Source organism: Triticum aestivum, chromosome 3B (assembly GCF_018294505.1).
Source record: "Triticum aestivum cultivar Chinese Spring chromosome 3B, IWGSC CS RefSeq v2.1, whole genome shotgun sequence".
Classification (NCBI taxonomy): Eukaryota; Viridiplantae; Streptophyta; class Magnoliopsida; order Poales; family Poaceae; genus Triticum; species Triticum aestivum.
Window position 1 is genome coordinate 667,844,199 of NC_057801.1, and position 72,089 is coordinate 667,916,287.

Here is a 72,089-nt window from a genome sequence, read left to right on the forward strand (position 1 = left end):
ATCATGCAAATTAGAGTCCAAAACAAGGGCAAAAGAGTTAGGAAAAGTAGATACGATGGAGACGTATCACCATCTTTTAACTTCTTCTTTGAATAACTTGGCATTTTCATAAGCTTGGGTTCTCTATTCATGTAACGAGCTAATATCAAATAACCTCTTTTCACCAGCAAGTTTGAAATCATAGTTGAGTTCTTTAATTGCCCAATATGCTTTATGTTCTAACTCAAGAGGTAAATGACAAGCTTTTCCATAAACCATTTTATAAGGAGACATACCCATAGAATTTTTATATGTTGTTCTATAAGCCTAAAGTGCATCATCTAATTTTATTTCTCTATTGCTGAGTTAACCTGACCACTAGACTGAGGATGATACGGTGATGCAATTCTATGGTTAACATCATACTTGGCAAGCATTTTACAGAAAGCACCATGATTTAAGTGTGAACCACCATCAGTCATTAAATATGTAGGGACTCCAAACCTTGGGAAATTACTTCCTTAAGCATTTTAATAGAGGTGTTGTGATCAGCACTACTAGTTGGAATACCTTCTACCCACTTAGTGACATAATCAACAGCAATCAAAATGTGAGTATACCCATTAGAGGAAGGAAAAGGTCCCATGAAATCAAATCCCCAAACATTAAATAGTTCAACAGCAGGCATTTCCTGACGCTTACCGATATTACCTATTCTTTGACATTAATCACAAGATAAAACAAACTTACAGGCATCCTTGAAGAAAGTAGGCCAATAAAACCCAGATTGCAATACCTTGTGAGCAGTTCTATCTCCCGCATGATGCCCTCCATAAGCTTCGGAGTGACATTTCCATAGGACTTGTCCCTGTTCATGCTCATGTACACAACGTCTAATAATACCATCTACTCCTTTATAAGATGTGGATCATCCCAAAAGTAGTGTCTTAAATCATAGAAGATTTTTTTTCTTTTGTTGGTATGTAAAGCTAGGGGGGTGTATTTAGCAACAATATAATTAGCATAGTCAGCATACCAAGGAGTACTATTAGAAACATTTATTGCATCTAATTTCTCACCAGGAAAACTATCATTAATAGGTTGTGGGTCATCAAGAATATTTTCTAACCTAAACAAGTTATCAGCTACGGGGTTCTCCGCTCCTTTTCTATCAATGATATGCATATCAAATTCTTGTAGCAAGAGAACCCATCGAATAAGCCTAGGTTTAGCATCTTTCTTTTCCATAAGATATTTTATAGCAGCATGATCGGTGTGAACAATTACTTTTGAATCTACAATATAAGATCTAAATTTATCACAAGCAAACACCACTTCTAGAAATTCTTTTTCAGTAGTAGCATAATTCATTTGTGCACTGTCTAGAGTTTTACTAGCATAATGAATAACATTTAGTTTCTTATCAACTCTTTGTCCTAGAACAGCACCAACAATATATCACTAGCATCACACATAATTTCAAAAGGAAAGTTCCAATCAGGTGGTTGAACAATAGGTGCAGAAATTAAGGCTTTCTTGAGTGTTTCGAAGGCTTCTAAACAATAATCATCAAAAATAAAAGGAATATCCTTTTGCAAAAAATTGTAAGAGGCCTAGAAATTTTAGAAAAGTCTTTGATAAATCTCCTATAGAAACCAACATGACCAAGGAAACTACGAATACCTTTGATATCTTTAGGACATGGAATTTTCTCAATTGCATCAACCTTAGCTTTGTCCACCTCAATACCTCTTTCAGAAATTTTATGGCCCAAAAAAAAACCTTCGTTAACCATAAAGTGCCATTTCTCCCAATTCAAGACAAGATTCATTTGCTCACATCTCTGCAAAACTCTATAAAGATTGCTTAAACAATCATCAAAAGACTTCCCATAAACGGAAAAGTCATCCATGAAAATCTCAACAATCTTTTCACAAAAGTCAGAGAATATAGCAGTCATACATAATTAAAAGGTAGTAGGTGCATTGCATAAACCAAAAGGCATACGTCTATAAGCATAAGTTCCAAAATGACAAGTAAAAGTGGTATTTTCTTGATCAGGTTGAGAAACAGGTATTTTTGAAAAACCAGAATATCTATCAAGGCAACAAAAATGTGTGTGCTTAGATAATCTTTCTAGCATTTGAGCAACAAAAGGCAGAGGGTAATGATATTTTCTAGTTGCTTTGTATAATTTTCTAAAATCAATTACCATTCTATAGACTGTAACAATTCTTCGTGGAATAAGTTCATTCTTATCATTAGGAACAGCAGTAATACCTCCTTTCTTAGGGACACAATGGACAGGACTTACCTATCTACTATCAGCTATAGGATAGATTATACCTGCTTCCAGAAGTTTTAATATTTCCGTCCTTACCACTTCTTTCATCTTCATATTCAACCGACGTTGGTGATCAACAATGGGTTTAGCATCAGGTTCCATATTAATCTTGTGCTGACATAGAGTGGGACTGATGCCCTTAAGATCATCAAGATTATATCCAATAGCAGCTCGGTGCTTCCTTAGAACTTTCAATAATCTTTCTTCTTCATGTTCTGAAAGGTTAGCACTAATAATAACAGGATATATCTTCTTCTCATCAAGATAAGCATATTTCAAAGTGTCTGGCAATTGTTTTAATTCAAACACATGATCACCTTTAGGCGGAGGAGGACCTCCTAGAGTTTTAATAGGCAAATCGTGCTTAAGCAGAGGTTGTTGTTCGAACAAGATTCTATCTATTTCATTTCTTTCGTGCATATGTAAATCATTTCCATGGTCCAGCAGATATTGTTCTAAAAGATCAATAGGAGGCACAACAATCGAAGCAAGACCAATTATTTCATTCTTACTAGGCAATTATTTCTTATGATGCTTTCTACTAAACTTCGAAAAATTAAACTCACGAGACTCATCACCAAAACTAACACCGACAGTTTGTTTCTCATAGTCTATTTTAGCATTAACAGTGTTCAAGAAAGATCTACCAAAGATAATGGGAAAAAGTCATCCTGTGGGGAACCAAGAACAAGAAAATCAGTAGGGTATTTTATTTTCCCACACAAAACTTCAACATCTCTAACAATCCCAAGTGGTGTGATGGTGTCTCTATTAGCAAGTATGATAGTGTCATCTGTGTCTTCTATCTCAGCGGGTGCTATGGCATTCATAATTTCTTGATATGAAGTAAAAGGAATATCACTCACGCTAGCACCTATGTCACATAAACCATGATAACAGTGATCCCCTATCTTAACTGAGACAAAAGGCATGCCAACAACAGGTCTATGTTTATCTATTTCATCAGGTTTGGCAATTCTAGCAACTTCATCACAGAAGTAAATAACATGCCCATCTATGTTTTCAACCAGGAGATCTTTAACCATAGCAACACTAGGTTCTACCTTGATTTGTTCAGCTGGTTTAGGTGTTCTAATATAACTTTTATTGACCACAGTTGAAACCTTAGCATGTTCTTTCATCCTAACAGGGAAAGGTGGTTTCTCGATATAAGCAGTAGGAACAACTGGATCAACATTATAAATGATAGTTTCTTCATTAGCTATTACTGGTTCTTTAGTTTCTTATTTGATAGGTGGGTGATATTTAAACCACTTATCTTTAGGGAGATCAACATGAGTAGCAAAAGATTCACAAAAGGAGGCTACTATCTCAGAGTCAAGTCCATATTTAGTACTAAAATTTTGAAAAGCATCGGTATTAATAAAAGATTTAACACAATCAAACTCAAGCTTAACACCTGACTCTTTACCTTCATCGAGTTCCCAATCTTCAAAGTTGTGTTTAGTTCTTTCTAAAAGATCCCACCATAATTCAATAGTCTTCTTCATAAAGGAACTAGTACAAGAAGTATCAAGCATGGATCGATCATTATGAGAAAGCCGAGCACAAAAAATCTAAATAATAATTTCTCTTGAGAGCTCATGATTGGGGCATGAATATAACATTGACTTAAGCCTCCCCCAAGCTAGAGCGATACTTTCTCCTTCACGAGGCCAAAAATTATATATATAATTCCGATCATGATGAACTAGATGCATAGGATAATTTTTTTGATGGATTTCCAATTTCAACCGATTCCAATTCCAAGATCCAATACCATCGCATAGCCTATACCATGCCAATGATTTTCCCTTCAAAGATAAAGGGAAAACCTTCTTCTTAGCTTCATCTCCGGGTAAACCTGCAAGCTTAAACAATCCACAAATTTCATACACATATATCAAGTGCATATCAGGATGTTCGTTTCCATGTCCTGCATAAGGATTAGCTAGCAGTTGTTCTATCCTACCCGAAGGAATTTCATATTCAATATTTTCAGTAGGTGCAGTAGGTTGAGGGGTAACTAATTGTGGCTTTGGCGAGGTGAAGATACCCCGAACAAACCCCTCAAAGGATTATTCTCCATAGTAATAAGTGATAATAAATTTCAGCACGTAGTAATAATTTTTCCTTACCGATTTCCACTTACCAAGAGCGCTTCACTCCCCGGCCACGGTGCCAGAAAAGAGCCTTCATGACCCACAAGTATAGGGAATCAATTGTAGTCCTTTCGATAAGTAAGAGTGTCAAACCCAACGAGGAGCAGAAGGAAATGACAAGCGGTTTTCAGCAAGGTAATGTCTGCAAGCACTGAAATTATAAGTAACAAGTAGTTTGATAGCAAGATAATTTGTAACGAGCAAGTAACGGTAATAGTAACAAAAGTGCAGCAAGATATCCCCATCCTTTTGAGGCAAAGGACAGGCCAAAATGGTCTCTTATGATAAGCAAAGTGTTCTTGAGGGCACACAGGAATTTCATCTGGTCGTTTTCATCATGTTGGTTTGATTTGTATTCGCTACTTTGATAATTTGATATGTGGGTGGATCGGTGCTTAGGTGTTGTTCTTACTTGAACAAACCTCCTACTTATGATTAACCCCCTCGCAAGCATCCGCAACTACGAGAAAAGTATTAAGAATAAATTCTAACCATAGGATTAAACTTTTGGATCCAAATCAGCCTATTACGGAATAGCGCATAAACTAGGGTTTAAGCTTTTGTCACTCTCGCAACCCATCATCATCTGATAACTACTCCACAATGCATTCCCTTAGGCCCAAATATGGTGAAGTGTCATGTAGTCGAGGTTCACATGACAGCACTAAGGGAATCACAACATACATATCATCAAAATATCGAACAAATATAAAGTTCACATGATTACTTGCAACAAGATTTCTCCCATGACCTCAAGAGCAAAAGTAACTACTCACAGATGATAATCATGCTCAAGATCAGAGGGGTATTAAATAGCATAATGGATCTGAACATATAATCTTCCACCAAATAAACCATATAGTAATCAACTACAAGATGTAATCAACACTACTAGTCACCACAAGCACCAATCTATAGTTCCGGTACAAAGATTGAACACAAGAGATGAACTAGGGTTTGATAGGAGATGGTGTTGTTGAAGATGTTGATGGAGCACTACTGCAAGATGCTGCTAACGCGGCACTATGATCAGAGACCCTTTGATGAAATTGTGTGCGATGCATTAATCACAAACGATGGTGTAAAAAACGTCAAAACAGGTGCAAAATGTCTGCGATGACGGATGCATCAAACACGGTTCAGATTTTAGTTTCGTGTGTGATGTAGGGCATACGGTTCAGTGCAATTAACCGTTTTCTATGAGGAGCAACAAAAGAAACGGGCAGCCAGATGAAGGTGTGTGCGATAAACAGCATACGATTCACTAGGATGAACTGTTTGTGATTAGGCAACACAAAAGAAACGGTCAGCCAGATCAAGGTGTGTGTGATATACGGCATGCGGTTCACGCGGATGAACTGTTTGTGTTGATACAAGAGAACATAAACCGTTCAATATAACAAGATGTGTGTGATACGCGGCAAACAGGTGTGTAATCAATAATGTGTGCGAAGACCGATAATAACACAGACGATTGCTGCTAATAAGATGTGTGTGTTGTGTGATGGGATTGCATACAGCACAACAACATACACACACACACACACACACACACTTATAAGGACATGGTTGCATAACCAAATTAAACATCCACTTACATAGGTGGCTACTATAACCATGACATTTGCACACATCAAAGTAAACTATTACATGCATAATTACATAGGTGGCTACTACACACATGTCGTTTCCACACACCAAAGTAAACTATATATTACATGCATAATTAACTAGCATAAACGATCATCTGATCATCATCTACTGCTTGTGACGCTTGCTCTGCTTGTGGCTCGATCTGGACTTGTCGATTTGGGTAACAAGGCACTTCCTCAAGTCAACGATCCGCTTGTGTATCTCGTAGCATGTGTACACGCTCTTGGCAACAAACCTGAGGTGAGGTTCATCTTGTTGCCGCATCCAGGCCCTGTGCCAGGATACGGGACTTGTTCTCTGGGCATTCTGCTTCCTCTTTTCATAGTAGGGGTCGATGATGGCCGAGGCGAGTTCGACCAGGGAGCCCTTCTTCGTGCTGCCCCAGATCTTGTAGTGGTCATGGATTTCGACAAGGTTCTTGCAGGACAAGCCCGTAACACTGAGCGCTTTTACATAGTCGGTGGTTTCCACCGTGGCGAACTTGTAGTCGGTGTTGTTGACAAATCTGTTGAAACGGTCGCAAGGCTCTGTGGCCATGCAGTAGTGGTAGATGAGGACATGATGGTGCATGCACAACTGGGCGACAACAACCTTCTAATCTATGTCGGGACGACCGGTGGTGTACTGGAGGTCGATGCCGACCACCTTGTACTTGTCTTCAGCAAGCAACTGCTCAACGGTGTTGATGTAGTCGTTCACCATGGCCGGGTCGATGGTGTACACCACCGAGAGATTTGTCTCCCTCGCGTGGGTCTTCACTTTATGCTCGCTGAAATCCATTGGAGCGCCGCTAGACATCCCCTTTCTATGTGTCGTCGTGGGTGTGCTTGTTGTGTTGTGGGGCGCAATCGAAAGGTTGAAGAGACTAAGGTTATAATGGCCGCGAGAATTAAAGGGGAGGCCGGACGGCCTGGAATATGCAGTTCTAATTCGCAGTGCATAACTCCATCATGCCGCATGTATCTGCATTGCATGGCAATGCGCGCGGCGCAAGCGCATGCATATGGGGCCCCCGGCGTGATCGTGCGCAGGGAAATACTTACGCTACTCTGCTGCATCACCCTTTCCTCTTCAAGGAAAACCAACGCAAGCTCAAGACGTAGCAAGCGCACGCGGAGGGACGCGAGCAAAGCGCTCCGTGGTCGGCTCAACGGTGAGCAACCATATATGTGCATATATTAGTTGAACACGCAAGGAAAAGCTGTCCACAACCTGAGCACACCGACGGACGCGAGCAGAGGGCGCCGCGGCGCCTAACAGCGAGCAACCATGTTAGGTGCCATGAAAATTACCACAGCATGTCGGGTGCCATTCCATGATAGCATGCCAAGTTTCATGAATTTCAGACGAGTTTTGGATTTACTAGAATTTAAAAATAAAGTATCTCAAGGTTTTGTCGGCAGTCAATAGTGCCCTGGTGTTTGAAATTCATTCTCATTTCTTGCATGGGACCTAAGCATGCACCCAAGGACACATATTTGATTTTTCAACCAATTTATATGGACTGGAGCATGTGCATGTAGTTCAAATTTGAATTATGCACATAAAATGACTAGAAAACCCGGTTAATATATAAAAATGTCCAAACGAACCCCGAAAAATTCCAAAATTTAACACAACACTCTTGTTGTTCTATGTTGACACTAGAAATTTTCTGAAAGCAATAACAGGCAACGGGTATCGTTTCGTCTCCAAAGGTGGCACGTTCCCTCCCGAAACCATAAGCTTGTTGTGAGAAGGTCTGGTTTGTGAGAAGGTTATACCCAAACCTGCCTCAAATGGGACAAAAATTTACCACAGCATGTCGGGTGCCATTCCATGATAGCATGCCAGGTTTCATGAATTTCAGACGAGTTTTGGATTTACTAGAATTTAAAAACCAGGTATCTCAATGTTTGCGGTCGAGTGACGGTGCCAGGGTGTTTGACATTCATTCCCATTTCTTGCATGGGACCTAAGCATGCAACCAAGGACACATATTTGAATTTTCAAACAATTTATATGCATTAGAGCATGTGCATGTAGTTCAAATTTGAATTATGCACATAAATGCATTGAAAACTCAATTAATGCATAAGAAATGTGCTAACAAACCCTGAAAATTTTCAAAATGTAACACAACACTCATGTTGTTCTATGTTGACACTAGAGAAAAAATTGAAATCAAGAATAGGCAACGGCTATCGTTTCGTCCAGAAAGGTGAAACGTTCCCTACCGAAACCATCACGCTTGTTGTGAGAAGCTCTGGTTTGTGAGAAGCTTATACCCAAATCTGCTCAAATGGGACAAAAAATTTACCACAACATGTCGGGTGCCATTCCATGATAGCATGCCAGGCTTCATGATTTTCAGACAAGTTTTGGATTTACTAGAATTTAAAAAGTAGGTATCTTAATGTTTGCGGCCGAGTGACGATGGCAGGGTGTTTGACATTCATTCTTGTTTCTTGCATGGGACGTAAGCATGCAACCAAGGACACAGATTTGAATTTTCAACCAATTTATATGCATTAGAGCATGTGCATGTAGTTCAAATTTGAGTTATGCACATAAATGCATTGAAAACTCAATTAATGCATAAGAATGTGCTAACGAACCCCAAAAAATTCCAAAATTTAACACAACACTCATGTTGTTCTATGTTGACACTAGAGAAAAAATTGAAATCAAGAAGAGGCGACGGATATCGTTTCGTCCAGAAAGGTGAAATGTTCCCTACCGAAACCATTAGGCATGTTGTGAGAAGCTCTGGTTTGTGAGAAGCTTATACCCAAACCTGCCCCGAATGGGACAAAACTTTTACGACGGCATGTTGATGCCGCTCCATGATAGCATGCCATGTTTCATGAATTATAGACAAGTTTTGGATTTACTAGAATTTAAAAATCAGGTATCTCAATGTTTGTGGCCGAGTGACGGTGGCAGGGTGTTTGGCATTCATTCCCATTTCTTGCATGGGACCTAAGCATGCAACCAAGGAGACATATTTGAATTTTCAACCATTTATATGCATTAGAGCATGTGCATGTAGTTCAAATTGAATTATGCACATAAATGCATTGAAAGGTCAAGTAATGCATAAAAATGTCCAAACGAACCCCGATAAATTCCAAAAGTTAACACAACACTCATGTTGTTCTATGTTGTCACTAGAAAAATAATTGAAATCAAGAAGAGGCAACGGATATTGTTTCGTCCAGAAAGATGAAACATTCCCTATCGTAACCATGAGGCTTGTTGTGAGAAGTTCTACTTTGTGAGAAGCTTATATACCCCAACCTGCCCCAAATGGGACAATATTTTTACCACTGCATGTTGATGTCGTTCCATGCTAGCATGTCAAGGTTCATAAATTTCATACGCGTTTTTGATTTACTAGAATTTAAAAACCAAGTATCTCAATGTTAGCGGTCGAGCGATGGTGGCAAGGTGTTTGACATTTATTCTCATTTTTTGCATGGGACTTAAGCATGTAACCAAGGACACACATTCCAATTCTAAACCACTTTATATGCACTGGAGCATGTGCATGTAGTTCAAATTTGAATTATGCACATGAATTCATAGAAAACTCTGTTAATGTATAAAAATGTCCAAGCGAACCCCGAAAACTCCCAAAAAATGACACAACACTCGTGTTGTTCTATGTTGACATGAGACAAATTTAGAAAGTAAGAAGAGGCAATATATATCGTTTGTCCCCCAAGGTGGCACGTTCCCTACCGAAACCATCTGGCTTGTTGTGAGAGAAGTTTCGGTTTGCAAGAAGCTTATACCCAAACCTGCCCCAAATGGAAAAATATTTTTACCATGGCATGTCGATGTCGTTCCATAATATCATGTCAAGTTTCATGAATTTTAGCCAAGTTTTTGATTTACTAGAATTTTAAAATCATGTATCTCAATGTTAGTGGTTGAGCGACAATGTCAAGGTGTTTGACATTCATTCTCATTTCTTGCATGTGACCTAAGCTTGCAACCAAGGACAAACATTTGATTTTGCAACCCGTTTTTATTGAATGGAGCATGTGCTTTATTTTGAATTGTGCACCTGAAATTGCTAGAAAACCAATTTAATGTATAAAATTTCCAAACGGACCCTGAATAATTCCTTTTTTTACGACACACATATAGTTGCATGTTCACTGCAGATAAAAGGTCTAGCAATTCAAACGCTGTCCATTGCCGTTGTGACCCCATTATGTAATTCAAATTAAAATGAAAAAACAAGTAGATCCCACACAGTTTATTATCACCAACCGTATGAGATGCAGTAAAAAATATCCTGGAGCATCGTTAGTGTATAGTACGTCTATGGCTTACGCGAGAATGTGTGTTCGCTACAGTCCACAGCCGGCGTGTCAAGCACACTAGCTCGCTCCCCAAATACTCCCGCCTCTGCATCCCTCGCAATCTCAAAATATCTGCTCGCCATTGATCCAAATTTTCAGTAGTCCCCGCCTTGTTACTCACGCCTAGTAAAATTTTCAGTTGTCGCGGTATTTCCTCAAAAACCACCTTAACCCTCCCTCACCACACACTCCAAAAAACCTACGCTCACCAGCACACACCACCCCCTAACCATTGGTAGGTCGCCGCCATCACCGTCGCATCCATCCTCAACCTCTGCATGTGTGCCGGGGAGCTCGAGGAGCCAATGGCCCAAGAAAGGTTTGTCGCGGCCTCTTTGCCCGACGCTGGTGAGGTGGCCGCCGAGGTGTCCCCGTCGTCCTCCGTGGGCTCTTTATCGATCCACCGTTGTCGGTCCCCCGATCCGCCCGCCGCCGCGCCCCTACGCCAGTTCGAGGACTTCCCCGTCCTTCCTTGGACCCGGCAGCCGACGAGGTCCTACCTCGGGGTCCGGCAGTGGCGGTGGGGGACGTGGGTCGCCGAGATTGCAGATCGGGAGACCCGCACCCACCGGTGGCTCGGTAGCTTCCACACGGCCAAGCTCGCGGCCATGGAGTATGACCGCTGGCAGGTCCTCTACCACGGCGCAGCGGCTTGGCTCAATTTCCCCTTCGGCACACGTCTGGTCCACCTTGTTCCCCCAGAGCCAAGGTGGTGATCTCGGCTATGGCGCGGGAGGACCATGAGGTGTGGGAGCGCCTCGAGGCCGAGGCCGCCGACGAGGCCTACATGCAAGAGCTCCGCCGGTAGGACCCGGAGCTCGTGGAGGCGGAGCGGGCGATCTTTGCGGGCGCAGAGGGCGGCGAGGTTATCGTGCTCTCCTCCGATGACGAGGTCGAAGGCGACAAGGACGACGGCATGGATGGCGTCCAGGTGGGCAGCGAGGACGAGGAGATCGACATCGATGAGTGGAGGAGTACCTTCCCCAACAACCCCGATGACGGCACCGTCCCGGACGCGGCTCGTGGCACACCGGAAGGATTGGCTCGATCTCTACTTCGACCGAAAGTAGTTTAGCTTAGTTTAAATTTATGTTTTATGTTTGGTTATGCAAAACTGTCTATGCTTATGTTTGAATGCATGCTACTTTTGGTTGAACCTGTTTTGAACTTGATCAAATTGAAGTTTACAATATTAAGTTTAGGCGATCGACTAGAAACGGCCAAAAATTGTTGGAGTATATATATATATCCACTAATTGTTTTAGTCCTTTAACTTTTAAAGGACCGGCTAGAGATGGCCTTATGCCTTGTTTATTTCAGTTCTTCACAATGTGATGCTCTATATGTGCAACTATTTTCCGTGCAATTCAATTTCATCAATAACAGTTTCAACAATACCACTATGAATTACGATATTTGGTTGCTGTTGAGGATATTACAGTTAACATGCCTTTTCGTTTTTTTAACAATAACTAGTGTACTTTAGACCTGCACAATACCAGTTTGAATGACTATTTTCTTGTTTATAAATGTTATGCCTGATGCAGTTAACACACCTTTCCCTTTCTTATTTTGCTTAACTAGCGTGCTTAAGCCTGCACACTGAAGCTATCATTTGTAGATTATGTTGTCTACCATGGATATATTTGGTTGATGTTTAGCCTGATGTGCTTAACATGCCTTTATGTACTCATACAGGACAATATTCAGAACCGTGTTGTTTTTTCCATCGAGGTTAGTTTCATCGCATTGCTTATATGTACTCACTGTTCAGGATCTCGGTAGTTGGTACCATATAGCCTGGGGGCTGATAAGAGATTAATCGTCGAATCGGACATTTCACTGAATATATTTGTAACCCATTTATCAGTAGGTTAACTAAGGCCATATTTAATATATCTGAGGCTACATAGCAACATGCATTGTACTGAATGACTAAATATGCAATCCCAGGCTACATAGCAACAAGGAAGAGTGTTACCTTAATGTTCGTGTTACCTTAATGTTCTGATGATGTCTAGATATACGCGTATAAAATCTTGTATAATGGGATGGATGGAGTGTTGTACTACATCATTTTACAATTGGTGTTTAGCTTCTAATATTAACTTGGTGCTTTTAGGTACACATGTCATTGCCAAAGATCCACACGTCGAGCCTTTCTGTGTATGGGGCAATGAGATATTCATGAACCAGCATCAAGCGAGAAAACTGATAAAGATTGTTATTAAAATGGGTCAAAAGATGTCAATCAAACTATATGTTTACACTTTATGCAAGACAACAGTGAACTGCAGGATGGTAAGTAAGAACCCTGTAGCCTTCTTTTTACTGCCCGTAATGAGTTGTGTTAGATGACAATGTCTGAATCTTTTTTCCTTTGCAGTGGATCCTGAAGCAGTTTACTCAAGATTACCTCTCAAACAACATGATTGGCGGCCGGCCATCACAATGGGTTGGATTAGAGTCGTGCGTGCCTTTTGCATCCAGGAGAGCACAATAGGGCCATTCCGCTTCACCTTGTTCAGCAACCAGAATGTTTGTCGCCTCTTTATTTACCATCTGTAATAGTACAAGTATAGAACTCTGGTTCATCATTCTTTATTTGGTGCTTATGTAATTCTTAAACATGTGTACCTGTGAATTGAATAATGCACTGGTTGTTTGAACCTGATGGATATGAATAAAGCTATAGCCTACTTTAAAGTTTAAATTAGGTACAATTTTAAATAGCAGCAATTAAATTAGGGCGAAATTACGGTGTGCAGGTCATTACGACGCACACGGTTAATAAAGCACAACGTGTGTGATATACATCATATAATCCGACACGGTTCATAGAGTGGAAACATGTGTAACAATGCACACAGTTGTTGTTTGCAAAGTGTGTGTGATGCCAAACACTATCACATACGGTGCAGGAGAACTAAATGTGTGTGAATGTCTACCTATCGTGTACGGTTTATAATCATGAACTGTTTGTGATGTGTCAGGCATCATAAACGTAGAGCCAATTTGGTACGTGCCTAGAAAACTCTCGTGCCTGGAATCTACCTGCTTTTAGGTAAAACCACAAAACTCCGACTGCGATGGCAATGCGAGCACAAACGAGTAGCAAGGATGAAGCATTTCGGATATGCGAGACATCAAAAACGGTTATATAGGGGTAACTGTATGCATCAAGGCTCCCTATCCCTGACGGTTTCTGGGTCGTGTGGGAAGGACCCCCCTATCGCCCACACTCACTTGGCGACGGTTCACAGTGTCGTCGCGAAAAGGGGTTAAAAATCGTTTGTATAGCACCGACGCGTATCAGTGGAGATTGCCCTCCCCAAGATGGGAGAGTTGGTGGTGATGATGATGACGATGATTTTCCCCTCTAGGAGAGAAGTTCCCCCAGCGGAATAGCTCCGCCGGAGGGCAAAAGTGCTCCTGCCCAAGTTCCGGCTCGAGACGGCGGCGCTTCATCCCGAAAGTCCTCTCCTTATTTTTTCTAGGTCAAAATGACTTATATACCAGAATAGGGGCACCGAAGGTGGGCTGGGCTGAGCACAACCCACTAGGGCGCGCCTGGGGGCCTGGCGCGCCCTGGTGTCTTGTGCTCACCAGGTGGCTCCCCATTTATCAGTATCCCCAAATAAGTGATCGGAAACTGGCCCAACCCGCATCCGAACAGGTCAGCATACAGGTAGGCCTCGTCTTGAGCCTCGCCAAACAGAACAATTCATTTTTATGGAAATTGATCTTAACCCCTGAGGTTTACTCGAATGCTGATAAAATTAATTTCAGATTTCTTGTTTTCTCAAAGTCATGATCCATAAAAAGAATCGTATCGTTGAAGGATGAAAAGACCACCATTAACTAGATGATAGACCACCATTAACTAGATGATTCACCACCCCATCAATTTGGCCATCAACCTTGCACGCTCAATCATGACCGGTAGGATATCCGCCACTATATTGAATAGCATGGGCAGAAGATTTGGATTCAGAACCATGGAGCAGTTTAACTTTCAGATGAGTTGCTGCTGCCCCATATGAAACCTCACCTTTTGGCCCGGCGATGAGGTCGAGCCTCTCCAGGGCACAGAAGGAGCACTTCATAATAATAATCAAAAAAAAAATCATGACCACGCAACAAATGTTGCTATGGGGAAACACAATATGACATGACACAGGATCAGTGTCCCTTTCTCCATCAAAACTTGCATTGCTTGTACAAAGAGCTCACAAACACAACAAATTGCTTTTTACAATAAAATTTCCCTTTCCTTTTCACCCCATATCATACATAAGCTAGCCCTGATCCCAGACCACCCAGCCCTCTTTTGGTGCCTCCAAATTGGCGCCCTACTGCCACAGACGCCTTCGCTGCAGGCACATGGCAATCGGCTCGGCAGACCTGATGTATACTTCGAGCAATATGGAATTTTTAAGATCACACACATCGCATCGAAGTATCCAGGACTTGGCACCGGTCAATTTCGACTCCTCACTGCACTTTTAGATTGTCGATCATATCCAGAGCTTTGGTCCTATCGATTTCAAAATTAATGACAGGAAGCATACTCCTGATCGAGAGGAATTCTTTCCTGTTGCTACTGCTTGGTGAATGGCTGTTACTTTTGATCAACCTGCTTTGCATATGCCTTGCCTTTGTGTCAAACTCTTGGCTTTTGCTTATACCAGGAACGAATTTCCTGTACTTGACATCCCTTAGCATCTCTTGTTCTTGTTGTGTCAGAACAGGTGATGAACTGCTCGCTTTGTTTGGAGACAACGCGATTGAAGGGCCCCTTTGTGTAGGAGATCGAACAGGAGATTTGATGGGAGATCGCTCGCCATTCGCGGCTCTGGATTGACTGATGAGATGCTGAAGCGATACGACAAGCTCAAGGATATGCGCTTCGGTCTTGTCCCTGTCAGCATGATGCAGTGTCTCAATTCGGGTGAGGTCCATATGCCCTGTCGGCTTGCAGTTCACCTCTGACCTGCATAAGACAAAAAGATCATTCTTCAATATCCACTTCTAAATTAGTAGTACTGTTCAAATTTGAATGAGGTTTACTAACCCTGTATTTGCCCACTCTCCAACCCAACCAAAGCCATGGTGAGCCCTGAAATGCACAAACAATCACATATCATGAGTAACAAAAAGTAATGAGATGGCTGTAATTGGTTGAGTGATATGGAGGTAGCTTAGATTACTTGGTGGTGTTATTTGCAACCGGGACAAGCCACCGTAATGTCTTCTCCATTTCCGCCTTGATTTGAGGAACAGTAAGCTGTACCAAATCAGTACAATATTACACCAATAATAGAGTCGTATGTAAACCACGGCAAGGTGTTGACTTTTGCAGACTACTTTATTCTCTACTCATAAAGTCAGTGTCACTATTGAATATGTTGGGTGCCCTCTGGCATACCTCTTCCTTAACTCCAGATGAATGTAGCTTAGAACGGAGAGCAGATTTTATGGTCGGTGGCAAACTCTGGTATAATGAATCCCTTGTGTTTGGAGGAACAGAAGTTGAGCGAGAAACCTGCAAATAGACTAACTCTTGTTAGATTGCCAGAGAAAAGCAACAGGTCGAGGTCTTTGCTAGCAGTTAGCACAACAACATCAAGCTAACAATAATATCCCACTAGTGTAACATTGTACTGATCCTTTGATTCCTTTCTTGTAATGCAAAGTACCGTTAACTAAGTCATGTTAGTTTGAGGGATATGGGATATGTCATACAAAAAATGGCACTCTAATGCATACGAACTGTCTGCTGGTACAGAAAAATGACAATGAATTTATTTTCAGACCACATAAAAAATAGGGTGTCCGGTGGTGTCTGATGAACTTACAAGAGCATCAATCTGACTGATGATATTGGCATAATGCAGCGCAAGTCCTGCTGGACCCAATCTATTACGTCGTTTAGTAGGTTCCTGCGATTCTTCATTATCTATAGATTGGTAGACGCACAAGTCATAAGCAATGCAAAATACATAAGAAAATTGGAAGTTTAACTTTGCATGTGCATGTCAATCTGTAACTGGAGATAGCATAGTTGTATCTTTAATAAGAAATCAAACGATAGACCATGTCTTCAATGTCAATGATCAATGAGTTCATAATGTCACATAGCATAAATCTACACTGCCAACACATCTTAAGCACATATTGGTTACTTGTAATGTGTGCTACATGCAATACATAATGATTATGCCAACTGGGTAATGAGCAATGACTCAAAAAGTTGCAATTTATTTGGATAATATACAAAGGAATCTTGTGGGGATCGCACAGTTAATGAGCACCTTGTATGTTTTTTAAGTGGCTTCCGCAAGTGAGGACATCACAGGTCAGAATAATTATTTCGCACCTAAGCAAATGTTCGATGACGAGAATACACTAATATGTTCTTTAGAGGAACGGGGTGAGAAGGATTGCTAAATCTCAGAGATGAGGTGACAAACTTGAAAGTCTGATCGGGAAGTACCTGAACTGAGCTTATTTGGTTATGCAAAAAGCACTTCTGAGCTAAAGCTACAGATGTGTGTGATGCTTATCATAAGATCATTAGCGGAGATGAAACTGAAGTTATGGCGCATTAATGAAAGGTGTATTTTCCACTAGCATCATAAGATCATTAGCAGAGATGAAACTGTAGTTATGGGCTTATGGCGCATTAATAAAAGGTGCATTTTCCACTGGCACGTTATCTAACCAGTAAAAAAGTAAAGAAATGTCAAACTACACAACAGCCCAATATCTGCAAGAGCATGCAAGTTTATACAAGACACAGTAATCGCAAAGCTTATTACCTGAGCACCCAAAGGTATTATGGATCTCCAAATGCAAGAAGTGCACGATGTCTACAAGTTTTTCCATAACCTAGGAAGAGAGTATTATTTCTCGAATTAGAAGAACAGTATTGTGCAAGGAAATCCAAGTATGATTCCTCCAGAGAATGCAGTAAGTGGAACTAGACAACATCAACATGAACATTCATTCCTAAAACTGGTGTTGCTGATAGCACAGAATCATAATGAAACTACCTACCAACCTCTTCCAAATTCTTGGACCAGAGAGACTTCTTCTTCAAACTTTTAACATGCTTCTGTTGGCTCTTGACCTCCTGCTTTAGTATGTGCAGACTCTCACCTGCAAACAGAACAGAACATTAAGCATCATTACCAAATAACGCAAACAAGAGAGTTAACAACTCTACTCATAAACCATTAAATGTTCCTTTAAATATACATTAACTCGAAGAAACTGGTAGTGACCCAGAGGCAAGTGCATTCAAAATGTAGTGCTTACAGGGCAATATCAATATTCTGTTAAGGAAAACAAAAAGATAAATTATACAGGTAATAACAGTTGAGATTGCATCACTAAATATTAACCCTAAAGCAGCAGCAGCAGTTGTGAGCTTGAGTTACATTTTCAAATATTACAATAGGTTCTGGAATTGGAAGTTGGTTAAATTGCATATGGGTTATTCCTATTCACAGTTCAATAGCTCATCCTATTTATGGCTGGACCGCGAAGTATTTTAACAAGCAGGACAACGCATACAAAAATAGGCCATGGTGTTGACTCACTGAACTTCAATACTGAAACAAGTGATGGACAATTGGGCATAGAACAAAGCTTTGGCTGATTTGACTTTGTTGGGTGTGGTCATGCAGCCATACCAACCATGGAGGTAGCCCTTATAGATATATTGATCAAAATACACTAGTGGCCACCTACTGACAATTTAATTGGAGACACTTGGCAGTGAGAGATGATGGCATTAGAGACCTTGACTCGGTAGATAACTAGGTATAATCAATCGAACTGTCACTGTCAACATGGCAATCCTAATTATACATTTACAATTTGAATGTGGCTAATAGCATCAAGCATGTCTCTTAAAAGAAAGATTCTAGAGAAGTAAATATCCTGAGGATACTCAATCTTAACTTTTCAGATGACCTGAAAAGGAACCAGAACACCACCATACGAGACAATAAATATTCTTCAGCCAAACTAGGAGTCTTAAATATCAAAGAATTCCTATGGATATTCCAATGTACTGTCATGCTAAAGAAACTGACCTCTTTGGGCAACACTTGAACCATCCTCTTCCTGCTGTTTACGTTGATAGTCCTGTTCAAATCTGTCAAGGGCATGCATTTCATGGTATAATTCCTGGAAGATAAAAGAAGAACTGAAGTCAACAGTTTGAACAAAAGGTGCAACAGGAAAAAAAAGGGATAAATGCTAGAAGAATGACAGCCAAGGTTCCATTAAAAACTTTATTCCAAAGCTATTGGCAGGTGATATATACACATCCTTCTAGCATTAAAATTGTGTTACTCCCTCCGATCCATATTGCTTGTCAGACAAGCAATATGGATCGTAGGGAGTACTAAAAACATGTCATTCAACCATTCTGAGATAACTTTGCGACATTTTTTCTCTTGTCTTTTGTACATGGAACTTGGTGGAAATGTAATTTCCTAAAACCCATGCAATCAGGAATCAAGCGAGTTGTTCATTGCTCATAAACTGAGCCATCAAACAAATTTGGTCATCAACCTCTAGTCCGCTTTAGGCTACAGGCTCCGGTGACCCATGTATGTCCTCATGGAATATACAGCTTAACATTTGTGAAGAAACTAATACGCTCTTAATTATGTTTTGGACTGCTAAATTATAATTATAAACCTAGTAAAGAATGGCACTACAAGATACCTCTTATAGGGCAAGTGAGAATTACTTACAGCTGTATATTGAACACAAGTCACCAATTTCTGCATCACTGACTCTGCCTCTTCTTTCAAGTGATGCTGAGGAGTCCGTTCTGATGACACCCTGGAAGAGTTTGATGCAGAAAGACGCTAAATTAACACTGCAAAAATGGTTATTGTCATCAAATGTAAGGGTCAAAATGAACCGAACTTGTCGAAGTAGCGATCCAAGTTGTGCCACTGAGGATCCTTGCAACGGTTTCCAAAGCGAATAACTTCTGTAGAGAACACTTTCAACTCTTCCCTGTTGGAAACACACAAACTTTAATAAGACAAGCACAAGTTTTTCGATGCAATAGCACAAGTTAAGGTCCAACTTTCTTCATATACTATTGGTTCAACATATTCTGCAGGAAATAAATAGTATATTGGGCCAAATGTTGTAACTGGTAAAAGCAGCAAAGATTCAGAACAAACCTTTTGTCAGCAGCAGCAATCTTGAGCAATTCATCCATATCTTTGGCTACAAGATTTTGAACACCTTCTGAATGAAGCACCACTTCTTTTAAATGTTTTACGCTCTCTTTTGAAAGAGCTCGCATCAAATTGCAACCTTTCACTATAGTATTAGCAACCTCAAATGCCAAAATGGATATTTTGTTGCCCTTTGTTGTAGCGCCTGATCCAAAACCACTACTTGGATTCAAATTTGTCATGCTACTGCCAAGTGTGTCTAGTACGTCCACTGCTTTGCCAAGCCCAACAGTACCAGCCCTACCCAGAATTGAGCTTACTTCCGAAACCTGTTGCATATATTAAAAATAGGTATAGGGTCAAACAATCTGTCACGTAGAAGCAACATTCTAGAGCAGTGAACATGAAGGAATATTTTGTGAAGAGACAAGACATCTCTTTAGCAAGGGTAAAAGCTCCAAATAATTTGGCACAATAATCATTTGCATGACTGGAATTGCTCAAATTACAGTAGATGTCGTAATAAAGGCATCATGAATTCAACAAGCTGAGAATATTAGTCTCAACTCTAATGAGTAATTATTACAAACCAATTTCCATTTTCCTTGTGTGGTAGGTTGCAGTTACGCGGCATTTAGTGTACCACTGTAGTGCACTTAGCTGCAGTGTGATAAGAATACTGAATCATCCCTTCACTAGTTTACTGCACTCAGACAGCTACAAACAATAACAAGTTTATAGCAAGCCATATCAGGTTTCATAGTCCATGGCCTGGACATGAGCTCACCTAGGGGGGAGGGGGGGGGGGGTTACAAAACAGACTGCCGAGCAGCAAAACCGACACAAATATAATTGGGAAACTTATATGCTTGCAGGTCAATGCAGCATCCCACTTGAAGGATGTGTGATGATTGTTAACAGGGCTATATTGGGTTCACATCCCTGGTAATTAATCACTCCTGGGCGGAATAGCGTCAGCAGCGAACAACATGTCCCTAGCAATTGACCACTGAAAGTGAAGCAACAAACCGACTTTCTGTAAATATGCTAGTAGATAATCGACTGCCTCTAAAAAGTGCTATGAGAACAACTTTGCAGTTCCTAGCACACAACCGCAGGTCCGCAGCAGCTAGCACAAACTGAATTGACACTAACAAATCTGCAAGTAGCAAACCATTTTTTTAGCTTATAAGACGACACACGGTGAATTAAGCTGCATTGCGCACACATCTACAGCAAAGCAAGGGGAACTAAGATGATGGGCAGGGCACTTGCCTTGGCAGCACCAGCTTTCGCCATGCCCATCCCTTTCTGGGACGGATTCCGAGCCAGCGAAGGCACACCATCCCATGGCGCCGAGCCAGCGCCAACGCTGGCACCAGAAGCGGCAGTTTCCGGGACAGAGATACGCTGTGGTTGCTGCTGCTGCTGCTGATGTTGTTGTGGTGGTTGTTGATGCTGTGGTGGTTGTTGATGTTGTGGTGGCTGCTGGTGTTGCTGTGGCGGCTGCTCGTGCATCCTCTTGGCAGCAGCCTCCTCCGCCACCGTCTTCCTCTCCTCCCCCTTCACCGCGCCACGCTCGTGGTGGTGGATCACGCGGTCGGGGCCGAGCGTGGTGTCGCTGGGCGACTTGTCCACCGCCGATCCCTTGGAGCAGAAGCTCCCCATTCCGTCCGCCCCTCCGGAGCAAACGAACCCCTAGTCCCCCCAACCAGCGGCCTCACCGCTCACCACCTCCCACGCGCAGAAGCGCTACAGCCTCCGGTCGATCTCCGCGCCGCCGCCGCCGCCGCCGCCTCGCATCCCACCACCAAGCCGATCCACGCGGGGACGAATCAGCCGGGAACCGCGCCGCGGCACGATCCCGGCGGCTGGCTCCAACCGACGAGCCGCCTGCAGACGCCAGAGCAACAGCGGCAGGTCAGAAAAAATAAAATCACGCAGAAAACACTCCCCTCTCCGCCGAGAAGCGCGAGCCTCACCGGAATCCCAACGGATAACGCGCCTGCGGCGGGTGGATCGGCGGGCCGGGGCGACCTCGGAGGGGAATTGGCGGATTTCGGCGAGGGGAGGGGAGGATGGGGGCGGACGGACGGGTGGGTAGGCTTCGGCTTGGAGTAGTAGAACGGCAGAACGGGACGGGACGGCACGGGGGAGTAGCCGAGGGAGCGAGCGAGCACTCGAGCAGCGGCAGGAGGGGGGTGGGGGGGAGACTGGAGACTGGTGGAGGGTCCGGGGCTGCTGGCTGGCTGGCCAACTGCTTGCTGCTACTGCCACACGCGCACGCAGACGCAGCCCATCATAACGCGGGGTGGGTCGCACCGCGCAGCGCCCGTGTCGCCGTCCGGGTCGTGTGCGCGCAGTTATGAAGGGGCGAGGGCGCAGCTGTAGGCCAGTTCTTTTGTGCAATTCTCCTAGGAATTGTAAAAAAAGATGAAGTGGCAATTCTGGGAGAAGTTGGGAAGGGGGTCAATTCTCGGAGAATTGCCCAAAAGAACTGGCCCGTAGTCACATACAGTACGTTTGTAGCATTCATTCTTCTCCCTAAATAAATCTGTAGCATTCATTTTGCTACTGCATATATCATTTTTGCGCATTTTTAAGGTATGGAAATCTAAAATCGGTGCTCTGTTATTGGATTAGCGAGGAGCCGGCGCCAAATCGGCGTAGGAGGGGGAGGCGGGATCTGGGAGGAGAGGTAACGCATAGGAGGGGGAGGCGGGATCTCGGAGGAGAGGTAATGCATAGGAGGGGGAGGCGGGATCTGAGATGAGAAGTAACGCGTGGAAGGGGGAGGCGGGATCTGGGAAGAGAAGTAACGCTAGTAATGCGCATGAGGGGGAGGAGGGATCTGGGAGAAAAAGTAACGCGTGTGAGAGTGGGCACCAATGGCAACCAATGACCATCGTCAATGCAGGTTCACCACACTAGACGGGTGACACCTGCGTTCATCAACCTAGATGGGTTAATGCAGGTTCATCACGCTAGACGGGTGACACCTGCGTTCATCAACCTAGATGGATTAATGTACCAGGACATAGGAAGCCTGCCTAGGCATCACTAACCCCAAGTGGGTATGGTCGCGTCTGATCAAGCAACGCAAACTTTTGTTATCATGTGGTTAATTGACACGATTGCCAATTGGACCCACATGCATATGTGTGTGCCGGGGGGTATAACACCCTAAGCCACCACTTTGCCTCCACCCTTGTTTTGTTGATCGTGTTGCACCTTGTCTCCATGTGATGGTGGGCCATGGAGCGAGACAACACCACAAACGTCGATTCAATGTTTGGATAAACAACATTGTCCATTCGGTGAGGGTACCATGATGATAGTGCAAGGCAATGGTAGTGCTACCGCTTGCAAGTAGGGCCAAAAGTACATGAGCAACGATGAGGGGTTACTGGAATCTTCGTATCAAAAAGTGGCAGAACATGAGATGCGGTATGGAGCCTTGTATGAGAGGAAGATGGTGTGTTGATGATTAATGCACCGCCGATCTTAAGATCGATTGAAGGTTAAAGATAATAGAGGGTGACGCATGAAGGGGTCTCAATAGCAACAAAGACGACGCAGTGATTTTACCCAGGGTTCAGGCCTCTCGAATGGGTAAAAGACAGACATCATGCTTTGTTGTATTGTATTGATCAATGAGAGGATTACAATAGCATAGATCTAATCTGCATAAAGCATATTGCTCCCAAAGTCAAATGATCCTCAACGGAGGGTCGTCTACACCTTATATGAGTTGATGCGTGCCGGTAATTAGGTAGCTACCTTTGGACCGGGGGGTACGATACCACAAGATGATCCCACTATTACAGGGAATATATCTCTTGTAACACCTGAATCCAAAATTTAGCGCACATGTTCTTATCCATTCTGAGTGCCTACTCAATCACAGCAAGGTGTAGAATTTCGGAGCCCTTGGACACTCCTCAGTTGAGTCTATCGATGTACTCCCATAGGGCATCTTCCTCCAACTAGGTATCTCACCTACATGGTGCTAGGGGAAGAGGGTGAGGAAAGATACACATGGACACTTAAAAACTAGGATGGGTGGTTCAATGTTGAAACAACATCGACATAATGCTACTGAAAAAATTGATCCCTTATCCAACCATCGACGCTCGAGACAAATAGGTACCTCGTCATTTAGATTTTAGAGTACATAATGTTGACATCATACAAAATTGCCTATCATCCATAGTACTCACCACATATTGTCAAGCTTGTGAAAATGCAAACTAATAAATACATGCAATGTGCATTCGTTTTTACCCATTTCATTCAATTTTAATCTCGACTTACACCATCTACTTTGTACCACTGAAGTGTACTATGGTCTGGGGAGGCTCTCGCTCTTGGAGCTAGGACAGAAGAACTATTATTCCAATTCTTTCTTGCTTTATTTCTTGCATGGGTTCCTCGTTATATAAGGGTATACATCAAATAAAAAATTGTAGATATTTATTCTTAAGAACCAAGTTAGAAGATATCTTCCTAATTTGAATGATAGACTACCTAACATGGAGATTGGGGATCTCATCTCATTTGGGAAATGTGACTGTAGTGCCATGTCCACACATAACATCACACTCCTCCTTAGCATGCAACTTGTCTTCGAGCTGCTAGGGGCGCCAATGATTGTAGCCCAAAGAAACCCCAAATTCCATACATGGCATGGCATGGCATCATTGCTCATGGTCCAGCGCAGCTCGTTGTCCCTGTGTCCAAAGTGGAGTCCCTCGTAGCTTAGGGAGAAGGCAACATCTTGATCCATCAAAGCACGAACAAACACACAGTTGCCACATGTTGGAGTATTGATGCTACAATGCAAGGACGTGGTCTTGTTTCCACAATAAAACAAAAGGCCACTACCGTAACATCTCCTGAGTTAGAAGCTATCATCAACACCTCACACCCTATGTACCTTGATGCGCAACTCATCCTCGAAGTACTAGTTGGTGAAGGTCATTGCAGGTTGTGGGATCAGAGCAACAAGGTCACGTGAGCGCCACTATAAATTGCAAAAGTACCCTAGTGACCTGCAGCTACTATGTCACAATTGGCCTTGGCGGTATCACCCCTATAGATGGCAACGACAAGAACCATGATGGTGTTGGTGTTGTCGACTCACTTACTAATGGCACTATTGGAAATATGCCATAGAGGCAATAATATTGTATTATTATATTTCAATGCTCATAATTAAGAGTTTATATTTCATGGTATAACAACTATGATCCTGGAATATGCGACTCAGTGAAAAACTCTGAAAGTGCAACTATCCCTAGGTGGTTTTGGTAATTCCTAACAACATATGGCTCATTGAGCTAACATTATTTCAAGATAAATATTTCAGGAAAAGCTCAATGAATGGCATGGCGTGGATGAGAAAAGTGGACCCCTCAAAATGCTAAGGATAAAAGGATTGGCTCAAGCTTCAAGCTCAAGACTCTACATTTTATATTTTAGTGATCCAAGATCACATTGAGTCTATAGGAAAAGCCAATACTATCAAGGAGGGATGAGGTGTTGCTTAATGAGGTTCTTGCTTCATGGTGCTTAGTGATATGCTCCAAAACCCTCAACTACTTTTCCACATCCACATATGACCTAAACCTAAAGTCCAACTTGGCCCCACCGATTCTTTCTATCCGGCGCCATCGAATTTAGATGTCATAGCCACTGCCACAAACCCTAGGCAAATCGGTCTCATCGATAGGGATCTCGGTCTCACCGAGATGAGCGATCGGTCCCACCGAGATTGCAATGTAAACTCTCTGTTTTCCTTTCATACCATTTCGGTCCCACCGAAATGAGCGATCGGTCCCACCGAGATTGCAATGTAAACTCTCTGTTTTCCTTTCATAACATTTCGGTCCCACCGAAATGAGTGAATCGGTCCCACCGAGTTTACCTGACCAACTCTCTGGTTAGCTTATTACCAAAATCGGTCTTACCGAGTTTGTGTAATCGGTCTCACCGAGATTTCGTTATGCCCTAACCCTAACCATATCGGTCCTACCGAGTTGCATGTCGGTCCCACCGAAAATCCTAACGGTCACTAGATTTGTTGAATCGGTCAGACCGAGTTTCTCAATTCGGTCCCACCGAGATTGGTAAATTGTGTGTAACGGTTAGATTTTGTGTGGAGGCTATATATACCCCTCCACCTCCTCTTCACTCGTGGAGAGAGCCATCAGAACAAACCTACACTTTCAACTTACCATTTATGAGAGAGAACCACCTACTCATGTGTTGAGACCAAGATATTCCATTCCTACCATATGAATCTTGATCTCTAGCCTTTCCCAAGTTGCTTTCCACTCAAACCTTCTTTCCACCAAATCCAAATCCCGTGAGAGAGAGTTGAGTGTTGGGGAGACTATCATTTGAAGCACAAGAGCAAGGAGTTCATCATCAACACACCATTTGTTACTTCTTGGAGAGTGGTGTCTCCTAGATTGGCTAGGTGTCACTTGGGAGCCTCCGACAAGATTGTGGAGTTGAACTAAGGAGTTTCTAAGGGCAAGGAGATCGCCTACTTCATGAAGATCTACCGCTAGTGAGGCAAGTCCTTCGTGGGCGACGACCATGCTGGGATAGACAAGGTTGCTTCTTCGTGGACCCTTCTTGGGTGGAGCCCTCCGTGGACCCGCGCAACCATTACCCTTCATGGGTTGAAGTCTCCATCAATGTGGATGTATGATAGCACCACCTATCGGTACCACGGCTCAAAAATCACCGTGTCTCCAAATTGCGTTTGAATTCTCCAAACCCTTCCCTTTACATTCTTGCAAGTTGCATGCTTTATTTTCTGCTGCTCATATACTCTTTGCATGCTTGCTTGAATTGTGTTAAGATTGCTTGACCTGTGCCAAGTTTGCTAAAATCTGCCAAAGACTAAAATTGGGAAAAGGCATAGCTTTTATTTGGTCAAGTAGTCTAATCACCCCCCTCTAGACATACTTCCGATCCTACAATTGGTATCAGAGCTTTGGTCTCCATTTGCTTTGATTTCCATAGATTTTGGTGGTCATAGCCTTGGTTTCACAACCTAGGAGAGTATGGCGTCTAGGGAGGGAAACTACCACCGTAGAAGTCCTTACTTTGTTGGAACTAATTTTGCTAGTTGGAAGCATAAGATGAAAATGCATATTCTTGGACATAACCCTGCTGTTTGGACTATTGTGTGTATTGACTTGCAAGGTGAATTCTTTGATGGGAGAGAACCGAACCTTGAAGCTAGCGCGGAAGAATTGAAGATGCTGCAATACAACGCTCAAGCTTGTGATATCCTCTTCAACGGATTGTGCCCCGAAGAATTCAACAAAATCAGCCGTCTTGAGAATGCAAAGGAAATTTGGGATACTTTGATTGATATGAACGAAGGTACCGACTCCGTCAAGGAATCCAAATTGGATGTGCTTCAAAGTCAACTTGACAAGTTCAAGATGAAGGATGGTGAAGGCATCTCTGAAATGTACTCTAGGCTTGCTCTCATCACAAATGAGATTGCCGGCTTAGGAAGCGAAGAGATGACCGACAAATTCATCATCAAGAAGATCCTAAGAGCCTTGGATGGAAAATATGATACCGTGTGCACATTGATCCAAATGATGCACAATTACAAGAATCTCAAGCCAACGGAGGTCATTGGAAGAATTGTTGCTCATGAGATGTCACTCAAGGATAAGGAGGAGCTGCACAACAAGTCAAGTGGTGCTTACAAAGCCTCATGTGAAGCTCCCACATCATCAAGTGAGAAACAAACCTTCAATGAAGAATTGAGCCTAATGGTGAAGAACTTCAACAAATTCTACAAGAGTAGAAGGAAGGAAAGAAGTTCCAAGTCAAGGTCCTACAATGATAAAAGATCTTCTAGTCGAGACCGAAATTGCTACAACTGTGGAAGACCCGGACACTACTCCAATGAGTGTACGACTCCCTACAAGAGAAGAGAAGAATCACCTAAAAGGAGAAGTAAAAGAGAAGAATCACCGCCAAGAGAGAGAAGGAGTAGAGATGATCATTATGAATGGAGAACATCCCGGAGAAGCAAGGATTCGGAAAGGAAGGACAAGTCATCAAGGAGCTACACAAAACGAAGACATCAAGCTCATGTTGGTGAATGGGTATCCGGTCCCAACTCTGAACATCACTCCGAGAGAAGCTATCACTCCGACTCCGAACATACTCAAGATGAAGGTGTTGCCGGTCTAGCACTTGTGTCAACCAACTCCTATGACATATTTGATTCACCAAATGAGGGACTTGGAAGATGCTTCATGGCTAAAGGCCCAAAGGTAACACACCCCGAGTATGTTGATTTCAATAGTGATGAATATGACTTACTAGGTGATGATGATTTACTTATTGACAACTCTAGTGATGTATACTATGATGAAACGTCAATTAATCATGCTAATCAAGATAAAACGAATGACGATGATAAGGAGAAGATTGAGCTCCTAACTAAAGAACTAAACACTCTTAAGTTAGCTCATGAAACTATCTTAGGGGATCATCGAGAACTTTTAAGGACTCATGAGAAGTTACGCTTTGAAAAGCTCAACCTTGAGCAATAGCATGAGTTCTTAAAAGCAATCAATGATGATGTTCGCAAGAAAAGTTCTTCTTACATTGCCAAGCGTTTACTCTTATTTACATACATGCCTCAAGTCAAGTCTAGTAACAAGAACAAGAAGGATTCTTCCTCTAGTAGTAACAATAATCATGCTAAATCCAATGTTGTTGCTTCTAGTAGTTCTCTTGATTACACTAATGATTCTCTTAGCCAAGTTACACTTGAGCAAGAAAATAGCTTATTGAAGGGAATTATAGAGAAAGGTGTTTACAAGAGCCTTGCCGGGAGTAAGCAATTCGAGGAAATTGTACGCAAGCAAGGAAGGCACCGGAAGAACCAAGGTGTTGGTTTCGAACGAAAGTTCAATGCCAATGGAGTTGAGTGGGAAGAAGATCAATACCCCAAGACGAAGTTTGTTCCACAACAAGAGAAGTATGATCCTACTTCCTTCAAAGGAACACAAGCTCAAGATGATCTTCCACCACAAGACCACAAGCAAAAAGGCAAGGATGAGCTTCAAGAGGAGATTGATGCATTTGAAGAAGCTCCCAAGGCCTTGGTCAAGTGGGTTCCCAAGACTACGTCAAGTTCTACTTCATCAAGTATGACTACAACTCCAAGGATTCCCATCAAGATGGTGTGGATCCCGAAGAAGAGGAACTAGAGAGTTCTTGAGGGTGACTCCGCCAACATACTTCACTCATATCATTTTGGCAAGGACAAGTGCAATCAACTTCCACATCTTGCACTAGTCATGGAGTCACAAACCCTCTTGTTGGTAATACAAGGGACAAGGTAACCTAATTCTTTCATAGACATCATTTTGTGTGTGCATCACTCTATGTCTATGGATGTCCTTGTTTGTTCCTTGTGGGACTAACCCGTGTAGGTATTGAAAGTGCAACTCACTCCAAAGGATTGCTCCAAATGATCTACATCAACATTGAGCATCCACATCTTCAACACCTACATGAAGTCATCATCGACAAAACCCAAGGTTAGTTTATCCCTCTAAGGGGGGATCTCACATCTAGGGGGAGCTTTACTCTAAGAATTGAGTTAAAGCAACTCTAATGGTGTGAACACATCAATGCATTATGTAAAAGTGGTAACCCCACTTGAGCTTAAACGATGAGTATGACTTATGATCAAATGTTCTCATTTGACTCCTAAGTCAATATACTCATATATAGATGACCTAGTCATCGCCAATTGCTTGATAGATGCTAGAATTGGTTGTGCATGCTTTGCCACATATTTCATTTGTCATTTTATTGTGTGAGCATGTTGGTTGCATATTTTACTCATTCGAGGACATCCACTTGTAGTTTTGCTTGTTTGGCTTCTTTTTCCTTTGGCCAAGTGGATGGACAAGAATGCCTAAGAACCTTCTCTAGCTATCTATGCTTTTCTTGTCTCAAACTCTATTCATGCTACATCACAAAATTTGATCAAGTCAGATTTGAACCACTCTGTGTGAGGAGCACTCGGAGTCCCCGATTCGTCATGGACTTAAACTTCCAAAACTTCTTTGTGTGTTTCGGTCTGACCGATTCTTCCATTTCGGTCATACCGAGATCACTAAGTCGGTCTAGGTTTTCAATCTCGGTGCAACCGATTTGAACATTTCGGTCACACCGAGTTGCAGTAACTGCTTGCATTAATGCATCTCGGTGCCACCGAGTTGTTCCACTCAGTCACACTGACAGGGTCGGGCTATATATACCCACGAGCAAAATTTTGGAAATTTTCTCCGAACACATTCGCCCGCGCTCAGCCCGCTCTGTCTCCAGTGTCTCCGGATCGTCCTCCTCGTCGCCAGCCGCCTTCCGTCGCTGGTCTCAGCCGCCGTCAACGGGAATCAACTCCACCGTTGCCGTCGTAGCGAGTCCATCGCCGAACTACGGTATGGACTTGATCACTGTGCTATCCCTATCTGATTCCTAGCACATTGTGTTCGCCATGAATCTTGCCACGATTGAAACTATCTCATCTAGTCAAAACGCTCCGTAGATTAGGTTTGGATTGAAAATTTAGGGTTAGGTTTCCGCCGAAACCATCTCGGACCCACCGAGTTGTAGAAATCGGTTCCACCGATTTGGCCAAGGACATTGCACATGTGATTCTCGGTCTGACCGAGTTCAGGACTTTGTGAAACCCTACCAGTCTCGGTGCCACCAAACTGTGACTCGGTCTGACCGAGTTCACTAGTTTAGGTTCCTAAAGCTGCTTTGGTATCACCGAGTTCACAAATCGGTAGATCCGAAATGCTTTCTGTGGAAAACTAAAACTAAGTTTTTGACTCATTCTTTTGCAAAAACCTCTGTATTTTGTGATGCTCATCCCCTCTATCTCATCTATATCTATTCACAGGGTCAGCTGGTAGTATTTGCAACATGTCTGATCAGAGTGACAGCCAGAACAGGGAAGAGGAGCAGGTTCCTATGAGTGAGGGCACTAGTCCCTCTAGTTCCTCAAATGAGGGCAGCAGGAGCACCCCAAGCAACTTACCCAAAGCTGCCACCAGGAACAGGAAGAAGAAAACCTCAGACTCTGAGGATGAAGACTATGTGGCAGAAGAGGATGAAGCCACATCCAGGAAAGTGCTCAAGAAGGAATATGGCACAGCTGCAGCCACCAAGCCTGGTCTCAACAGGAAAATCCCAGCCAAGAGGACTCCTATGCTGAAAGTCAGAGCATCAACTCAGGAAACTAAGAGATCAGAACCCAAAGAGCCAGAAGTGACTGAGAAGAAAAGGAAGGAAAGGGTCAAGAAGACCATGGCCAGGGTTGTTGGAAAGCCTTCCATGACAGAAGAGGAAGAAGAAGAAGCTGCTGCACCAGCTCCTAAAGCTCAGAAACTTATGGGTGATGCCATCAGGTCAGGGGCTGCTTCCAAGCCCAAGACTGCACCTAAGAGGAATACTAGGAACATTCCAGCTGCTGAGAAGAACAAGGCCCCGGTGCCTGAAGTTGTTGCTGAAGAGGAAGATGATGAAGAGTACATCTTGAGAAAGTTGAAGCCCAAAATTCCAGATCACAACGATGCTCATCCTGTAGTTGAGAACATGAAGCTGAGAAAGGATGCGGGACTCAGACAGTGGAGGTTGACTAATCCTTATGCAGTCAGGAGGAGAACTGTTGTGGACTACAGGTTCCATACAAAGGAACAACAGGATTTCTATGAGACAGTGCTGCTGGACAAGAAACCAATAGTCTGTGATATGAGATGGGTGGACTGGAAATATATCAAGGAGAATGAAGAACACTATCCTGGTGTGTTTGACAGTTTCAAGGGTTGTGGAGTGGATAAATTTGTTGGGCAAAAGCTCACAAAGTGGAATGATGAGCTCATAATGCAATTCTACTCCACAACACACTTCTATCCAAATGGCAGGATAGTATGGATGTCTGAAGGTACAAGGTACCAATCATCTATTGAAGAATGGGCCAATCTGATCAACGCACCTAAGGAGAAACAGGATGACTTGGATGTCTATGCCAAGAATAAGATGGATCACAACACTATGGCACATATGTACAAGGAGATCCCAGATGCTGCTGTTGAAACACACAAGTTTGGATCAGTACATTACCTTCTATCAGGTCTGCCAACCATCAATTGGATCCTCAGGCACACTCTTTTGCCTAAGTCATGAGATCACAATATGATCAGAGGCCATGCAATCAATCTGCTACACTTATTTGATGTGCCTCAAAAGTTCAAGGTCATGAGCCTCATAGTTGAAACTATCAAGAGGACAACTGCTGACCAGAAGAGAAGTTGTGGGTATGCCCCACAGATCCCGGAGCTGATTAACTCCAAGATGGGCACTGGCACATACTTGTTGGGCAAGGAACACATGCCTATCTATCCAGTTTTTGAGGACAACCAAGTGGTTATGGATGAAGATGAACCATCTTCTGTGCAAGCACAAACAAAGAAGGAGAAGGCAAGGACTGAGAAGGCTGCCAAGATGCCAACAATTGATGAGGCATCTGAGTACTTCCTGAAGAGCAAGCAAGATCAGCTTGGCTACTTGATTGCATCCACTCTAAGGATTGAGAAGGGGTTGGCCACCCTGACTCAAAACCAGGAGAGCCTGGAGAGGATCATGGAGCAGAAGTTCTATGACTTGGATGTGAAGGTAACTGAGATCCAGTCTGTTGTTGAGCAACTCCAAGATGACATGCAGGAGAGAAAGGGCAAGACAACCACTAAGGCATTTGCTAGAGTGCCTAGAGCTTAGAGATCAGCTACCGTGCCAGTGACATACACAAGAGCAACTTCATCTGCACCTGCTACAGCTTCAGTACCACCAGCTCCAGCACCTACTCCACCAGCTCCAACTTCATCAACTGATGCCTTCGTCCTTGGAGTCATTTCTACACCACCACATCAAGACCAATCCTGAGAGTCAATTTAGTACTATGCATTTTCTAAGAACTTTTTGGTAACTTGTTGCCAACGGGGGAGAAAAATGTATAGATCATAGGCTTCGAGAGAGAGTGTCTGCTTTTTATTCTCTCTTGTTTTGGTGGTTGAACTTTGTTTGCTTTCGCTTGTTTGAGATACTTTATGTCTGTGTGATACTTGGATGATCATGTGTTTGGTCATATGCTACATTAATGCTTGTTGGATGACATTATCCTTTTATCTCTATATGATCATTCACTTTGCTTGGTGATGAGTGCATGTATTTTGATTATTATAATTTTGAGCGCTCCACCAAGATGTATGTGACATGGGAGAGTAACTCATGATCCTAACTCTATGTGCATTTGCAGTCCAAAGCAAATCTTAAACTATGCACAAATTTAGGGGGAGCTCTCACATTTCACATACTTCTCAAAGCGACAATGTTTTTCAATCTTATTATCATTTGTCAAAGCTTTGATCTATATGTTGTCATCAATTACCAAAAAGGGGGAGATTGAAAGTGCAACTATCCCTAGGTGGTTTTGGTAATTCCTAACAACATATGGCTCATTGAGCTAACATTATTTCAAGATAAATATTTCAGGAAAATCTCAATGAATGGCATGGCATGGATGAGAAAAGTGGACCCCTCAAAATACCAAGGATTAAAGGATTGGCTCAAGCTTCAAGCTCAAGACTCTACATTTTATATTTTAGTGATCCAAGATCACATTGAGTCTATAGGAAAAGCCAATACTATCAAGCAGGGATGAGGTGTTGCTTAATGAGGTTCTTGCTTCATGGTGCTTAGTGATATGCTCCAAAACCCTCAACTACTTTCCCACATCCACATATGACCTAAACCTAAAGTCCAACTCGGCCCCACCGATTCTTTCTATCTGGCACCACCGAGTTCAGATGGCATAGCCACTGCCACAAACCCTAGGCAAATCGATCTCACCGATAGGGATCTCGGTCTCACCGAGATGGGATTGTAATCTCTCTATTTCCCTTCCTAACGTTTTGGTACCACCGAGATGAGCGATCGGTCCCACCGAGATTGCAATGTAAACTCTCTGTTTCCCTTTCGTAACATTTCGGTCCCACCGAAATGAGCGAACCGGTCCCACTGAGTTTACCTGACCAACTCTCTGGTTAGCTTATTACCAAAATCGGTCTTACCGAGTTTGTGTAATCGGTCTCACCGAGATTATGTTGTGCCATAACCCTAACCATATCGGTCCTACTGAGTTGCATGTCAGTCCCATCGAAAATCCTAATGGTCACTAGATTTGCTGAATCGGTCAGACCGAGTTTCTCAATTCGGTCCCACCGAGATTGGTAAATTGTGTGTAACGGTTAGATTTTGTATGGAGGCTATATATACCCATCCACCTCCTCTTCATTCGTGGAGAAAGCCATCAGAACAAACCTACACTCCCAACTTACCATTTATGAGAGAGAACCACCTACTCATGTGTTGAGACCAAGATATACCATATGAATCTTGATCTCTAGCCTTTCCCAAGTTGCTTTCCACTCAAACCTTCTTTCCACCAAATCCAAATCCCGTGAGAGAGAGTTGAGTGTTGGGGAGACTATCATTTGAAGCACAAGAGCAAGGAGTTCATCATCAACACACCATTTGTTACTTCTTGGAGAGTGGTGTCTCCTAGATTGGCTAGGTGTCACTTGGGAGCCTCCGACAAGATTGTGGAGTTGAACCAAGGAGTTTGTAAGGGCAAGGAGATCGCCTACTTCATGAAGATCTACCGCTAGTGAGGCAAGTCATTCGTGGGCGACGGCCATGGTGGGATAGACAAGGTTGCTTCTTCATGGACCCTTCTTGGGTGGAGCCCACCGTGGACTCACGCAGCTATTACCCTTCGTGGGTTGAAGTCTCCATCAACGTGGATGTACGATAGCACCACCTATCGGAACCACGGCTGAAAAATCACTGTGTCTCCAAATTGCGTTTGAATTCTCCAAACCCTTCCCTTTACATTCTTGCAAGTTGCATGCTTTATTTTCCGCTGCTCATATACTCTTTGCATGCTTGCTTGAATTGTGTTAAGATTGCTTGACTTGTGCCAAGTTTGCTAAAATCTGCCAAAGACTGAAATTGGGAAAAGGCATAGCTTTTATTTGGTCAAGTAGTCTAATCACCCCCCCTCTAGACATACTTCTGATCCTACAAACTCACATGCACATGTGGAATGATAAACGGTAAAGAATAGGTTCCTAGTCTAGTAGTCTTGCCTCTAAAACTGGCCCAAGTGTTATTTGTTTTCCGAATTTTAGGATATCATTAAGCGTAACGATTGTCCTAAAACAACACTGAGAGTATGACGTTAGAAGAACGATTATAATAAATCGACCCAAGCTTGTTTGTTATACTTTGAGATAATATCGTCTGAAATCAATTGTTATAACACGGAGTGTTAACATGTGTTTTAGTTCTTAGACCATGAGAGTATCATAGTCACTTCCTACCGTATGGTGGACTTTGGGGTTGCTCAAACGTCATATGTAACACTGTGATCATAACGACAACTTACAGGTTCATCAAAAATTTTGACAAGGGACTAGATAGCTCGAGAGTGGGATTTGCAACACCAAGGGGAAGCAACCTAATCCGGTGGGCCACGGAAACAATGGTAAGCGTAAAGCGGACAGTTCAGATTTTGTGGCTAACACCAATGTGCAGGGTAATGCTCAACATCGCAAGGGTAAACCGCCCCAGCGGGGTGGAGGCATGAATCTGGAGCGCCTGTTGAATCAGCCTTGCCCAAAGCACGGGACGAAGGAGAATCCAGCTACGCACCTCTGGAAGGATTGCTTCATTATGCGAGAGTTTAAAAACTTCGATCTTTTTCGATATGATCAGGGTCCATCTAGCGGTTCAGGTCCTGGATCTCACGGGTCGGGTTATGGCGGAGGCGGTTCAAGCTCAGGTTTTTAGAATAATCAGGGCAATCAGAACAACTAGGGCATTTATAATCAGCAGAATAATCAGGGGAATCAGCAACAGTCGGGTTACCAGAGTCACCCGAAGCAATTGAATAGTGGACAGTATCATGTTTTCACCACTAGCTTGTGCAAGCGCGATCAGAAGCTTCATAAAAGGGCAGTTAACGTTGTTGAACCGGCAGTGCCTCGTTACTTGCGTTGGTCTGAGCAGACCATTGTGTGGAGCAGAGAGGATCATCTGCCTCGGGTTGATAATCCGGGTCATCTGGCTTTGGTGGTGGCGCCTCAGGTTGGGGGTTATAAGTTCACCAAGGTACTCATGGATGGAGGGAGCGGTATCAACATTTTGTATTACGAAACCTTCCGTCGCGTGGGATTGACGGATAAGAATCTTAAACCGTCAAACACTATTTTTCACGGGGTGGTGCCAGGTAAATCAGCGTACCCAGTTGGTAAGATAGCTCTGGAGGTTGTATTTGGAGATGACCGCGACTCCAGGTCAGAAACCTTAACCTTTGAGGTGGTGAAAATCAAGAGTCCATATCATGCCCTATTTGGACGGCCGGCTTATGCAAGGTTCATGGCAAGGCCCTGTTATGTTTATCTACAACTCAAAATGCTGGGTCATAAGGGGACCATTACGATACATGGGAGTCGTAAGATCGCTTTGGACTGCGAAGAGTGTGATGCGGCCTATGCTGAGTCGGTTTGCGCGGTAGAAGAGTTGAACTTTTATAAGGACAATGTTGATCCGGCCGATATGACTCCTCTGAAAAAGCCCACCACAGGGCATGACCCGACCCTGAAGTTTAAACCGGCTGATGAGACTAAGTTGGTTGATTTTGTTCCTGGCGATTCATCCAAGCAGTTTAGTATCAGCACTAATCTGGATCCAAAATAGGAAAGCGCGCTCATCGAGTTCATCCGTGAGAACCAGTACATCTTTGCATGGAAGCCTTCTGACATGCCAGGTGTACCGAGGGAACTCGCTGAGCACAATTGTCGTGGAATTGTCACGTCAGATGTCCTCGTGAAAGGACTTAGTTGTGGAGCCATCGGAACTAGGAAGCTTGAAGCGGTTAATCGGGACAAAGGACACAAGAGGGTTTATACTAGTTCGGCCCCTTACGGTGAAGGTAAGGCCTACGTCTAGTTGGGTTGCTATTGATGTTTCGATGACCGGGGAGCGAGATACGCTATGCCCGGTTCTCGATGAGTTGTTTCCTGCCCTAAGCCGCCAGCGGGTCGTCCCCATATATACACGGGTGGACGCCCTGCGGCTTACAGAGTCCCGGCCGGCTCATAAACAATGTCCGCCTCGGTGACTAGTTAAGTCTACCTTATGATACAAGTAATATTATTATGGTGGTTTACTACAACGGGCCTTAAGTCGCCTGTGGGCCTTAAGCCCTCTATGAACCGCCATCTTCATACTTTGGTCTTGGGCCTTCTCTCTGGTAAGTCTTCTTTGCGTAACCCGACCCCTCCTGGGTGGCTTACTCAAATAGTTATATCCCCAACATTAGGCCCCAGATTGATTTGAACCTGTTCATGTCAATCTTAAAGTACCTCATAGAACTGCCCTTAATCTTTTGTTTTGCATGAATGTTTTAACCCGCCATAACGTCATCATCTGGATCTGGGTTAAGTCTCCGTGACATCATCTTCAATAAAACTTATTTTTACTCCGTCATATCTTCCAACGGATCTTGCCTTTACTGACCATCCCGAGAATCGAGGCGTCGGGGCCGCTGGATAACGACGTTTTGGTCTCCTCGTTTCTCGCGCCATCTCGGTCAGTCTTCCCTTATAAATAGGGTGACCTAGGTCTTTCACTCTTCCTTCTTTCAGTCGTCCTCTTCCTCTTGCTTCCTCTCGAGCTCTGCCGCCGCCGCCATCGAACCCCTCGTCTTCACCGACTCGGGCCGCTGCATCCACCTGACTCTGACCAGAGATCGACGGCGAACCTCCACAGCTCGTCCGCATCCGTGAGTTCCTCTTCTTCCCTTTCTCAGATCTGCATTAGGACTTTGTCGAGTTCATCAGCGTTCATCACCGCCCGACGCAAACCCTCGCTAGTTCTTACCTCCAATGCCCTGTTTAGATCGTAAAAACTACATAGAACTGCTGCGGTACTTGTTTGTGTTGATCTTGCATAGAAATAGATCTCATTTCCCTTGTTTGGAAACCCTCTTCGAATGTATGAACTTCTCTGCCCTGTCTTTAGGTCAAGAAAATTTTCTTTTCAGAGCAATATTTTGATCCAGAGTAATAACCGTCATCTATGAAACTTGTTTTTATCACCCGGGAAACTTCTTTTGGTAAATGCCCTTAAACACAACTGCCAAGGTGTCCGGCTTAAATAAATGACACAGAACCTTAATTGCTCTTCACGACCTGAAATTTTTTGAACTGCGCTTGATACCTGTAGCGGCTTAAATATTGTTGCACAGTCATCCTTATATCATTAGGCCCCTCATTAAGCCGCCACCTTGAATAATTGAGGATTTTTCTCCCGGGTTAAAATTGAACCGGATCTTCTTGTTTTTCCATAGGCTAATTGTTGTCATGGCTCCTAAGGCTACTAAAGCTCCTGCGACCTGCAACTGGGTTAAGTCCACTGTCACAGAGAGTATCTTCGCTGACTTCGTGAAATCCGGCCATCTGCCCAAGAAGGAAATCATTTCCTATCGTGCTCCTAATCCGTCGGAGGAGAAACCTCTACCCAAAAAAGGGGAAGTAATCATATTCACCAGTCACATGACCCGGGGCTTTGCTCCGCCCGGTTCAAAATTCTTCAGGGATGTGTTGCGTTTCTTTGATCTCAGACCCCAAGACATCGGACCCAACTCTGTGTCAAATATCTGCAACTTCCAAGTCTTCTGCGAGGTGTATCTTGGAGAAGAACCTAATATCCTATTATTCAGAGAACTGTTCTACTTAAACCGGCAGAATGAACGTGCCAATGGGCCGAGTCTTGAACTTGGTGGTATCTCAATTCAACGGCGAAGAGACTGTCTTTTCCCTTATGCTGAACTACCGAGTCATCCAAAGGAGTGGAACCAGACATGGTTCTACTGCCAGGATACTTCTCCGACTGAGGAAAACCCTTTGCCCGGCTTCCACGCCCTGCGCCTTGAGTCCAACCACCCGCTGCCGGATAAGTTAACTGTTGTTGAACGTCTGCCACTTGCTCCTACCATTAGAAGAATCAAAGCTCTTTTGGGAAATGTCCTAGATGACATCGACTTAGTCCGAGTCTGGGTTACCTGGCGAATACTTCCATTAAGCCACCGACCCGGTTTAATGTGCACTTATTCCGGTGAAAAGGATGACCCAATGCGTCATAGCTCCGAAGACTTGCCAGAAGATGCGGTAGAGGCGACGACCCAATCATTGTTGAAAGAAGGCACGGTGATAAGTAATGCCTTTGGCTTACTCCCCTTTTGTCAGAAAAACCCGGCTCCTGCTGTAAGTCACCAACCTATGATGAATATTTTATATTATACCTTGCCTTTACTTATAACCTCCTATCACTTTTCACAGGCTGATGATCACTTTTGGAAGGCCAAATATAACCATGAAGCAGCAAAACAAGCTAGAGCAGCCAAAAGAGCTGAAAGGAAAGCCGCCACCGCAGGAACTTCAAGGAAGAAGAAACCTAGCGCCTCAGATTTATTCAAATTAGACGACACTTCCGATGAAGAAGAGGTAATCCTTTAACTCTCCTGACTTCTTTGTCATTACTTTGTTAACACTCTATCTCTCCAGGAAGACATAGGGAATAGTCAAGCAGCTAATGAAGAGGTAACTATAATCTCCTCCGACTCAGAACCTTTGCCAAAGCAAAAGATCCGAAGGGTGACCCAGAAAGTAAGATTTTCACATGCTCTTGCTTATCAAGATCCTCAATTTCTTTTGAAGCAACAACAGCTTGAGAACCGAAGGCAGACCCGTAACAACAAGGATGCGGAACTCTCCTCCAGCTTACCTGACATAACCAGGAAACATCGGACTGAGGTTATCTCCGATTTATGTTCCGTCTTACCTTTAGCGGCTTAATTCGTCATCCTCTTAATTCGTCTGACTCCAATTATCAAGATACCTCTCCTTCTTCCAGTGAATCCATGCAGTCAAACATGCTGGCTTTCAAAACTGCTCTCGGGTAATGTAACCTTATGTACCTTGAACTTTTATTTTACCCATGCTTGCGTATTCATCCTTTTGCCTTTGTTAACAGCATGCAAGTGAAACCCAGCAAGAGGGCGAAGAAGAATAAGCCGTCCCAAGATCCGATTGTGACTGAACCGGTGATTAATGCGTCTGCTCCAAACAACTCTATCCATCAGCCGCCGCCTGACCCGGCTTCTGATATTCCAGTACCAACCTTTAATCCATTTGCTGAGGATACTCTCACCACAGATGACCCGGAGATTCCTAGCCCGGTCAAGACAAACGAACCGGAAGTTGAGATTGTGATGTCTCAGTTTGTTGAACCAGGGCGGCCTATTGTCCTTGCCAAGCGTTCTGCCAAGGAAGAACTTGCCGAACACCGGAAAGCCAAGCAGGACATTACTGATTATACTCACTTAAGCATTGGTGATATAGTCTCAGGCTATCTGAATCAAGTGCATAATAGTCGTGACCTGGAAATTCACATGGTAAAACAAATACAGCACAAATCTGAGGTATAACTTATATTTTTTACCTGAGTATTACATACTGTACCAGTCCCCAAGTCTATTGCTTATGAATAAATATGTTGTAGACTTAGAAATCTGCTTTACTTATTAATTGAACCGGTTCAAAGAGAATATATTTAACCCGGTTATAACATGATGGTTGTAAATTTTGCAATATACATTAGTCCCCAAGTGTCAAGTATCTTTACTTGTAAGGTGCTTGAGACTTAATATGTGTGACCCGGGAGGATAAGGTTTAAAATTCTTCAGAATACATTAGCCCCTAAGTGCCAAGTATCTTTACTTGTAAAGTGCTTGGGACTTGAATGTTACCTTACTATAATCCTTACCATAACCTGGTGTCAATGCAGGCTGCCATAAGTCAGTTTGAATCGGAGCTTGCTGTTCTGAAGAGCCATCTGAAAACTCAAGAACTTGAGACTCAGAATGCTAACTCCAAATTTGAATTCAGCGTCTCTGAAAATGAGAAATTGAAGAAGAAATTTGAGTCGGAGAAGAAAACTTGGGCTGATGAGAAGGCTTCCCTGGTAACTCGGGCCGAAACAGCAGAAGCATCTCTCGCAGAAGCAACAACCGAGCTGTCCGACTTAAAACGGCAGATATCTCAAATGGTTTCAGCCATCTTCGGTAAGTTATCGTGCAAAACTTTCAACCTTGTAACCTTACGATGACTATTGTAATAGTTACTTCCGGCTTACTGTTATACTTGTTCTCATACAGGCTCCAGGAGTACCAACCTAAAGCAAAACATGCTGATCAAGCTTAAAGCAGTTTATACCTTAGTGGAACAGCTATACTCCGGGTCACAACGTGCCTTGGCCGTTGTAGCCTTATCAACGCCACATCCCCGCCTTCTGCAAGACGTACTGAAGAGTCTCGCTTTTCTTCCTCAGCGGATCCAAGACTTAAGGCAGGAGTCCTCAAGAGCCGGTGCTATAGCCGCATTAAGCCGGGCTAAAGCATGGCTCCCAGAACTAGACCCGACCGACCTTGCCCTTGGATACCCAAGTCTGAAAGAGGACGGCACTGCTTTCAACGATCATGACTTCACCGCCTGTGTCAAAGCCATACGTCCCGTGGCAACCCTTATTGGAAACGACACTGATCTTAGCAAGTATGCACCGACTTATGACAGTGAAAACCGGAGAATTCCAAACGCTCCATATGATCAAATCAGCCTGATCCCTCCAATTCGTAAGCATACTTTTGCCCCTGAAGTGGACCCAGCCGGTTTAATAGATGATGAAGCTGAGTTTGAAGCTTTGAGCGGCATTGACTGGGCCTCGTCAACTTTCCAGGACAAAACAGCCGACGGAGAAGCGGAGAAGGATGACCCGGAGGCTTCAAGCCCGCCGAAGGAGTGAATCGCCGGATATTTTGCAAAAAACAATGCTTCATTTATTCAGACTCTGGGAGTCTTGTAATAGGGTAGAAAAACCTCTCAACTTTGTCATGCCTTCGCACATGTTTACAGCGCTTAATACTTTCATAAGCCGCCAGTGCTATATATTTCCAGCTTATGTTGATCATTTGCCTCCCTGATGTTAAATTTACTTGTCTTATCCTGCACATGAAACAAACCAAAGCTCCTTGGCGGTTTATCACACCGGGTGTCACATAAAGTATTTGTAACCCGGAAACACAAACCAACAGAATGATATACAGGATGGTTTATGACTATATTTTGTTAAACTTGAGCATAATAGCACACCTGTGATCCTTTGATAATCTTTCCGGCTCATATGATGTTCACCTGACGCTTAATGACCTGGGGTGATGAATATTAAACCGTCAAGACAAAACATCTCATAATGCTTTTCACAAGGTTTCTAAATGATTTACAGGCTTCTGATTCGAATACGATCAGTAAACCGTTCCAAAGGGGTTAAGCTAAGATTCAGATACGATCATATAGCCCCCAGTGGCTTGGCGATGCCGATCAAGTGGGTATCGATAGCTATGTTCTCTTTGGTTTGAATACGACCTATGTTTGAACAGGAAGCCCCCAAGTGACCATAAGATTTGTTTAATGACGTTGATTCATATACGATCCACGTCAGACCCAAAGGGGCTAAGCTATGATTCAAATATGATCAAGAAGCCCCCAAGTAGGTTTGGCAGTATGCCTATCAAGTGGGTGTCGACAGCTATGTTCTCTTTGGTTCGAATACGACCTATGTTTGAACAGGAAGCCCCCAAGTGACCATGGCTAGATTCAGATATGATCATAGGCCGGACCAAAGGTAAAGCCGGATTCAGATATGATCCGCTCCCTGTTGGTTGTTTCCACCATGTGACAAAAAGACATGAACTTTTGTAACACCCCAAAAATTTAACCAAATTTTGGAAGTTAAATTTTTTACCAGGAGTTTTAAAATTTTTCCTTTTGGATTATTTTTGTGGAATTCAGAGCATCTCCTTTAATATTGAGGATAATTATTCTCCTAGTAGAGCTTTCCAAAAATATTAAACTTCTATGCTCTCTGTATAGCTATTTCTAAACCAGTAGATTTATTTATAATATTATTTCACCCTGAGCTTTAATCATTAAAATGACTTGTTTGAGTTTTGGAGCTCTTTTTCTTCTTCAACCAGTTGATAAACTTAGCTAAAAATTCAACCAAAATTTGGAGACATCATGTGAGGTCTCTAAATCATTTTTGTGCAATTATATATCTATTTCTTTGCATATTATGAGTTTTGTGCATGTTTTTCTTCTCTGGTCCAGGGGATAGTTTTGCACTGCAACCCATTTAAATAATTCCCTAGAGCCCCCACCAAAATTATGGGATGTCAGTAGCAGCATATGATTCCACCTTATGCAAAAACCCAGTATTGTTGTTTGAAATTTTGAGTGAGACAACATCTTTTTCATTCTGGATCAGACCTGTGCTTTCTACAGCAACCCCATTCCTTCTTGCTCAAGTGACCATGTGTCTTCTCATGCTTGTAGCCAACCCTGCAAAACCCCTAAGTCCAGGAGCATGCACTCTTTGGAGCACTCTTAGCCCATGTAATGATGCCATCTACTCTCTGTCCAGAAGTGTTGTTTTGTAAAACTTGCAGTAGCAAGTTTCTCCTTTTTGCAAACCAACTTCACCACTCTCTCTTACATCCATAGAGACACTAATCTGGAGAATTTGGCCACTCCAAGAACTACCTAGGTGCTTTTGGCATTTTGTCAAACACCCTGAGTGCACAGCCAGTTTTGGCATGGATTCAAGTTTACATGGTGAACTTGAGCCACTGACCAATCCATCATGTCCCTCAGTCCTCTTGCTAAACCTAGACTAGTTCTGTTAATTGCCAGCCTCAACCGCAGCCTCTAGGATGCCCTAGCATTTCGTCGAGCATGTCCCGGGCGTGCTCTGGGCGCGCCCAAAGCGTGCGTTTGGCACCCGTGTGCCCGAGACGCCGCGTCGCACCCCCCACCCAAATCCGGCCCGTGACCGGTCCCAGCCAACACTCCGTGTTCCCCTGCACCGCCACACCACCCCGACCAACCTGGCACCCCACAGCGCCATCGCCAGGATGGCCGTGGTGGCTAGCTGGCGGACGCTTGCAGGCCCGGCCGTGTCGGCGCCGCCCAAGCCACCGGCGTTTGCCACCTGCCCCCTGGAGCAGTGCGTGCCCATCCACAACTTCGTCCTCTAGCGCGCGTCGCCGCCACGTCTCCCTAGCTACAGAACAGCGGTCGCCGGCAACCTTATCCCCGGCCACCGCAAACCGACCTCCATCGCCTATATAAGAGGCCCCCGAGATCAAACCCGCACGCAGGCAGCCTCACACCGTCCCACCCGTGCCCCCCTAGCCGTCAATCGTAGGGAAAGGGTCGTCTCCTTCCTCTCCGGCGACTCCAGCCGCCGCCACTGACCCGCCCAGTCCAGCGCCCCCAAGGCCTCCCCCTCTCCATTCTCTCCACCAGGAACATTCCCTTCCTCCCATGAGCGCGTTCCCCTACTCGACTTTGGTCGAAAGCCACTGCTGCCTCAAAATCACTTTCTCCGACGACCACCGTCCGCCGCAGAGCTCACCGCCGGTAGCCCCGACCACCCCAGAGAGCAAAGCGACCACCGGAAGGACCGCCCCGGCCTTGCGGTTCCATCCCGACCATCTGGAGCCCACGAGGAGCCACCGTTCGCCGGCAATGATCGCCGGAATCCCCGCCTCTGCCCGGCCCAAGGAAAGAAGAGGGGAGGGAGACCAGTCAAACCTGACCAGTGGGCCAGGCGGGCCCACTGTCAGTGACTCAGGCGCAGCCACGCTGGATAAGTGGAAGCGCATTTCCAAAATGCGCCTTCGACGTGTACGTATTTTTTTCGAAACGTTTTCTTTCTGTTTTTATTTTAAATATCAGATTTTTGACCAAACTTTGACCGGTTGTATCTTTTTAAATACAGCTCCAAATGAATTAATTCTTTTTCCTACCTCTTTCAAATATTGTCTAGTTTATTTTAAGATTTATTTGAAAAAATTTCAAGACAACTTCTTGTGCTATTTTGTTTTTGTGTGTTAATTCATATATATTCTTTTAAATAGCATTTTTTGAAGATTTCAAGATGTTTTGGATGCACCCTTCATTTTCCATGACCTGAAGGCAAGCATTCTGAACCTTGGTGTAAATTTTGTGTGTGTTGTCTTAATCGGTGACAGCACCACCGCAACACGAGCATACGTTATTTTATGTGAGGAAGTGATCCTACTTATGAGTGCATTTTAATGAGATTATGCTAACGAAGTTGACATGATTTGTGATGGAAATCACCGACATACGTCTTTCATGCATACCGGAAGGGAAGCCGGGAAGGCCTCGGTCTTGGGTAGACACGGTCTTGTCCCTAGTCCTCCGTCGAGACGGTCGTGTCCGGTATGGCATGAGGGGTATGTCACGTGATGTTTCTATCCGTTATTTGAAATATGTGCATTGTTATGCTAATCATGCAGGATAAAATACAACCTCCTGAGTCGATCGTAGATCGAGTCTTGTGCCAGTAACCCCCATACTTGCTTCGTACTACCACTCGTCTCTACGATTAGTAGGGTACGGTTCAGTAAGTTGTCAACCCCTTTCCTAGCACACACCGTACAGAGAGGCCGTGGTGGAAGATACTGGAGGCATCCGGTAGTCATGCCACCTGGTCCGGGAGCATGGGTGTTTCGGTTGCAGCCGAAGGGGGGTAGCTTCCCCAGTTTTGCGCGCGGTATAAATTTGTGATCCCATGTTACGTCAAGGTTGTAGCCTCCCAGGATATTCTTGGCATTATAAAATATCTCTGGGATGGTTCTACCTCCGGGATATTCACTATGGCATTTCTTTTAAAGCCCTTTACGTGGTGTCGCTCAGACGCCCGACTGTGGCGTTTCTTTTAAAGCTCTTTACGTGGTGTCGCTCAGACGCCCGACTGTGGCATTTCTTTTAAAGCTCTTTACGTGGTGTCGCTCAGACGCCCGACTGTGCCATTTCTTTTAAAGCTCTTTATGTGGTGTCGCTTAGATGCCCGACTGTGGCACTTTTTTGTTATTCATTTCATAATTTTAATATTCTATGTTATAGCATATTTATACTTTAACATGCTCGTACGCCTCAAAGTTTTATTTATCGTTGGCGATTACCGTTATGTTCATATAATATTTTCAGCACATCACTGTTATTTTATGCCTGTGTTCATAATGTTTGCGAGTACATTCAAAGTACTCACTGGCTTGTCCCTGGCTATTGTCTTGGCCAGATTTCCTGCACGGAGAGGAGCGACGTGATGATAGACCCGGAACCTAAGCAACAGTGATAGCAGCATCGTGGAGATAGGAGCTAGCCTGGTCAGCTGTTCCCGTGGGAAATGGAGTCCCATAGACACTGATGATTCACAGACCGCTTCCGCCATCAACCATTTAGATACCATTTGTTATACTCACAGATCAGTATGGTCTTGTGCTGCACTATTCTGTATTTGCTTGGAATTTCTGTATTAAGTTGGTGCCTCATCAGCTAACAGTCATCCTGGGGCTGATGAGTACAAGGGCCATTTTCTGGGAATCAATACCTAGAGAATCGGTCCCCACAGACTTGGTATCAGAGCCAGGCTGACCATTGGCTAATCCTATCTCAGCCAGGTTGGATAACTTAGGTAAACCAACCTAGCAGACCCTAACCAAAACCCCAGCCAAGCTTCCCGTGCAAGATAGCCACACAGTGATCCCGACACTTTTGGCAGTCGGTGCCCAACCTATCAGTCTAGCCTGTCGATCAAACACCAATGACTGATGGCAAAAATGTCTCATTCGCAAGCGTGCGAAGGAAGACTCCGTTCCCTTTTTCTATAAAAAGGGCACGCTAACCTCAATCCGGCCCAGCACAGCCTCTTCCCCAACCTAGCCACAATGCCCGGTCCCATAGTGCACAATGAGACCACAGCAACCAATCTTGGAGGTTTCGTGACCATACTCGCAAACCTCACCTGTCGTGCCTACGCGTTAGAAGAGCCCCCAGAATATGTTGTGTACCAAGGACCCATGAGTGGTGAAGACCGCCAATTCTGGGCCACCGTACACATCTATGGTAGAGGTCTGTCGCCAGAGCGCCCCTACAGGTTCACTGGAAGAACAACTTCCTTCGAGCCACAAGCCATCCAGCTAGCCGCTCGAGAAGCTATAGTTCAACTCCGGCAGTTGTCGCCTAGAGTTAACTGTCGCTCGTTCTACTACTACCCCAGGCGTGAAGGGTATGGTAGACCACCCCAAGTTGCCAACGGAGACCACGAGATGGATCCCGCATTGTTGCACCTAGTGCGCTATGTAAGTGCACTAGAGGCATTGTTTGATCAAATCACTATTGATCTGATCGCAGCTCGAGGAGAGCTGGTTCGCCGAGCCCCGGCAAGCAGGGAAGCCGAGTCCGACGCTGACAACCCAGTCGTGCTGTTTGGACACCCGATTGAGACCCTGAGGTCAGCTCCAACCAGCGGCCAAGGTGTCTTGATGACCCCAGAAGTGCTTCGTCACCTTTTGGGAGCACACTCCAACGGGATTGTGGCCAACAATCCCCGCGATGGTCATCATCGCTACCCCGACCCTGCAGTTCCTCCGCCATCTCCGACTAATCCCAGTAGTGAGACACATGGAGAGGCCTCGACATCCACCAGACATGCCCGTTTAGACGTAAACGAGGTAGACTAAGCTGTACGAGTAGTGCTGAGTCTTAGTATGTCCCCGCTTTGTAATCACGTAATCTTGTGTATTAGCGCAGCCGCTCGTTGTGCCCCTGTTTTAATGGTAGCCTCGCGTATTTGTGTCAGCACATAGTGCACATTTCCCGGGCACAGCTACCAAAACCAACCCCGACGACACGCACAGTAACACGTCACTTTGTGAGATATGTAAATCTCCTGACACTGACCCCGTCCTTTGGGGCTAATCAGGCATATTTATTATCACCACAGTAAATAGGTCAGCCCAGACGCTATATAAGAAGGCTCGCTTGTGACCTTACCCAGCAGCCCTCACCTCGTGGACCATTCTCACAGCCATTTCTTGCCATGCCGAGCCCTAGTATTTATCGGAGAACCCCAGATGCAACCCCAGGTAGCTTTGTCAAAATATTGTGGGACTTTACCTGCAGTACCATGGGTTCTACCCAGCCACCCCAGTACGAGCTGTTCAAATCAAGAATCACCCCTTCCACCTCGGAATATTGGGCAACAGTACACATTCCTCCCGTAGACCCCAACCAAGATCCAATGGAGGTTTCCTTCATGGGGAAATCTATGCCAACTCCACGTTTGGCCATAGAGGCTACTGCGAACGAAGTGATTGCTCGTCTTCGATCCGCGGTGCCCTATGCCCGCGAGCGAGGATATTATTACTTCCCGAGCCGTGCAACACCCGGGGGAGTAACATCTTTCCCCGGTGGGCGGATTGAGAGAGACCCAGTACTAGCCAACCTCATCCAGTACATCATCGCTCAAGAGCATTTGAACCAGCGAGTGATGGATTATCTCCAGAATCTCACTGATTTAAATCCTCAGATTGCCATTGGCAGACCACTGAGGCCCGATCTGGAGAGACGCATACACCGACTGATCAATCCACTTCCTTCGATAGAAGAGGAGTGCGTTCCACTACCAGAGACTTTTCCTCGAGACCCTGTCTAGTTACCATTCTCATTTTAGACGTCACTGCTGCACTTGTTATTTCAGCATTTATTATCATGTTGTAACTTATGCATGGTACCTCGAATTTGTGCGATGAGTCGAGTATTTAGTTTCTACGTTTGTGAGTGGTTTTCTTCATGAGCAACCTGTGTAACCGCGAAAAATCCTGGAATGAGATTTTTCTTCTTCCAGAATTGCTGCATCTTTTATCCTCTCGCTGCATGAATTATCTGTTTTATTTCACGCAGCACCACGGCAGCAGACCCACAACCACTCGGACTCTTACACTACCTGAAATACACGCAACTATGTTGCATCTCACCAACCACCATTCTAAGCACTCCACATGCCGCCAAGGGAGAGATTAGCAGATAATCATCCGGACACTACCCACCTCCAACACATCGATAACGGTAAAACACTCGGGATTACGCCTAATCCTCATGATCACCGTCACCGCGGAGAGCCAACACCCGAGTGGCAGCATCACAACGGTCATCATAAATCATCGCGCACAGGAGCACAGAGAGCCCCAGCACTGCCGCCAGCCCTCCACACACCAGGATCATGTACCATTCCGGCACCGACTCCGCCATTGGAGCCTCGTCTCGAGCTCCGGTGAGCAGGAATGGAGGAGAAGAAGAAGGAGAAGCGAGGCCAGGTACGAAGATGAAGAAGGAGCACCACGGTCGTTTTATAGCTCGGGATCGGTGTATGGTGGACGAGGTCCACCAATGGTTCTGGTGGTTATTCCCATCTCAGTAGAAGTTGTTGGATACTCTGGCATATCCTGACGTGCCGCCTGTTGAGCCGCCAGCTGAGCCGCTCGCTCGTTCTCCTGACGTACTCGGTCTTGCACCGGGTTATAGCCTCCATGTTGATCACGGCGTTGGGTGTTGTGTGACAAAACTTCAGATTCCATGTGCCTGCTGTAACTCGGACTCCGGTTTTGATGAGGTGGTACTAACCAAGGCGGAGGAGTTGAATGGATCCTATCCCGACTATAAGAATAGGCCTCTTGCTGAGCCAGGGCCGTCTGAACAAGTTCCCTGATCCTCCGGGTCTCCACCGCTGTTGGATCATCACCGTCCACTGGAAGAGCCGCCAGTCACGCTGATGCTGCGATTAAATTCTCCATACAGTTGGAAAAGTGACCCTCCGGTATCGGTACATAACACGGTGGCGCCATGCTCATATGAGGATGTGGCATCTCTCGATGCTGAGCCGGCCCCCCTGCTCCGGATGTCATGAACTGATTGGCGTCTGGCGGGTTACTTGGGCCGGCTCAGGGTGTAGCAAAAAGAAACCGAGGGTCGTAATTCGGAGGTAACCGGGATTGGGTCTTCTGGTGTCTCCTCCTCATTACCTCATTGGACGCATTTAAGCTCATCGTGAGCTGGTAAGCCTTTGACTGCAACCGTTGTGCCCGGGCGTCGAGAGTCGCCCGCTTCGTAGCTAGTCTAGTGTCCTCAGCTGCCAAGGCCTCCTTGGCCTGAGTTATCTCCTCACGTACCCGTGCCACCTCCACATCATGCTCATCTTTGTTCGCAGGGATAACTGTGGCGGTTAACAGGGTCGTAAGTCTGTCCATGATGTCTATCAGCACTTGAGCTGGCGGGCGTACAGGGCCCCCTGCCCCGGCTGCTCCTATCCCGGACGTAACTGCAGTAGCGACTGTGGAGTTTTGACCGGTTTGAGTCCCAGCCATGAAGACTCCCGTCCAATTCGGCGACTCATAGGGATCCGGAATACTGAAGCCATCGTAACATCCCCTGAGCACACCATCTTGAACTTGATACAGAGAATCTGTTGAACTGGCGGATGAATCACCGTCAGAGTGGACGGCCGTCTCACCACCATCTTCAGGACTTTCGGAAAGATCTTCTCTGCGGACACAGCCCACAAAGACACGCTTCATGCCGGGTTGAGCCCGGGCGGTTTTCGCACGCTGAGCCGTCTCGACGAGGTCGGTGCAGTTGTCCGGCTCAGGCTCCGGCTCGCCAATCCAGCCGATGAAGACGTGGATCCCTCCGAAGGGGACCCGGTACCCGTACTCAATTGAGCCGGCGTCAGGGCCCCAGCCTTCGTCGTCGATGTAGATCTTGCCGCGATGACTCTTGGTCATCCGGCCCACTACGTATCCCTTGAGCCCTTCGAAGTTGCCCTTCAAGAACTCAAATCCACCGTGCGCTGGCCCCATGGTGGGTGCCAACTATCATGGAATTGTCACGTCAGATGTCCTCGTGAAAGGACTTAGTTGTGGAGCCATCGCAACTAGGAAGCTTGAAGGGGTTAATCGGGACAAAGGACACAAGAGGGTTTATACTAGTTCGGCCCCTTACGGTGAAGGTAAGGCCTATGTCTAATTGGGTTGGTATTGATGTTTCGATGACCAGGGAGCGAGATACGCTATGCCCGGTTCTCGATGAGTTGTTTCCCGCCCTAAGACGCCAGCGGGTCGTCCCCATATATACATGGGTGGACGCCCTGCGGCTTATAGAGTCCCGGCCGGCTCATAAACAATGTCCGGCTCGGTGACTAGTTAAGTCTACCTTATGATACAAGTAATATTATTATGGCGGTTTACTACAACGAGCCTTAAGTCGCCTGTGGGCCTTAAGTCCCCTATGAACCGCCATCTTCATATTTTGGTCTTGGGCCTTCTCTCTGCTAAGTCTTCTTTGCGTAACCCGGCCCTGGGCGGCTTACTCAAATAGTTATATCCCCAACAACAATCTCAATATTGATCCCAAGTTTAAACTGATCAAGCAGTTTCTTCGTCGCTTCAATGAAGAAAGGCGCAAGGCTATTGGTGAGGAGGTAGCCTGGCTTTTGGCGGATGGGTTTATCATTGAGGTCTTTCATCCGGAGTGGATGGCTAATCCGGTACTCGTGCTTAAGAAGAGTGGCACTTGGTGCATGTGTGTGGATTACACGGACTTAAACAAGGCTTGTCCGGCTGATCCTTTTGCTCTCCCTCGTATTGATCAAATCATTGATGCTGCGGCGGGTTGTGAGCGTTTGAGTTTCTTGGATGCTTATTATGGTTATCATCAGATCAAGATGGTAGTTAAGGACCAGGAGAAAACAACTTTTATAACCCCCTTTGGAGCCTTCTGCTATGTATCTATGCCTTTTGGGCTCAAGAGTACCCAGGCAACTTATCAGCGTTGCGTCTAGAATTGTCTTCATAATCAAATTGGGCGCACTGTTCATGCTTATATGGATGATATTGTGGTGAAGTCCAGGAAGAAAGCGACACTGATAGACGACTTGAAGAGGACCTTTGACAATCTTCAGGTTTATAAGATGATGCTCAATCCAGCCAAGTGCGTTTTCGGTGTTCTGGCAGGCAAGCTCTTGGGTTTTCTGGTGTCTAACAGGGGCATTGAGGCTAATCTGGAAAATATCAAGGCTATTATGTCTTTGGCTAAACCGGCGTGTATCAACGATGTTCAACGTCTGGCGGGTCGTATTGCGGCCCTAAGCCGGTTTATCAGCCGGTTGGGAGAGAAGGCGATCCCTTTGTATCAGATGTTGAAGAAGACAGACAATTTTGTCTGGAGTGATGCTGCTAATGCGGCGTTTGAGGACTTGAAGAAGCAGTTGGCTGAACCGCCGGTTCTTGCTGCTCCGGTCGATAAGGAGCCGTTGTTGCTATATGTGGCTGCTAACGCCCGGGCCGTCAGCGTGGCTATTATGGTCGAGCGCAAGGAAGCTGGGAAGGAATATCCGGTTCAAAGGCCGGTTTATTATATATCAGTGAAGTGCTCATCGAGTCGAAGCAAAGATATCCGCATTGGCAGAAGCTTGTATATGGGGTTTTTATGGCAAGTCGGAAGCTTAAGCAATACTTTCAGGGCCATCCCATCACAGTGGTAAGTTCTACTCCTTTGGGAGATATAATCCAGAACAGAGAGGCAACTGGCCGGATTGCTAAGTGGGCTATTGAGCTTGGACCACACTGGTTGAAATATATGCCTCGGATAGCTATCAAGTCCCAGGCCCTTGTGGACTTCATAAATGACTAGACAGAGTTGCTGGCATCGGAAGACAAACCGGATAACACATACTGGACTAACCACTTCGATGGTTCCAGGCAATTGGAGGGCTCGGGGGCTGGAGTTGTCCTTACTTCCCCTCGAGGTGATAAAATTCGTTATGTTCTCCAATTAATGTTTCCTTGTACTAACAATGCAGCTAAGTACGAGGCCTTGCTCCACGGTCTTCGAGTGGCTAAGGAAATGAACTTAAGCCGGGTATGATGCTTTGGGGACTCTGATCTGGTGGCTTAGCAAGTCTCTGGTACTTGGGATTCCAAGGATCCTCTCATGGCGGCTTATCGATGAGAAGTGGATATTGTTGCTGGTCACTTCAAGGGTTATCAGGTTGAGCACATTGATCGGCGCAAAAATGAAGCGGCAGATGCTTTAAGCCGGCTGGGGTCTCGGCGTAAACCGGTGTCGCCCAATACCTTTCTGGATGTTTTACATAACCCGTCAGTTAAGTTGCCTACAGAGGAGGACCTGGCTATTCCTGACCCGGAGTCTCAGTTGGTGGCTGCTTTACATATCATTCCGGATTGGACGGTTCCATATTTGGCGTATATGAACCGGGGCGAGTTACTAGAAGATGAAGTTTTGGCCAGACAGATAATCCGACGATCCAAGTCCATGGTTATTCACAATGGCGAGTTACGTCACTCTAGTATCTCGGGTGTGTTCCAGCGCTGTGTTTCCCCTGAAGAGGGCCGTGAGATTTTGCGTGAGATCCACGAAGGAGATTGTGGTCACCACGCCGGTTCAAAATCCTTGGTTGCTAAAGCTTTTCGTCATGGCTTCTATTGGCTGACGACTCATGCCGATGCTGAGGACTTGGTGAAAAGATGTGATGGTTGTCAGAAATTCTCACACCGAGCTCATGTTCCGGCCCAGGAACTAAGGATGATTCCAATCACTTGGCCGTTTGCTACTTGGGGGCTTGATATGGTAGGACCTTTTAAGCGGTCCAAAGATAAGAAGACCCACCTATTGGTGGCGGTTGATAAGTTCACTAAATGGGTTGAGGCAGAGCCAGTAAGCAAGTGTGATGCAGCCACAGCGGTTCAGTTCTTGAAGAAGGTGATCTTCCGCTTTGGTTTTCCACACAACATCATAACAGACAATGGCACGAACCTCTCCAAAGGTGAAATGGAGGACTTTTGTCAACGAGAGCACATCCGGCTTGATGTGTCATCAGTGGCTCACCCTCAGTCTAATGGACAAGCTGAGAGAGCTAATCAGGAAATCTTGAAGGGTATCAAGCCCCGGCTTATGGTTCCTTTGAAGAGGACGCCGGGTTGTTGGGTGGAGGAATTACCTTCTGTGTTATGGAGCATAAACACCACCCCCAATCAATCTACGGGTTATACACCTTTCTTCATGGTTTACGGGGCAGAGGCGGTACTCCCAAGTGATATTCGTCATGATTTGCCCCGGGTTGCCAATTATGTGGAAGCGGACAACGAACAAGCACTGGACCCGTTAGATGAAAAACGGGACATGGCGTTGGCTCGTTCGGCGGTTTATTAGCAAGACCTAAGGCGTTATCACAGCCGCCGGGTTAAGACCAGAACCTTTCAAGAAGGTGACTTGGTGCTTCGGCTCATCCAGGATCAGACCGATATGCACAAGTTATCCCCACCTTAGGAAGGGCCTTTGTGGTCAGCAAGAAACTGAACAACGGATCATACTACCTCATCGACGTTCGAGAGCACAAAGACTCACGCAAATCGGAGGAGGAGACCCGTCAGCCGTGGAATATTGCTCTTCTTCGGCCTTACTACACATGAGCCATAGGCTCCTATTATGTACATATTTTGACAATGTATATGTTATGATCAATATAATAAACCAGCATCCTTGCTAAAAGCGGGGCCTCTGCCATTTTTTTCAATATTTCTTGGTCACATGGGGGCTTCGGCAAACAAAGCGGACTTCTGTCCATTAATCCGGCTATCACGCCACAACAAAGCTTGGGAGCTTCACACCCAAGGGGCCAAACAGAGTCTTGTTGCTAAGCACAAGCTCAAACATAGGCACCCATTGAGCACAGCTCACAAAGTTACTTGGGGGCTCTTTGTGCAAAGCAACAAAGAGTTTGAAAGGACCCTTGTAATAGGCCATTGAGCCAGGCTTGGAAGCCAGGTGTATTCACCTAAAACCCCGAGTTAACCTGCCTTCATCAAGTAAGCCACTCCATCCAGGTAATCCTGGTATGACCCGCCGAACGTTTGACAAGTCAATCTAATATAGAACCTGAACTTGTCAAAGTTAAAATGATGATTGGTTAATGGGAGGTCCATCTTAAAAGGCTTTTTCAAATGGTTTAACTCAGCGGCCTAGCAGCCCATGAAAAGCCTCGAATTTGGGCCTGGCAGCCCTTGAAAAGCCTCGACTACAAGTCTTTTATTTGCTTTTATTTGTCAAAGTTTTTCTTCTTTGATAAGGTTTTTTGGTGAACCGGCGTCTATTGACCCGGCATGACTATAAGTCATCAATGTAATCCGGTGTTTGTTAACCCGGCTTGGTTTTCAGCTATAAGTTGTTAAGACCGCATAAACCGATGTTTATTAACCCGGCCTGGCATCGACTATAAGTCGCCAGGATGATCATCCGGAGTTTATCATAACCTGACATGGCTTCAGTGTCAACCAGCAAAGCATGGCGAGGAGTTATCAGCACTCCAGATTTGGGTTATCACCCTTACTACAAGAACGTTGGAAAAACCAATGATGTGATTCATTATCACAGGTATGATATATTTCATATTTTATTATCATTGCAGCCTTGGTTAGCAAACCTGGCTTTATATTGGGCATGATAACCCGTCTGGCGGTAAACCGCCAGGACAATTGTTTTCCATATATTATGAGCACAGACAGGATTGTAAGAAATTGCTAAGGCGCATAAGCAAACACAACAACAATCATGATAGATTAAACAGTGTTATGCAGCAGTGCACAAGGTCAACAGATCAAACAAGTGTTCCAACTAGCCTATTATAAGGCGCTTTGATGTCCAAAAGAATAATTGTTTTTTGCACAACTTGTAATGTGCGGGAATAAAACCGGCTGCCGGATTATGATTCATCGCCAGGCTGACATGAAGATGATGGATCGTCTTGCGCCGCTTCACCCTCCTCCTCTCCACCCAGTGGCTGGAAGTCAATGGTTGCCCAGTCAATCTCGGTTAAGGCTCGGAAGACAGCTTCATCGCTTATAAGGGTGGACGGTTCAACATTAGGGGCATAAGTGTGCTTACGGATTGGCGGGATAAGATTCTGTACTTCATAAACAGATGCATCAATCCGCTTGTTGTCCGCATCGTAAATCGACCGGTGGAAGGACAAGTCTGTCTCCTCAGCCAGTTTGCTTGCAAGACGATGCATTTCCTTCGTCAGAGCCTTGAGGGCGTCATTGTCAAAATCTGAACCGTCTTCTTTCTGGCTGGGATAGCCGTTTCCAATGTCTTCCGGATCAAGATCAGCTATCCAGGCCTTGGCTCGGGTTAGAGCAGACAGAGCACTGGCTCTCGCAGCTGACCTCTTTACTTCCTCAAGCTGAGCAGGTGTCATGGATAACTTGGCCAATGTTTCCTTGATCAAAGTGGCGGGCGGTTTATTATATGAGGCTGTGCAAATGACCCGTTGAGCACCGGTATACAGTTGTTCTATCAAAGTATAGGCCGCTTTCAATTTCTTGCGCATACCCGAGCCAAGATGAGCGACGCGACTACCTGCAAACGGTTTAAGAATTGATGTTAAACCGGCAGTTTTAAGGATGTTTAAGATGAACTCATGAAGATGGTACTGACCAAAGACAGCTGAAGTCATAGCATTGATTTGCCGCTTTAGGCCAGACAGTTCTTCGGTCACCGGTTTAAGGGCCGTCTCAGCATCTTCTGCCCGCTTTACCAGAGTTGCTTTTTCAGCATCCCACTTTTCTCGTTCATTCTTGAAATCCTCCTTGTATTTCTCCATGGAGGATAAGGTGCTAGTCAGCTCATCTTTTGCCTTGGATGCCTCTGCTTGCTGGGACTTGATGTTTTCCTGCAGATCGGTGAGTTGGGATTCTTTCTTCTTAAGATCATCCTGTAAAGGACATTCAATAAATTGGTAGTGCATATTTGAAGTCCCAAGCACATAATAAGTTATACCGTTGGCACTTGGGGGCTAATGCCTATCATTTCTTATCAACAATATGGATAAGTCCCAAGGCTCAATATAAGTATTAATCTTGGCACTTGGGGGATAATGCTTAATTGATCAGATAAACCGGATGGGAAGGAATTCAACAAGGATAAGCTTTACAACAGGAAATCTCGGTTCATCCTGAAGAGATAACACGGCCCTTGGGGGCGACACACTTGAAGTCTTTCATATCAAAGTCCCGGTTCATCTTGAAGAGATAAACCGGCCCTTGGGGGCTACATAGTTGAAGTCTTTCTTATCAAAGTCCCGGTTCATCTTGAAGTGATAAACCGGCCCTTGGGGGCTACACTGGAGTTGATATAAAGCAAAAGGAAGAAAAATTTATGAAACATTCGAACAGGAATTACCTCATAGCGCTCCTTCATCAAGTTGACTAAACCGGTCTCATAATCACGACTTGTGTACATGCGGTTTAGATATCCAGAATGCAAATCAGGGGCGTTGAGGTGAGCATAGTGTGGCAAGTCTGTCTTCCACTTGCCCTTGTCCATGGCAACAAATTCTTCCTTGGCGCTATGTTTTGATAAAACGACAGGGTTGCCAGGAGGGGTATGACCGATACCAGTAATTACAACATCATCTGTGGCACCATCAATAGTTTTTGCTGGGCTTGGAGGTTTAGCAAATGTTCTTGCCGGGCTTGGTGGATTGGCAGAAGGGCTTGGCGGATCAGCACGCTGGTTTGTATTTATCTCACCCCATTCGGTAAAACTATCCTGAACTTGAGGAGTCAGATCTTCCAGGACAACATCAACATTCGGGTCATGAGCTTCGGGGGTCTTCTCCGGTTCAGGGGCCTGGTTATCATCAGTCGGTTTACTCAACCTAACTTTTTTGCTAAGTCTGGCTTTCATACTGAAGAAGGCAGATGGAGAAGTCAGTATAATAAACCGGTGCAAGGCATAAAAGGTTAAAATACAATATGCTTACCCAGGAACAGACTTGAGGGGAGGAATTTGTGTGGCTGATGATTCGCCGGAGGATGAATTGGAGGTTCTGTTAGAATAAATCCGAGGTACGCGGTTGATCCACCGAGGAACAAGCAATCACAGACAATGACGACACCGAGATTTGTTAACGAGGTTCGGCGAACTCGCCTACTACCCGGGGCAATGACTACGGGCGCTCCTCCCCGAGATACCACAACACCGGTCACCCGAGCGCCGGCACAAGCCGCCGGCACCCCCTTGCGAGCCTGTCGCTATCTAGTTGTCATAGGTTACAACATGGGGTGCCTCCTCATATATAAGAGGCCAAGGGTACAACGTGTCCGACTCTGACACTACACGTATCCTACCCACACTACAACACCAAGTCCAAGTGTAACCCAAATAGTACAAAATATTCGACACAAACACAACAAACTCCACCTTGGCGAATATTCTCCACCACCTTGAATTTGTCCATGCGTCAAACTTCCATGTACTCCGGACTTGTGTTGTCTTCTTCGTAGCTTATTGAGAGCTACTCGACGAGTCTACCCCAGACCCGCCGCCGCCGTGAGACCCCGTGCTACTCCCGCAACTCCAGTCTCCATGACTCCACCTGCAATAGTGCTCCCTTGCAACTTGTAAAGATGCGAAGCCGTCCTCTCTCCAATCATCACGGTCACGTCATCTTCCATGATTCTCATGGTCTTCTTATCCCGATCACAGGGAATACCATACCACCATCATGAAGAACACCAAGCGAAATTAGATTCCTCCTTAGCCCTGGCACATGCCTGACTCCCCGAAGAATCCACTCAACTCCGTCAAACATCTTGATTTTGATGTCACCTACTCCAGCAACACGATAACCTGTGTCATCACCCACATCGGCTAAACCAAACTCACCAGACTTGTACGAAGAGAACCACTCCCTGTTGGGTGTCGCATGAAAAGAGCAAGCTGAATCCAACATCCACGCTTCACTTTTGGTTGACCGCCTGTCTGATACTATGAGGACATCACTACTTCTGTCTGAGTCATCACCATGAGTTGCCTTATTAGCACTTGCCCCACCATTGAGTTCTGGACAGTCCTTTCTCATATGTCCCCACTGCTTACACTTGTGACACTGTATATTCTTTTTCTTGTTCTTCCCAGCCTCATATCCCTTTCGCCGCTGCTCACCCTCGACTAGCAAACCTTCACCATGAGAGACTTCCACCGCGTTCTTCTTTCTCATATCATAAGATAGCAATGCCGCAGTAATATCCTCATTCTTGACGGTCTCCTTGCCGTGCGTCAAAGTAGTGATCAAATGGTCAAAGGATGATGGCAATGAACAAAGAAGCAGAATTGCCCTATCCTCGTCGTCAACCATCGCACCCAAGTGTGCTAGATCCGTTACGACTTGATTAAAGGCGTTCATATATTCCACAAGATCTGACCCCTCCTGCATCCTCATCCCATACAACTTTTGCTTGAGATACACCTTGGTCGTCACAGTCTTGGACATAAACTGACTTTCCAGCTTCTCCCAGATCTTCTTTGGCGAATTCTCATCCATCACATGATAAATAACCTGGTCCGACAGACACAACCGTATAGTCCCGGCTGCTTTCAACTGTAACTCCTCCCAGTCATCATCCTCCATCTTAGCTGGCTTGGCTTCTTGCAACAACGCCTTCAAGCATCCCTGTTGTGCCAACAAATCTTTCACCCTTGTCTGCCATAACCCAAAGCTTCCAGTTCCGTTAAACTTCTCCACCTCAAACCTGGTACCCGATGGCGCCATGGTTCTTTGTATGGCTGACCCTGCAAAAAAATAACCGAACTTTACACGCGATGCCCAAGTACACAAAGAGAACCGAACGTTGTCTTCCGTGCACTAGTAGCAATTCCAACCAAAAAATCCCTTCCGGTCTTCACGTGTAGCAGCTTTGATCTTGGCTCAACTCTTGATTGCTAGGCTAATTGCTTTGCCCCAGCCCTTTGCTCTCGATGGATGCGTGTATCTCCTGATGGAATTTTCTATTCTACTAATCTGATCTGTTGCCTCTGTCTCAGTATGGTGCGTCCCTGCGGCTACCTTTTAAAGTGCACAAGCGCACGGTGTCTGCCTCGTACACGAGTCCCACCAGGACTCGGTCCTGTTTTTGTTTCCAAAACAAATCTTGAACATAACTGGTCTTGTGCACCTCCGTACGCACGCGTACGCGCTAACCAGCTGCCACTCGACCGTGACTTGCCTGCAGTCGTACGGCTTCCTGGGCCGCAGCCCACACACGTGCCTTGCACGCGCGCGACGCTGCACGCGCGCGACGCGCTGCCACATCTCGCCGAGTCGAGTTGCCGAGATCTCGATCTGCAGCTGCAACTCACCTCCGCCTAGGCATCCAACCACGCGACTACTTCTCCATCCTCAGATCAACACACAGCGTCTTCTCGTAACCTTGCTCTGATACCACTTGTTAACAAGAGGAACAAGCAATCACAGACAATGACGACACCGAAATTTGTTAATGAGGTTCGGCGAACTCGCCTACTCTTCGGGGCAATGACTACGGGCGCTCCTCCCCGAGATACCACAACACCGGCCACCCGGGCGCCGGCACAAGCGCCGGCACCCCCTTGCGAGCCTGTCGCTATCTAGTCGTCATAGGTTACAACATGGGGTGCCTCCTCATATATAAAAGGCCAAGGGTACAACGTGTCCGACTCCGACACTACACGTATCCTACCCACACTACAACACCAAGTCCAAGCATAACCCAACTAGTACAAAATATTCGACACAAACACAACAGGTTCCCTGATAATTTGAATTAGACGGATTAAGAGGGTATCGGAAGTAACCTGCCATGGGATAAGATGTAGTAGAAGTACAAGAAACCTCTGGGCGACGTTTTCGAACCGGGGTGTCAGGTAAACCGGAGGAGGTAACCAATTGGCCGCTATGCCGGGTCGTGCAACGAGCTTCATGCTGCTGTGTCTTCAAAGAAAAGTGCGGATCCAAATAAGCGAGAGGGTGTGAATATTTTACTTTCCGGATTGTTCGACGAATTTTTGGTGTTGGCAGAGGATCTGAATTGGAAGAAAGAGAAATTACCTCTACATCATCAGCACGGCTGGCTTCCGCATCATCTTGATAATGATCATTGTCAATAAGGTGCATGAAAAATGAACCAAGAGAATCAAGTTCTACCTCTGATTCCGAGTCATCAAGGTCTTCATTATTAGACGGCCCAGGAGACTCGGCGGTTTTCTTCTTTGCTGGCCTCTTTGTGACCTTGGTCTTAACACGAGGCGCTCTCATCGGTTTGTCTTGCGGCTTTGCTGATTTGTCTTGCGTTTTCCTCTTCCAGAACGGATCATTGTCCTGCAAAGATGAACAGAGCCATCGGAAAGTGTCAAAAAGGGGGCGGATTAAGCAGAAAAATGCAATTCTTATAGCTGGAGGTTTGTTGGAGACATAAAAGGGACGCAGCCCAGTCTTGCTGCATTCACACATCGGTTCACCCAACATCTTTTTGACAGCTTCAGTAATCTCTTCATCAGTTAGTTGCATATCAGTGTGCCGCTGAGGGTCATTGACATAGAATATTCACACATTAACCCGGCACGATGGCTTAAGGGCAAGATGCTCCATGAAACCCAGCAATGGACAAAGTCAATATCGGTTAAACCGTTCGCCATAAAAGCCCGGAGCTTAGAAAGCTGTGGGGCATATTTCGATCGTTCCCTGGCAGTAAGCCGTTGAGGCAATGGATGTTCACTACTAAGCCGGTGAGCACGATAACCCGACAGCGGATTTTCATCATCAGGAGCAGTATTTCGGCAGTAAAACCATGTCTGATTCCAGTCCTTGGGGTGGCTGTGGTGGTTGGCATGAGGAAAATTGACTTCTTTTCTTTTTTGAATTGATACCCCGCCAAGTTTAGTATTGGGGTTGTCTATAAATTCAGTACGGCGGTTCAAGTGAAAGAAGTCTCTGAAAAATTCAACGGTCGGTTCTTCTTACAGATAAGCCTCACAAAACACTTGGAAATTGCAAATGTTGGACACAAAGTTCGGTCCAATGTCTTGAGGGCGGAGTTGGAAGCTGGCAAGTACATCACATAATTTTTTTGATCCGGGAGGGCTAAACCCTCGGTCCATATGATGAACAAACACAACTACTTCTCCAACTTGTGGTTCAGGAGGATTTTCGGTACCCGGGACCCTCCAGTGGGTGTTTTCTTTGCTCGCTAAAACGCCAGTTGCAACATACCCTTCTAGTTGTTCTTCAGTGACCCGGGAACGGACCCAATTGCAAGCAGAGAACTGTTTGGCCATTATTGATGACAAGCTATAAAGAAGATTAAAAGTCGGTTCATGGTTCAGGGCAGGTATGTATAAACTAGCGTCAGGCCGGGGGAAGAAGTCAATCAGAGCATATGTACACGATTAAACCGGATTCTGATGTTAATGTAGAGTTGGCGGTTTAAGTGAGGGCTAATGGTATTTGGCGGATTATCATTCTCTAAAGGTTAAACCACCTACAGTGGTATGGAAGAAACATATCTGAAAATTACTAAGTGCTGCAAAAACAGGTTTCACAGATTGATGTTACAATTATGGATCTACTGCAGTTCAATAAAGGAAAACAATTCAAAACCCTAAGTGGTAACAGCGGAACAGGAAAGGTCCAGATGGGATCTGTTCACGGAAGAAGGGATGCTATGGTGAGGGAAAATAAATTATAAACTACGGCCGCACAGGAAAGATACCAAATTCATGAAGAGAGGATGTGACAGTAAGGTCAAGCAATGAACACCGACGAACGCTTATGAACACCGACGGATACATGAAACCCTAATGCAGATCTAGGGTTGAAAGAGAAGAGAACTTACCAGCTTCACGAGAGCAGCGGAAAGGTGCCGCAGTTTTCTGGTGCGTTCAGGTCGATGCAGCGGACAGGGTTGGTGCAGAGGTTGAAGATCGAGGACGGCGGCGGAGCTCCAGGGCTCGGGCGACGCAAAGGTTGAAGACGAGGCGAAGAGGCACAAAAGGGGAGAAAAGAAAAGGGCCTCTGGTCCTATTTATAAGGTGAATGGATAAAACGGCAGGAGCGGGAATCGAGGAGCCCAAAATGGAGAATGGGACACAACTGTCGCCTCGGTCTTCGGAGGTCAATTAATAAAGGGAAGTATTTATGGGTTTTTATACACAGATGACGTCATGGCAGTTTATGGCGATTCCAGAAGATGACGTCACGGCGGTTTACAAGGTTAACACGAAGATGTTCAAATTAGAATTTCTCCAAGTTGAAGATTGACATGAACAAGTTCAAACCAATCTGGGGCCTAATGTTGGGGATATGACTACTAAGTATAAACCGCCCAGGAGGGGCCGGATTATACTCACAAGGAGTCATCTGTATAGAAGCCCATGAAGACAAGGAATATGGCGCTTTACTACAGAGACTAGAAGGCCCAGAACCCAAAGGCGGATTAGGGCCCGTAGACATAAACCGCCATGAGATGTGTAACTTGTGTTGTAAGATAGGGAAAGGAAGAAACCGAGCCGGACACTTGTACGAGCCGGCCTCGGGATTCTGTAGACTGGTCGGGCGTCAACCTGTGTATATAAAGGGACGACTCGACGGAGGTTTAGGGACAAGAAACAACAGCTCGAGAACTAGGCAAAGCGGATTCGCTCCCTGGTTATCGAGACCCCATCAATTCCACCACAACTGGATCGTAGGCTTTTACCTTTACCGAAGGGGCCGAACCAGTATAAACTCCTCGTGTCCTTTGTCCGGTTTAACCCCGCTAAGCTAACCTAGTCACGATGGCTCCCCGACTAAGTCCTCACACTAGGACATCTGACGTGATAATTCCATGACACCGGTGGCCATCTTCATCATCCCGACGCTCTCCATGACAAGGAGGAAGTAGTTCACCCTCGGGGCTGAGGGTATGTACCAGTAGCTATGTGTTTGATCTCTCTCTTTCTCTCTCTCTCTCTCTCTCTCTCTCTCTCTCTCTCTCTCTTTCTCTCTCGTGTTCTTGATTTGGCACGATCTTGATGTACCACGAGCTTTGCTATTATAGTTGGATCTTATGATGTTTCTCCCCTCTACTTCTTGTAATGGATTGAGTTTTCCCTTTGAAGTTATCTTATCGGATTGAGTCTTTAAGGATTTGAGAACACTTGATGTATGTCTTGCATGTGCTTATCTGTGGTGACAATGGGATATTCACGTGATCCACTTGATGTATGTTTTGGTGATCAACTTGCCGGTTCAGTGACCTTGTGAACTTATGCATAGGGGTTGGCACACGTTTTCGTCTTGACTCTCTGGTAGAAACTTTGGGGCACTCTTTGAAGTTCTTTGTGTTAGTTGAATAGATGAATCTGAGATTGTGTGATGCATATCGTATAATCATACCCACGGCTACTTGTGGTGACATTGGAGTATTTAGGCGACATTAGGGTTTTGGTCGATGTGTGTCTTAAGGTGTTATTTTACTACAAACTCTAGGGATGTTTGTGACACTTATAGGAATAGCCCAATAGATTGATCGGAAAGAATAACTTTGAGGTGGTTTCGTACCCTACAATAATTTCTTTGTTTGTTCTTCGCTATTAGTGACTTTGGAGTGACTCTTTGTTGCATGTTGAGGGATTTTTATATGATCTAAGTATGTTATCCTTGTTGAGAGAACATGCACTAGTGAAAGTATGAACCCTAGGCCTTGTTTCGAAGCATTGCAATACCGTTTGTGCTCTTTTATCATTAGTTACCTTGCTGTTTTTATAATTTCATATCAGAAAACCTTTATCTACCATCAATATTGCACTTGTATCACCATCTCTTCGCCGAACTAGTGCACCTATACAATTTACCATTGTATTGGGTGTGTTGGGGACACAAGAGACTTTTTCTTATTTGGTTGCAGGGTTGTTTGAGAGAGATCATCTTCATCCTACGCCTCCCATGGATTGATAAACCTTAGGTCATCCACTTGAGGGAAATTTGCTACTGTCCTACAAACCTCTGCACTTGGAGGCCCAACAACGTCTACAAGAAGAAGGTTGCGTAGTAGACATCAATATGGACGTCCATGGTTCCTCTATCGGTCACTGAGCGAAGGTGTTTCGTTCATGTCTATGATTTAGCGAACGTACGGGGTCACAAGCTTAAGGTAATCATGATCCGCTGAGTGTTAATAGGATGATAGTATTGAGGATTTATGTTCCAAGAGGAACCGAAAGAGTTTCGGAGATTATCGGGAAATACCAGGTATTGCCAATAAATAATATATATGTGAATTTTTTAGGTGATGTTAAATTATATATAAAAGGTTCTAGTAATTGTTAGAGGAATTTTATATTTAATTTAATATCAACGGGCCTTAAACGACCTAGTGGTGGAAGGGAACTTGGGCCGCTGAGGCCCAAGTGGAGGTTGTGCCCCCCCCCCTTCCTGGAGGGGAGGCCGAATTGGACTAAGGGGAGGATTCGTCCTCCCCCTCTTGGTCGGCGCCCCAAGGAGGGACTTTCTCTCCTTGGTGGCAGACCCTCCTCTCCCCTCAAACCTATATATACTAGAGGATTTTGTCCATTGAGACACACAAGTTTTGAACCCTCCTCCAGTTCATCTGGTTCTAGTTCTAGTTGGTCCTAGTTGAATTATTAGAGCTACACCTAGTTCCTCTAATCCTCATAGTTAGAAGTCTGGTGTGGTTCTAATCTCCTCCTCTAATTCTTCGGCGACGGTTAGCTCTGGATGACGAAACACTGGCGGATCGTGAAGACTGTATGCTTGTAACTGATAACCCACAAGTATAGGGGATCATTTCTAGTCTTTTTGATAAATAAGAGTGTTGAACCCAACGATGAGCTAAAGGTAGAACAAATATTCCCTCAAGTTCTATCGACCACCGATACAACTCTACGAACACTTTAACGTTTGCTTTACCTAGAACAAGAATGAAACTAGAAGTACTTTGCGAGAATAAACTACAAATAAATTGCAAGATAATAAGAGTAGATAGCTTTTGTCAACAAGAAAGTCATTTGTCCCTAGGCAATCGATAACTAGATCGGTAATCATTCTTGCAATTTTATATGGGGGAGAGGTATGAGCTAACATACTTTCTCTACTTGGATCATATGCACTTATGATTGGAACTCTAGCAAGCATTCGCAACTACCAAAGATCATTAAGGTAAAACCCACCCATAGCATTAAGTATCAAGTCCTCTTTACTCCCATACGCAATAGCCCACTTACTCGGGTCTGTGTATTCTATGACTCAAGCCACCCACTATAAGCGAATTATGAACGTATTTGCAACACCCTACAGCGGGGATCCCTCACGTTTGCGTGACACGGAGGGCACCGTAGGACAACACCATAATAAAATATACACTCATACCAACCACGATCATCGATTAGCCCATAGGACAAAACAGATCTACTCAACCATCATAAGATAGCCATAGATCATTGGTAAATAATATATAGCATTGGGCACGATGTTTAAGTAGAGATTACAGCGGGGAGAAGGGGTGTTACACCACTACATAAAGGGGTGGGGGAAGTTGGTGTTGACGGTAGCAATATTGTTGATGTAGATCACCGTCACGATCCTTGCCCCCACGGCGCTCCAGCGCCACTGGGAGAGAGGGGGAGAGAGCCCCTTCCTTCTTCTTATTTCTTGCCCCCCTAGATGGGAGGAAAGTTCCCCTGTGGTCCATGGCCTCCATGGCGGCGGAGGGGCAGGATCCCCTCCTAGATTGGATCTTCCTCTCTGTTCTCTTCCCTTTCGCGTTCCTGTTTTCTGGCTGAAAACCGTTTCTTATATTCCCGGAGATCTGTAACTCCGATTGCTCTGAGATTTTAACACGATTTTTTCAGGATATAAGCTTCCTTGCGCCCGAAGTATAGCTCCAGCCAACTTATGAGGAGGGCACAACCCACCACCACGCGCCTGGGCTGCCTAGCATGCCCAGATGTCTTGTGGTGGCTGCGGGCCCCCGTTTGCGTTGATTCCACCTCCCAAAAATCATAAATATTCCAAAATAATTCTTCATAAATTTTTATCGGGATTGGACTTTGTTTGATATGGATATTCTGCGAAACAAAAAATATGCAACAAACAGGAACTGTCACTAGGCACTGGATCAATAGGTTAGTCCAATAAATCATATAAAATGTTGCCAAAAATATGTGAAAGTTGTATAATATTGGCATGAAACAATCAAAACTTATAGATACGACAGAGACGTATGAGTAACCAAGTAGAGAGGCCGTGCTTTCGGTCTTCCATTCGAGGGATCGTTCGAGGGCGGTTCGCGGGATCATCATCAACGGTTCGAGGGACTCCAAGTATGATCTACACCGACTTGTCTACTTCCGTTGCACTTTGGAGTTGGTAATGATTGTTGATCCAAACCCTACATGCATCTTCATATTGTTCTTGGTTGATCATAGGGTGGATTTTTTTGTTTTCTACTAAGTTTCCCAACAGGCACCACCTCTAGCCTCAGCGGAAATACATAAGTAGATGACGATGATGAGTCTAGTGCCACCTATGGTGTTGTTTGGGCACACTACAAGGGAATCACATGTGATGTCAATGGCAACACACATAGTCTCACCGAAATGGCACTATTTAGGTCAATGGTGTCATCGGTTTCGACGAATCAGGAAAAGGTGACATGGTAGTTAGCTCCGTATTGCAAGCACGAAATCTAGAGAGGAGGTGCTCCACACATTGCTTAAAGTATACTGTAATGATATGAGCCCCTGGATCCTCTCATGGTGACAAGTGTGACAAAAGATGGTTAGGTATGATACAAAACATTTGTGTACTATAGGGTTTGGAACATGACTCTCTTCCCTGAAAGCAAGATAGAAGGTTCGAACCCGAGTACCCCTTTATCTCACCTTTCTGGGAGACAAGAAGATTAGGTTTCTCTGTCTATCGTCAGTGCCACCGCCTGTGTGCCTCTACCCTGGAGTCCTTAGGGCCATGGAGGCACAATGAACTTGACCCTTTTCGACAGGAAGGCTCCAACTTTGTTTTAGCTACAATTTTCACTTTAGTTAGGGTTCGTGTCCTGCTCAGGGAGGCAAGGTAGCATCGGTTCCTGATGATGGAATAAGAACCTTCCTGCGCAGCCTCCGACTTGGTGGTGCATTTAGCATCGTGGAAGGGCGTGTGGAGGTATGTCTCTGACGTATCTCGTGGGATTCGGATGGTACTGGACATCAGTGGATCTATTTGGATCTAGTCTTTGTTTGGGTAGTGTCATGTTGGACCGTCCTGACCTATGCGGTGGTTGTTGTTCTGGTGCGGTGGTGCTTTGGGACCTTAGCAAGTCGACTTCCCAACTATCTGCTACTACAAGGTTTGCCCGACTTTGATAAGGGACGGGTGATGGCGGCGGGAAGCCTTCAGCTCTCTCAAGTGCTTGTAATCATCGCTAGGTGGTCCACAGATTTGGCTGTAATTTTTGTTACTTCTGGTGTTCTTTGTACTACCATGACAGATGGTGAATATACTGAAAGTTTTTTCCACAAAAATTAAAGAAAAATAAAGCAAGATAGAAGAACAATTGCTCCAATTATTGCTTACGTATAGGTCTAACAATCCAACCTAAGTATATCTTATTTCTAATGAGTAGGGCGTTTCGATGCCCAGGCTCATATGCACCCGGTTAGAAAAAAATCGTAACAAATTCGTAAAACATTCAAAAAATTCCAAATTTTTTTGTGCGGTAGAAAATTTGATGCCCGCTCCAAATTTCAAGTCATTTGGACATATGAGCAGCTCTTAGCAAAAAAAAAAACAAATCGGACCGAAACAGTACATGAACAATAAACATTTTTATAGACCCCCAATTTGTTTTTTTTGCATAGAGCTCCTTAGATGTCCAATTGATTTGAAATTTGGAGCGGACCTCACGCATCAAATTGTCTACCGCACACAAAAAAATTGGAATTTTTTTATTTTATCTAGTATTTGTTTTGATTTGTTTCGTCAGGACGGGTGCAGATGAGCTCAGATGCAGAGATGAATTTTTGATTTTCAATTGCCTAAGAACCTAGCTTAAAGATAAGTTATAATTTAAAGGGTAGAAAGTTCTAAAGCAAACATTGAGATTCACATCCCATAATTGTGAGATGCCATGATGGAGCCATTTACTTGCGTACATCTACTATATCACTAAGCTCTCTAGGGTAAAAGGCCTCACAATCAATTGAGGTGTCCGATTGAAATTGAGTCACCCGATGTTGACCAAGTCAACAATTTTTTAAAGCTCTCATTCAATTCTTTTATATACTACACACTATGATTCCTAATTTTTAAGTCCTCACGATTAATTGAGGTCTTCAGTTTAGAACTTGGTCACCTGATTTTGACCGAGTCAATAATTTCTCAAGGAGCTCCCCCATTTAATTATTTTAATTCACCATATTCCGTAATTTTGAAGCTTTTTTATTTGATTGGGATATTTGATTTTGAATTTGGTTTACGTTTTGATCGGGCCAACGTATTTTTCAAATCAATCAACACCAACTGGCTAGAAAAATATATCAACCCCGTGCACCCTCTTACCATCTAGAAAAAAGAAGCGCCACCATGTGATGATACTATAGCACCAATATAGTAAATGTAGCCACCGACGCAGCAATTTACCGACAAAAGTATGAGTTGGTTAGCGCATAACATAGAATCACACCATGAAAGGCCCACAAATAACCGCATTATAAGTAAACATAAAAGACACACCATCATTTTCCCCATTCGCCAAACTAATATTTCATCAGTTCCAAAATACAAGGGGTACTAGTTCTTTCGAAAGTCAAATTTCTTTAACTTTGACCAAGTTTAGAGCCAAAAATATCGACATCCATAATATTAAGCCAAACAATTATGGAAATTCATTTCATGATGAATCTAATAACACTAATTTGATATTACGAATTTTGATACATCTCTTCATAAATTTGATCAAACTTAAAGAGGTTGGACTTTTCAAAAAAATAATACACCTTATATTTTAAAACAAAATGAGTATTTTTTTTTAAGAATCTCAACAATAACAACGGTGTAGCAAAGCACGTCCAACCCTTCTAGTAACAATTACTTGTTCTTGGCCAACATTACTGCTTTTGCTGTTTTAGGGTGAATATGTGAGTTTCTTATTGATACACCGGCTTTTAATCGTTGTCGGAAAGTTGAACACTGGAAGTACATCATAAAAGTTATGTAGTTTGTGATAATTCGTAGGTATCATTGTTTGCTGTCGCAGCAAGCGATTCCTTGTATGTCCCCTTTATTTCATTATATGTTGGTCTTTCCTGAACTTTTTTAGTAGAGTAGAACATAATCCCTGAAACAGCCCGAAGAGGTAGCACTATACTAAACTGCATGTGATATTTAATTCCTCACGAAGCATGTGGGATAATACTAATGATTTAGATTGCCTCTCATTGATGTTTGACTAGGTAACCCTTGTCTTAAAATATATACGTATCTGCCTACGTAACCATGTGAATCCACAAGCATGTCTGCATTTTTAGAGTTTCTTGCAAGATTTTCAACTGCAGTGAGATTATCTTACAGTATCCAGCGCAGCTACTTGCATGGCTTTCTGAGTATAGAAGGGAACGTACGTAACCTACTAGCCTAATTGCTAGTGCAGTTAAGGTTCAACGAACCAAATTTCAGCGCTAATTTAAGAGGAGGAACCCGTACAAATAGGGGGGGAGCCGGTCAAAACCTAAACCAAAAACGCAATTGTGGACGAAGATCAGGACATGCGAAATTCCAAGTGAGTCCTCTGTGGATCATGGCCAGCCAAAAGAATATCTGGAGACCGATCTATGGCTCAGCTCAAACCATGCAAGATTTTGAGGCAAGCTAGCTAGCTAGCCATGCATGTCTCCTAGTACTAGCAAGTAGCAAGTTGGTAATTTATTTTGGGTGTCCTTTTCTTGTACCAGGTCAACTTCCACACCGCCTCATTTGTCCCTGTAGGAACAGGAGATGGGAAAGGAAGCGATAGCAAGCATCTCGATTGTTCCCATCCTGTTGTCCACTTACGCTACTTGACAACCGTAGGACTGCACTTGCCGCACAGTACAAAAAGGTTAACTTTCTGTTAAGTTCCAGTCGTTGCCACGAAGATCCGGCCGCGGGAAGGGCTTTCCACGCGACGCAGACATGTTACTTTCTTGACTTAGACACTTAGACCCCGTTTGGAGCGCGGGAATTGCCTCCAGTTCCCTGTCATTCTGCCCACAAATCAACTGTTGCATATCTAAACTTTCCGGCACTGTGATCCGGAGGCAGACTCTATGCCATGCCACATGGATACTTTGGATAGACAGGGGAAAATATGGAAAAGCATGACGAAAGGAGGCTCTCCTTGTGAAGAAAACCGACGAAAATTACAGTGATCTGAACGCTCCATCACACGGTCAGTGATTCCAAGCTTTTGGAGGCTTCTGCCTTTTTTTTTTCCCCGCAAAAAAAAAGGCAGAAGCTTCTTCTCGGCGATGTCCCGGCAACGAGAGTGATGGATACTGACCGGTGCGGGCAACAAAGTCCCAAATGGTAGAGCCGTCTCTCCGCCAAACTGCCGGTGGCCACTCGACCGGGCCGGAGCCTCAGACCGGCCGGTAAAAAGTTAAAAGTTCCTTCACATCACCTCCTAATTTCTACCACGAGAGAAGAAGGTAGTAATAGTAAGCTCGAGCTTCCGCCTACCAAGAAGAATCTACACTCGTGGAAATACGTTGTCTCCGGTCAGTCTCGTCTCGCACGAATTCGCTAGAAGCCAAGAGCCAAACATCCCCTTCCTTAACGTTCGATCGCAACCGGCCGCGTGCGTCCAAGCCCATGGCCGTTGAACCGGTCCTCCGCCTCGAGCTAGCGGTTTTGAACCGGTCTAAAGACCTGCATGCGGAACTCATCACATCAACGTCGCGACTGACAGCCAGGAGAGGAAGAATTAGAGGAAGACAGCGACTCTAGGGCTGCATCCGGCCCCAACGACAAATAACCGAACAATCCGTCGTCCATGATCCATCCACATGCGCATGCACTTGCACTTGCTTGCGCGGTCGCGTCGTCGAACGACAGCGCCGCCCACGCGATCGGGCCTCCCTTCCCTTTGAACTGGTCACGGCGTGTTGCCGCGTGATCTGGTTTGATCGACGCGATATCTGGGAGGCCGGGAATTAGCTAGCGAGCGCCCGGACTTGGATCGTCGTCGCCGGGATCCCGGGGGCGACGGCGACGTGCCCGTTTCGATCCATTGCGTGTGGCGAGCGTGTTACGTGGTGCATGGGAGTATTATTGTCTCGCGGGT

General features: G+C 44.8%; 1 protein-coding gene across 2 annotated transcripts; it reads right to left on the reverse strand.

Moving 5' to 3' along the window:
- Positions 1-14,657: 14,657 nt before the first annotated feature.
- On the reverse strand, positions 14,658-22,032 carry LOC123071588 (protein PSK SIMULATOR 1). 2 transcript variants are annotated; one of them, XM_044495164.1, is made up of 13 exons: positions 21,685-22,032; positions 20,978-21,595; positions 19,706-20,031; positions 19,440-19,532; positions 19,262-19,352; positions 18,593-18,686; positions 17,554-17,651; positions 17,312-17,381; positions 16,349-16,449; positions 15,919-16,035; positions 15,701-15,756; positions 15,565-15,609; positions 14,658-15,483 (listed from the first exon to the last, which is right to left on the reverse strand). In XM_044495164.1, exons 2-13 carry the CDS (start codon positions 21,368-21,370, stop codon positions 14,985-14,987), a joined length of 1,983 nt encoding a protein of 660 aa, XP_044351099.1. In that variant the 5' UTR covers positions 21,371-21,595; positions 21,685-22,032; the 3' UTR covers positions 14,658-14,984. The 2 variants fall into 2 exon arrangements, with proteins under 2 accessions (XP_044351099.1, XP_044351098.1); XM_044495163.1 differs by having other exon boundaries at positions 15,701-15,777.
- Positions 22,033-72,089: the final 50,057 nt, after the last annotated feature.

Coding starts and splice junctions, on each gene's coding strand:
- LOC123071588 (XM_044495163.1), bottom strand. CDS start 21,370: ATGGGGAGCTTCTGCTCCAAGGGATCGGCGGTGGACAAGTCGCCCAGC. Junction 17,652..18,592: donor TTCAAGTGTTGCCCAAAGAG/GTCAGTTTCTTT, acceptor TTCTGTTTGCAG/GTGAGAGTCTGCACATACTA. Junction 16,450..17,311: donor TAATACCTTTGGGTGCTCAG/GTAATAAGCTTT, acceptor ACCAATCTATAG/ATAATGAAGAATCGCAGGAA.